The 72,089-nt window shown below is 35.3% G+C and overlaps 2 protein-coding genes and 3 long non-coding RNA genes across 5 annotated transcripts in view; 3 read left to right on the forward strand and 2 right to left on the reverse strand.

Moving 5' to 3' along the window:
• The first annotated feature begins 15,858 nt into the window (after window positions 1-15,858).
• On the forward strand, window positions 15,859-22,343 carry LOC145028301 (uncharacterized). The gene is made up of 2 exons (XR_013675969.1): window positions 15,859-16,153; window positions 22,112-22,343. It is a non-coding gene; the product is annotated as an uncharacterized LOC145028301 (long non-coding RNA).
• Window positions 22,344-43,515: 21,172 nt separating this feature from the next.
• On the forward strand, window positions 43,516-44,991 carry LOC145028303 (uncharacterized). The gene is made up of 3 exons (XR_013675972.1): window positions 43,516-44,022; window positions 44,161-44,228; window positions 44,741-44,991. It is a non-coding gene; the product is annotated as an uncharacterized LOC145028303 (long non-coding RNA).
• Window positions 44,992-47,315: 2,324 nt separating this feature from the next.
• LOC145028299 (uncharacterized) lies at window positions 47,316-48,670 on the reverse strand. The gene has a single exon (XM_078976976.1). It carries the CDS (start codon window positions 48,538-48,540, stop codon window positions 47,563-47,565), a length of 978 nt encoding a protein of 325 aa, XP_078833102.1. The 5' UTR covers window positions 48,541-48,670; the 3' UTR covers window positions 47,316-47,562.
• Window positions 48,671-70,285: 21,615 nt separating this feature from the next.
• PXN (Mitochondrial substrate carrier family protein) overlaps window positions 70,286-72,089 on the forward strand; it is a 2,869-nt gene continuing 1,065 nt past the window's right edge. The window contains exons 1-6 of the mRNA XM_078976980.1: window positions 70,286-70,574; window positions 70,645-70,722; window positions 70,808-70,882; window positions 71,545-71,675; window positions 71,779-71,833; window positions 71,955-72,038. Coding sequence (XP_078833106.1) covers window positions 70,494-70,574; window positions 70,645-70,722; window positions 70,808-70,882; window positions 71,545-71,675; window positions 71,779-71,833; window positions 71,955-72,038 — 504 coding nt within the window. The 5' untranslated portion in view covers window positions 70,286-70,493. The remainder of the gene's footprint in view (window positions 70,575-70,644; window positions 70,723-70,807; window positions 70,883-71,544; window positions 71,676-71,778; window positions 71,834-71,954; window positions 72,039-72,089) is intronic.
• The window catches only part of LOC145028306 (uncharacterized), a 990-nt gene continuing 795 nt past the window's right edge, over window positions 71,895-72,089 (reverse strand). Inside the window, exon 2 of the long non-coding RNA XR_013675973.1 lies at window positions 71,895-72,089. This exon is cut by the window's right edge and continues 244 nt beyond it. This is a non-coding gene — a long non-coding RNA (uncharacterized LOC145028306).

Below are 72,089 nucleotides of genomic sequence, written 5' to 3' on the forward strand. Positions count from 1 at the left end.
TGATCCATTATCTAATGGACGCGTCATTGACTAGGTCATAGTTCGACAACGGCTTTTGAGAGCTACGATTGTTAGTCGGGTTTTGAAGTCATACTTTCAATTATAGTTATTAGACTTATCCAAGTGGGAGATTGTTGGATTAAGTGTCTAAGCCCATAACTATAATTGGTATGTACTTGACCCAAGAGTAGGATAGTCCATTTGGGTTGCCTTCACCAGAACAATATGATAGGATGGATATTTAAGAAAGAGGCTATTTATGATTTATTAATATATTATAAGTATAATATAAAAATTGAGAAATCATAATATTTAATTAGTATTGATCAAGAATTAATTTAGTGATCAAAAGAGACTAATTAAATTAATGGGGACTAATTATGTAAATTAGTGATATATATGGTTTGGGCTTTTGATCCATGATGGACTAAGTTTATGCAAGTGTTCATGATGAGTTAGTCCACATGAGTTATGGATCATAAACCTATGTGTATGGATTAGGGTTTACACATGACCTTTGGAATCCTACACTATATATGTGTTATCCCTTCGCCTAAAATCGGCCCCTAAGTCTTCTAGGAAGAGATATAGCCTATTTTGGAGTGTCTAGCCTCTCTCAAAGTCTTCCTTTGTTCATGGTGTTTGTGAACCATTTGAGGCATCACACTTTAGGTGCTAAGCTCTTGAAATGCCAAAACTACAAGCTACAATAAAGAAGTATTCTTCTAACTTGATTTTATGATTTATATGTCAAAATTTGTATGCTAGTTGTAGGCTTCATGCTTTGGAAATTTTATTGCATGTATAATTAGAGAAAACTTAGATCCAAAACTATTAGAGTTGTATCTGCATCATAGGAGTGTTATACTACACAAAACCCAACATGAATCTCGCTCTCCATGTCCCCGTTCCATATTATAGCCTTTCGGGTCTACCATAGCTTCCGATAACATTATTACATTCTTTCTTTATTTATTCTACTCAATTAGGTTGCATGTACCCTTAAGAAAATAAGAATTTTTCCGCATTATTACATGTAAAACCCATCAAGTACAATACAAACAAACCGACGATTTAATATTGAGAATTAAACGTCAAGTTGTGTCAAATAATAAATCTGATTATTGTTACTTAATATATAGTTTCAATCTACTTCAAATTAATCTTTTGTTATCATATCTAATTATAAGGAAAGGTAGAAGAAGATTTTTCATTGTCGAATAAATTAAAAGACGAGAAATACAATTGAAATCACCTAAAAATTGCAGATATCGATTGGTAATGATTCATAATCTTGAAGGTTTTTACGCACTCCAATGACTATAAGTCACTTCATAGAACAATAGTTTAATGCGGTTATCGTTCGTTCCAACATTGACGGTCCGATTACACATACTTGTGGGATTTGTCTATCATTTAACGATCACTAAAGCTTTTGAAGGCGTAAGGTTATAATGGTGGAATGTATTCACCTTTCTCACATCTTCCAAACCATTTATCACATCAATTTTTCTTTTCCTTTTCACTTCCACCTTCCATCTCACAATTAATGCAAAATCATATTTCTCCTTTATCCCAACCCACTCAATTTTTTTATTTTAAAATAATTAATTAAAAACATACAAAGTTAATTTACAAAATATTAATAACATATAAAACTAATTAAAACCGTACATACATATTTTATACAAGTTTTTGATGAATGATATATGATGTATGACTACCATAGCTTAAAGGAGCGCAAGAGTCTACAAAGAGAGAAAAGTAACGGATTAGTACAGCTCACCATCTACCTCGCCAACCTTTCGGTTCCATCTAACCTAAAAACCTTTTAAACGTACAAAACTCTCTTCTTTCTTACTCCCACGTATGTGAGACAAATGTAATTTAACAACTTGTAAATTTAACCTTTAAAATTTCCAACATTTACTTGAAGAGTAATGAGTTTTTTATACTGTTTTCACGGTATTTGTGGTGATTTGACTAATGTAGGGAATTTTTTTGATTATCTTGAAATATGAGTTCCCATACTGTTATTATTTTAGCGAATAACTCTTTGAAGTATGTCACAGCTACTAATTAATAATAATTTTTACATTTTGGTCACGCTTTGTTAATTGTGTTCAATTTCATTGTAAACGTTAAGTGGTGTTGAGTTCATGATTTTAAGTTTTAACTATGGCTTGCAAACATAGTCTGTGTCATTAGATCGTTGTCAACCTTTAAAAAATATATTTTGTGATTTTTCCTTTTAAAAATGTATTTTTAAAATTCAATGAATCCATCTAGACAAATGCTTATGTCACTTGATAATATAAAAATCTATAAACTAGAATTTATTTATAGTGTCAATGTCTTATCATTCATGCCTATTTCATTCAAACTGTAGGTTGTTAAATTTGGGCGGTCATGATGGATGGTATATGTTAGATAAACCTATTTTAAATAATTTAACTAATTAATTGAATAAATAAAGTATTAAATATATTGATAGAACTTATATAAAAAATAAAATAGAAAGGGAATATAAACACATTCATGGTATGTATAGCTAAAAAACAGTAGATACGTGTGCCTAGGTTGCATCATTGCAAAATAGACTTCGCTTCATCAAACCTTTAAATAAAACACAAGTCAACTTCCAATTCTAATTTTCTCCTTTATAAAAAAATTAAAAACATCTACTGCTTAATCAAATACAATCATCACACATATAACCGCTTTATTCACATATAATATACCTTAACGATTTATGAGTTTAAAATACTTATTCATATATAATAAGTTATATTTTAATAAAGTTGCCCTACAAATAAAACACTAGTCAACTTCCAATTCTAACGGTAAAAACTCATTTATAGTTGAAATCTTTATGATATATTTTTTTAAATATAACAATAACATTGTTGTTAAATTTGATATTGTAATTTGTATAGTAAAATTGATATAATATATTGATTATTTCAAATTATATGATAATATATACATTTATTAAAACTGTATAAATAACTTTTACCCACGTATTACTCATGAATAAAATTAAATATAATATATGGTTTAATATTAGGGAAAACTACAATAAAGTCCCTACATATTGGCCTCATAATCGATTTAGTCTCTATATATTTTTTTTATTCAATTAAGTCCCAAATACCGGTAATCGTATTCAATTTAATCCTTTGACCCGGTCAACAGGTCATCCAACTTTCAAAAATTACATTTTTGGCCCAGATTTCAAAATTTATTACAAATTTGATCCAAAATTTACACTTTTGGCCCGGATTTTAATTTTTTTTTACAAATTTGGTCCAAACTTTACCTTTTTTGCCCAAATTTTAGAATTTTATTATGAATTCATCCTAATTTTGGTTTTTTTGCAACTTTTTTTTTCAAAAAAATGTTTCTAATATGTTTTTTCTTTATAAAATCATATTTATACCAAAAAAAATGTATTTTCACATAAAAATCTTATATTTTCTATATAAAACTTTTTTTAAAAAGTTTTTTGTATATGAAATATCTAGTTATAAAAATATGTATTTATTTAGTATATAAATATATATAAATTTGTTTTTATAAAAAAATGTACACACACCTATCACCTTTATATATATATATATATATATATATATATATATATATATATATATATATATATGCACACAAATAGGTGTGTATCTATATTTTTTTTATTAAATCGTGTTTGTATATGAAATATTTAGTTATAAAAAAACTTTCTTCAAAAAGTTTTTTGTATATGAAATATTTAGTTATAAAAATAAGTATTTATTAAGTATATAAATATATAGAAATCCGTCTTTATGAAAAAAAATGTATACAAACACCTATTTTATCTATTTTTTTTATAAAATCGTTTTTGTTTATATTTTTTTTATAAAAACATGTTTGAATATTTTTTTATATAATACGTGTTTGTATACATTTTATAAAATGTATACAAACACGATTTTATAAAATATATACAAACACGTATTATATAAAAACTTATTTAAATACGTTTTTATAAAATATATACGAACACGTATTATATAAAAAATTATTCAAACACGTTTTTATAAAAAAAATATAAACAAACACGATTTTATAAAAAAAATATAGATACACACCTATTTGTGTGCATATATATATATATATATATATATATATATATATATATATATATATATATATATATATATATAAAGGTGATAGGTGTGTATACATTTTTTTATAAAAACAAATTTATATATATTTATATACTAAATAAATACATATTTTTATAACTAGATATTTCATATACAAAAAACTTTTTAAAAAAAGTTTTATATAGAAAATATAAGATTTTTATGTGAAAATACATTTTTTTGGTATAAATATGATTTTATAAAGAAAAAACATATTAGAAACAATTTTTTGAAAAAAAAAAGTTGCAAAAAAACTAAAATTAGGATGAATTCATAATAAAATTCTAAAATTTGGGCAAAAAAGGTAAAGTTTGGACCAAATTTGTAAAAAAAAATTAAAATTCGGGCCAAAAGTGTAAATTTTGGACCAAATTTGTAATAAATTTTGAAATCTGGGCCAAAAATGTAATTTTTGAAAGTTGGATGACCTGTTGACCGGGTCAAAGGATTAAATTGAATACGATTACCGGTATTTGGGACTTAATTGAATAAAAAAAAAATATAGGGACTAAATCGATTATGAGGCCAATATGTAGGGACTTTATTGTAGTTTTCCCTTAATATTATTTATAGTTGTTTTTATTGTTAATTAATTTTTTAAAATTTATTTGCTTAACTTTTTAATTTCTGTCATTGTAATTATTTTAAACATCAAACACTATTTTTTATTTTAAAAGTAACAATATAATCATTTATATAATGTTATTTTTAACCATTTATTGTAAGTAATTTTAAGCTAGTTATTTGAAAACATTTAATGATTATAAAAATATTTTTAGAAAATATTTTAGCTAATTTAAGATTACAATTTAGTTTTTGCATTTAACACTACAATTTATCAATTTTAACTATTTACAAAATATTCTAGGCTTTTAAGTTAAATTGTAATTTATATTTAAGTTGATCCTGTAATGTTATATTTAAAGTTAATAATTTAAGTATTTTATCCAAACTATTCAAAAGTTGTAGCTTTAAAATGATAATGGTTATATACAACAACATATTAAAACTAATAAATTAAGTATAATATGTTAAAAGTTAAAGACGTAACTCTATTAGTAGAAGTAAAGATATTGTTTTAATATTGAAGTTTAGTTTAAATATGATTAAACTTTACGTTTGAAATTTAGTTTATATATGATTACACTTTAAGTTAAAGATAACTTATAATCATTATTAGAAAACAACTAAAAAGTCATGGAAGATTCAAATGAATGTGGTGAAAAAAAAATTCTTTATAAGTATACTAGACGAATGCTCGTGTGTTGCGTAGAAACACCTATATAGTTGAAATCGTTATAAATATATGTTTTTTTTTAATATAACTAGTGTTGTTGTTAAATTTGATATAATAATTTGTATGCTAAATGGATATAATATATTAATTATTTTGAATGATATGATAATATATACATCTATTATAATTACATAATCTCAGTAACACCTCAAATTTTAAGACAACTTTTTCATTTTTAATTCTTCAAATATTACTCATAAATTCAAGTCATTACATAAATTGTAAATTATTATCAAAACAATATCAGAGTATCCCAAAATCCTTAGATCTTTATAAGCCGGCGAATATGTATAATTATCCCTCCGCCTTCTCAAAATCTACAAAAGTACCTCAAACACATTTAAATCAATACTGCAAGTACGACGCTTAGTAAGTTCCCCAAAATACCACATACACAAATGATTAGCCTCTCATGGCTATATCTCGATAAGGATCCTCCGGTCATATGTCTCAGTGAAGACCCTCCGGTCTCACGTCTCGGTATGGACCATCCGTTCATAACTCAATATATGCACAAAATAATACAACAACATAATTCACAAAGGCAGAATGCATAATAACACATATCTCAGTATAAGCAGATAAGACCATCTCCTCAATAACATGAATAAGACCCTCCGGTTAATAACACGAATAAGACCCTCCGTTCACACATAAATTACAAGTGAGAAGACTCACTTGAATCGAAGAACCCTGAAACACTACGACACGATCCCTTATCTGCACTGCTCACACCCGTAAATCCACTAATACTGTAACACCCAAAGTTTCAAAAGCCATGAAAGGAAAGAAAAGCCCTAATTAAAGGGCCGACTCGGCGAGTCCAAGGAGGGACTCGGCGAGTCTGAGCGGGATCAGGGTCGAGGTGTAAGCGACCGACTCGGCGAGTCAGTCAAGGTGACTCGGCGAGTCTGGTCTGTGCGTGGAAAACCCTAAATTCGGGACTTGGGGCCTATATAAATGTCTTAATCTTCTTCCTAGGGTTCCTTACTGCCTCTTTAGCCCTGGATATCAAACCCTAGCCGTCATATCTCCTAGTTGAGCCTTGGAAGGTGCATTTAAGCTTGGAAAAGGAAGAAGGAACTTGGAGGAGCAAGAAGGAGCTATAGATCTGGGATTGTGAGTTCATTCTGAGCACTTGGAGGTAATAAACTAGTTCCTGGACTCTTTTTGCACCTAGATCTATGTGTGGTTGTTGGGGCTCTTTTGCCATAATGTTATTATTTTGGGTTAGAAGCCGGATCTGGAGTTTCTACTTCAGATTCAAGTGTTTTAGGGCCTGGAGGAGCATAAAGTATCAGCCATTGAGTCGATTTTGAAGTCCCTTGGCCTTACACCCTAGTTAATGGCGTATCTTGCCTAGATCTCCTTCTCTACACGTAAAGTTTGCAACTTTATGTGTGGAATAGGCTTGGGAAGGGTGGATCTATAGTTTGGAGTCCATGCATGACTCAAAAATCCTCTGCATGTAAGGAGATCTGAAGGGACTCGAAGAGTCCTTTGAGTGGACTCGGCGAGTAGCATGAAGTTTTGGAGAAACTCGACGAGTGGGATGAACAACTCGTCGAGTCGTATGAAGATTGCCTTGGACTCGGCGAGTCTGTTCTTGGACTCGGCGAGTCAGGTCGCAAAAACCCAAACCCTTCGAGTTGTGACTCGAATCAGTGAGTCGGGTGGAGACTCAGTGAGTTGAACAGGTCTGGACTCAGAAATCGGTAGACTCGGCGAGTCATGGACTGACTCGGCAAGTCGAGTCGCGAATGAAAGGAATCTAATAAATTTGAACTCGGCGAGTCAGTAGGGTGACTCGGCGAGTAGGGTTGACATGGAAGGTTGACTTTGACCAGGACTTTGACTTTGGACCAGGGTGGACTTGATTGTCTTTCGGGGGTCAGTTAGACTCAGTGTTGCATTGATATTGGTAGTTCGGGGAGCAAGGGGAGCAGGAGTTCCGTGAGTTGTCGGGAAGCAGCTAGTGAGATCATCAGCAAGTTCAGCCAGTTCAGGTGAGTTTCCCTTTGTGTGAATGGGTCTAAGGCCACAATGCCGGCCCATGTAGTTATGAGTAGAAGACCTGGGGGTTAGCCCTAAGCACAGTATGCTAGCATTGTTTGCAGTGCGAGGTCCAATAATAGCGGGCGGGCGCCCAAGGAATTGTTTATATATGATAGTTTATACTTGTTGTCTGTGTGATACATGTATGTACCTGGTAGGGAGGTGAGTGTGGGCGAGGTCCCGTATCTCACCAATAGCAGAGTGTGGATGGGGTTTCATATCTCACTAGTAGCAGATTAGGGGCGAGGCCCGAATTAGAACAGGAGTGAGAGTGGGCTAGGCCCGTACCTCACTACCATTAGGAGCATGGATGGGGTTCCATGACTCCTCAGTAGCAGGACATGGGCGAGGCCCAGGAAAGGCGAGGCCTTAGGACAGAACCAGTTGCATGTGTTAGTTATGTGTTATGAATGTTTATGTGTTATTATTTGTGGACGGGCGAGGCCCTGTGACAGGTGAGGCCTAAGTAAAACAGATTTGTATCCGAGCGGGGCTCGAAGCCAGGCGGGGCCTGGAGCGGCGGGGCCGTTGTAGCGGGCGAGGCCCGTGGTAAGGGGCGAGGCCCAAGATAGGGGGCGTGGCCCAGTATGTGCAGTATGTGGTTATGCATGGTATGAGGTAGGGTGGGGAACTCACTAAGCTTCGTGCTTACGGTTTTCAGTTTTGGTTTCAGGTATTTCCGGTAGCGGAGGGAAGAGCTCGGGGTGATTGCATTGCACACACCATAGATTAGATAGCCTGGGGATGTTTACTCTGATAACGAACATATGTTTTGAAAACTTATACTCATATTATGTTTTGGAATGATGATGTTACTTTAAGTAATGATTTATTAAACAAATTTTTGGTCTTAAATTTTGGGTCGTTACAAATACCATAACCATATAAAATCTTAATTAACAACCCAAAACCCTCAAGTTTGACCCAATGTCAAACTTAGTCAAAAGTCAACGGCAACAAAAGTCAAAGTCAACAAGTCAACTTCAGGCTGAGTACGCCCAGCGTACTCGCCATCCAGAATCGGGACCCGATATGAGTACGCACAACGTACTCATAGGTACGACCAGCGTACTCGATCAAAAGGCACTTTTCCATTAAGTGCTTAGTCTCTTAATTTCCTTCATCCAACACTCAAATCTAGTCCCACAACATTATTATAAGTCATAAAGTTTCCACCTTTATAACTTTCTAGGTCTAGAAATGGTCCCACAGCCAAAACCTTAACTTATTACTCCATTAAGACATCATGACACTTTCATGGAAGGTATAGAAGGATCAAGATCACATTTTTTGTTGGTGATTTTGTGTCATCAATGTGTATTTAAGTGTAATGGATTGACTTGTTGACCCAAAATCAATCTTAATGAATATTAAACAAGTAAGGAAGGTGCGGAGTGCACACTTGTTTGAGTTTATTCAAGATTCAAAGTAAACTGTCATTTAGGGATGAAGCCCCTAAACGAACGGGGGTCCGGGGCAGCGCCCCTTGGAGCGGGGTGCAAGGGGCGGCAGCCCCTGGCGGGGTCCAAGGGGCAACCCGGTTTTTTGACATCGTTTTAACCCTTTTTAATGATCCGGTTTTAGTGATAGTTTGTGGCTGTTATAAACTGTTTTGACAGTTGGAGTAGTTTTTAGACAAATGATATACTTAATGATATACTTAATCATTCATTGGTCATCATTTTTCTGGTACAAGAAGAATCACGAAATCATAACTTCATATTCTCCATTCTAGAAACTCTTCTAAGTCTTATCCGATTAAAGGTTGGGAGTACCACCCAAATACTTTGATCTGAAAGTGCTTAACACGATTCTCAGGATTTCTAAGTCTTTCCATACCCCAATTTAATAACATTTTTATGGATCCTAAAAGTTCCATAATGGATAAAGTTTCCAGCTTTATCCATTTTAATGGTCCAAACCACCAAGATTTAGCCTTTAAGCATCAAATGGGACAAAAAGTGCTTGTTTTTCAACTTAATCAATTAAGTCCAAGTCTCAAACCTTTAGATCTAAATTACAATGATGTTTAGATGGATAACGTTTCCAAATTTACCCATAAAAAGGTCAAAAACTTTCAAGATCTAAAATTTATACACTAAAATGATGAAAAGATCATAACACCCAAAAGTAGCTAGATCTAACAAATGCATCATCCAGATTCAAACTTTATACCTCTAGAAGATAAATCATGGTGAATAAAGTCGAGATCTACATGCTCCACAGCAACCAAGATTTCTCCAAGAAGTTCCTTCTTCTCCAAGGTGCATCATATATACTCCAAAGCACTAAAAAACACCTTATTTTAGCTCACAAGGCTTAACTAGGGTTAAGGTTTCATGGAAGGGGTGTTGGAGGGGTGGAGGCTGAGAATGAAGTAGGTTTGGGGGAGTTAAGGATCTTAAATAGGGCTCAAACCACGAAAATAGGGTTTGGGCACTAATTGCGTACGTAGAGCGAACTCGGGATTCTCTTAGTACGCCCAAAGTATACCTTTTTGTACGCCCATTTTGTTACAGGAGGGTAGTTCGGGTCATAAACAGGATTCAACTATGCATTAATCTCTTCTTCAAATTCTGATTGATCGTCTTCGTCATTTGTATTTACATTCTCCCCCTTAAATGGCGAAGCGTATCCCATGTCAGGTTCAGGAGCCTATCCTATGGTTGGAGTAGGATTTTTTCTGCAGTTAGAGAAGTGTTCTCCCCCTCGACTGGACCATCATGAGTTAGAGTTGGATGCTCCCCCTTGATTAGCAGTTCGGCTGTGTGGGTGTCAGATGGACCCTCCCCCTCGAACGATGAGCTTTTGTTTGGAGGATCAGCTGAGGGTTGACCTTCAACTAGGTTTCGAGGATCTTTTTCCATATTTTTTGCAGCTTCATCGATAATCTTCTTCAGATGATCGATTTTTTTGTCTACTGCTTTCGCCTCTGAGAGTATGGCCTTTTCTGGTTCATTGAACAGCCTTATGTATTCTTCAAACAAGTTGGAAATAGGAATTGAGACTTGACCTGATTCTGGAAATATTTCCCCAGTGACACTCTCGGTTGTCTGAACTTTCTTCATGTAGTTGTCATCAAATGTTACATAGTAGGTTTCATCAATCTGTATGGAGTGTTTATTCAAAACCATGTGAGCCTTTGAAGTTAGTGAATAGTCAAGAAAGATTCCTTCATCAGCCTTGACATCAAATTTGTTTCGGTTCTCTTTGGAGTTAAAAATGAAGCATCTGGAACAAAACACGTGGAACAACTTAACATTGGGCTTCCGGTTGTTCAAAATTTCACACGGAGTGATGGCGAATCGCTTGTTAAGTAGGGACCGGTTCTGAGTATAACACGCAGTAGCAACCGCATCAGCCCAGAAGTATAGAGGGAGTGAAGCAAAGCTCAGCATGGTCTGGGCTGCCTCACACAAGGAACGGTTTCATATATTAACAATTCCATTCTGTTGTGGGGTATAGGGAGCTGAGAAGTTGTGAGAGGTTCCCTTTTCAGCCAGAAAGCCTTCGAACTCTTTATTCTTTATTCTAGCCCATTATCGCTTCGAATGTTCCTCACCACCTTTTGTAGATGAAGTTCGACTTGCTTGATGAAATCTTTCAACTTTGGAGTCGCCTCTGACTTCTGTTTAAGAAAGAATACCCAGGTGAAACGTGAAAAATCATCTACTATAACAAGAATGAACTTACTGTCACCAATGCTTCCAACAGCTGAAGGTCCACATAAGTCAATATGTAGAAGTTCAAGTGGTTTAACAATCTTGGTATTGATACGTGTTGGATGGCTCTTTCTCCTCTATTTACCCATCTCGCATACTGCACACAGGTTTTCCTTATCAAACCTGAGAACTGGAAGACCTCGAACATGATCACCAAGCACCAACTTATTAATATCTTTAAAGTTTAAGTGCGAGAGGCGTCGGTGCCATAGCTAGCTTTCATCAGAATTTTCCTTGGACAGTAGGAAAATGGCTGGTTTTCCTTTAATATGACTGAGGTTTAGGGGGTACATTTCTCCTTTTCGTTCAGACTTTAACAAGACTCTTTTGGATTTCTTTTCGATAATTTCTGAACCTTCATCATCGAATGAGACTCTCATCTCGGTACCCACAACCAATTGAGATACACTTATGAGGTTGTGTTGCAATACTTCCATGTACGCCACTTTTTGAATTGTGAACTCTCCATTGGTTATCATTCCATATCCCTTGATTGTTCCATAAAAGTTGTTGCCATACTTCACACATCCATCATCCTTAAGGGACCGAAACTCCCTTAGCTCTTCTCGTCTTCCTATCATATGACGTGAGCAACCACTGTCTATATACCATTCATCATCGAACTGGTTGTCACTTATAACCTGCAAATTTAAGCAGATTTAGGAACCCAAAGTCTCTTGGGCCCTGGTGAGTTTTTCACAGAAAAACAAACAACAACAGAGATATCAATAAGATAAGTTCTTTTTATGAGTGTGGTTTCGTCTTTTCTTTTAATGGTGTACACTTTTATTTTATTTTTATCTTGTTTAAATTGCAGTGTACCAGATGGTGTTTTGACAATTCCAATCTTCCTTTGATCCCTAGGGTTAGCTTCCTTTTTATTATTATTGATGTCTGCATTAGAATCAAGCTTTCCCTTCCCTTTAACATCCTTTATTTAGTAAGGGTTTTGTTGGGAAGAACCGAAACTTGACCTTCGGTTCTCAGTCTTCGTGTTGGGACCGAACCATGAAGTTCAGTTCTGCACTCTGTTGTTGAAACTGAAACTAGATGTTCGGTTCTATCCTTTGGAGTCGGAACAGAGACTGGTTCTTTAGTTTTGAGCTCTGGAATAGTAAGAGTTGGGACTGAAATTTTTCTTTCTTTTAATCTTTGACTTGTCCTTTTCTTCAGCATTTGCTTCTTTCTTCAAGGGAACATGGTTAGGGTTTTGAGATTGCCAAAACCTTTTTCTCTCATTCAGATTCTTCATACAACAGAAGAGTGTTGTAGGGCATCGCCACAGGTTAGAATGAAGGAAAAATGGGTTTACAGGAGGGACACTCAAGAGAGTTGATGTAAGAGTGTGAGGAATGAATTAGGGAATGTTGGCTATTTATAGGGCCAAAAATGCATATGTGCTTCGCGCCTAAGGGGTGTGTGCCGCACACTTAAAACACATAGATCCATCGGTTTGCCGACATGTCGCACAATCTTGGTGGGGCTACGTGGTTGAATTCACGCGCAAGCCATGCGCAACGCTCGTGTTCATGTGATGTTTTCCGTATTTTCAAAATTACATAACTTCTTCATACAAGTTCTGCTTTTTGACATTCTTTATATCCACAAAAAGAACTCGACCAGATCTACTACTTTCCTTTAGATCCGTCAGCTAATTTTGACTTTATTTTATTTACACAAGCTTAGCCTGTTAAAGGCCGTAAAAAATGCATAAGTCTCACATATGGTGTCCGTTTTCGATGGTTTTTATATCTTTGGAATCCTAAAAATAAGATCTTCAACTTTTGTTTAGATTGTTTTGGCTAGTAATCTATCTATCTAAAATTTGATATCGGTGCGCACACTACTCCGCCGAATTTTAGAAAAATCATAACTTCCTCTAGTGAAGTCAGATTTAGATGATACCTATACACACAAATTCACTTTTACGACATCTATGAATTCTGTTTAGACTTCCTAAGCTAAAAATAAATCTAACTCATATTCACTTTTTATGATACATATAGTTGTGTCGGTTTTATCGTGAGACTTTGTGTTTCCTAACTTTTTCATTCTAATTCGGATTGAGGCATTCTAAATATTTAAGGGGTCCTAATTACGAATATATAACTAGGTTGAGATTATTTTCCCTAAGTGATCTTTTATTTTTAACATGTATTATAAATCTTATTTATTTTATTATATAATATATCTTAATATCATATAAAACACATAAGCACAAAATATATGAATAATCCTGTCTTATTCATTCTCAAAATGACTACATGACTTGACTACAAGGGTTACGTGTTTTATTACTAAGCCTAGCGGAAAACGCTAGCGTTACATACAACCTCCCTGACTTGACCTGCCCCGACCACATGAAGAGTTGTGAGAGGCGGCATTGGATTGATGAGATGCAGAAAAAGAGACTTGAGGTGTGGAGAAAGAGTTATTGTCTTTTTGCTTAAGCTAGTAAATCACGATTAGGAGGTCTAGGTCGGACTGTACCATAAGCAGTAGAGAAGGATTCGAAAGTAGGACCCAAAGCATAGAGAAACCAGCGGGACTTGTCATCATTTGAAACAGGGTGACCAATGGCATCCGGTTGATCACATGCAAAATTGAATTTTCAGTCAAACTCAGAAATAGATGAATCACCTCTCTTTGATTGTCTTAGAGAATCTTTAAGATTATGGGCTCGTTCTAAAGAAGCGTGGCTATAAGCAAATTCTAATGCATATCAAAGAGAACGAGAGGTAGTGTGACCTAGAGCCTCAACCATAGATTCATCAGTAAGAGAAGATTGCAGAAGAAGAATTACCCTTTGATTAGTTTCAACCCATATGGCAGGTATGGATTTGGTATTGTTTTTCCTTCTGTTGTGAGTGTAGCTATTGATATCGTAAATGAGCCATCAACAAAGGAAAACTACTTCTAATAAGTTAAGATGGGAACAACCTGATTCGCCAAAGAAGGTGGTAGTTAGATGAGGTTAATTTGATAGTAATCATGTGTAAAAGGGTGGCCATAGGTAGGGTAGAATCATTGGAGGGAGAGGGAGGCGACATGATTAGATCGATTGCTAAAGACTTGTTGAGAGAAAAGATGACGATAAGATCAGGGTTGAAGAGAGGGGATCGTATTAGACTGATACCATGCTAAGATGGAATAATTTCACCAAACAAAATTTTATGATATTGATTTTGAGGGTATAAATACATACATGAATACAATGATAAAAAAAGGAAAAAATATAACCACAATTATTAACAGAGATTATCTACTAAAATAAAAGATACTGAACATATTATATAATATATTTGTTTAAAATTATTTATAAGTTCAAGTTATTTTTTAAAGCACTAATTCGTATATAATAATTTATACTTTAAAGAGGTTTTACAATATAAAAAAAATATCATTGTGTATTACAAAAACTATTATATACGAATTTAACTCTTTTTTTAAAACAGTAGTTGATGATTCCTTGGCGTTGATATCCTTTGAATTAGGAGCAGCTGGCCAGATGCTTAGTTAGTTGCACTAATTACAATTTAATGATAATCCATCCATTTAATTAATTAGATTAGTCATACATTAATGAGAGAGAGAGAGAGAGAGAGAGAGAGAGATGTCAACCGATCGATTCACATGTTTATTAAGTTGAACTGTTTACAATCACTTTATATACCATAATACAGTATTCCATAGATATAACAATTATACAAACTTTGAATAACTATTTAGGAAAATAAACACGGCACTAATAAGCAACAATTACTCAGTTAGTGATATTATACATTAACAAGAAACATGAAACATCGAATTTGCTTTCTTGTCTTTTTGTTAGCCTCACGTTATAATGATGGGGACCCATGAAGCATGCAATGGGTTCGATGTGGGATGAATCAACCACTTTTTGAGATACCCAAATATTTAAAGTTATAACATCAATCAAGCCATGGGTTCAACCGTGTCTTGGCCCCAATGACTCAAACCCACCATCAAAACCTTCTCTTCTTTGACTTCATCTATTTATCAAATGAATGATGTGTGATTTTAAGGCATTACTTTATGAGTTGAATGTTGCATAGTTATAATATTTTAAATAATATAAGTCTAAAAGAGACTTTTCTTTTCTTTGATTTTCTTAATTCTTGTTTAAATATGATTTTTTTATTAACCGTTTTTATTAATTTGAGTTTTTTTTGCTATAACTTTTATATATCATCGCCGAGTTATGATCTCAACATCTGGACAGATTAATTATTATGTTATTCTCAGCCTTTTTTTTTTCATTTTTATCTTAATCTTATATATATATATATATATATATATATATATATATATATATATATATATATATATATATATATATATATATATATATAGAGGCTTATGTTATCTTATTCAACGTAATTATTGTGTTATTATATACATAAATGTGAGCCAATCAAATATTTAATTTTTAATAGAAAATGATTACCATTAATTTGATATTAAAAAACTGAAAAAGACCCACATTTAAAGAAAATGGACGAATAAGGGTATTTGTGTACATTTGTCGTCTCCATTAAAATAGGTAACTGACTTTATTTATCAAAACTTCCCGCATAATCCCTATAATATCGCATGAACCCGGATTCCACAACCCTTTGTATCGGAACACGAAATCAAAGTATATATTCTCTAATCAACCAAAAAAGCGGTAGATTCTATTGTAGTTTTTATATATGGTGATCGCTTCTTAAAGATTGTTCACAGAAGTTGCATTGTGATCGTTCGAAGTAAAAGAAATTGCAGTATAATGAGGAGTATAAGGGTGACTTCTTTTAAATCGAGATTTAAGAACACACAACAAACGGTGTTGAATCTAAATGAAGACGATGATTATTTCGTTTCTCCGCCTATAGGTATTTTTTTTTAATTTTTTTTAAGTTAATCGTTTGAATACATAAAATTCTCTTGAAATATTTGAACAATGAAGTATTTGCATGTGGTTTTTTAGCTGGTTTAAGTAAAATAGACCAAAATAGTGTAAAAAGGGGGTGTTTTTTATTAGGGTTTTTTGAAATTGAAAATTTAAAATCCGATTAAAATTTTGTACAAATATGTGAATGTTGTTTTGCAAAAAAAAGGATTTGTGATTGTTTATTTTGTTTTGTGTTTTGGAAGAGTAAAAAGATGTTGTTTTTGTTATATATATATATATATATATATATATATATATATATATATATATATATATATATATATATATATATATATATTATAATTCAAAATTCAAAACATTTCTAGTTTTTAAAATTATTGATTTTCTTACATTCATTTATATACTGTACTGGATAAGGCTTGAGAAAATAATAAAACTTTTATGGTGTAAATTGAGTAAATAAAATTTTAAAATTTGTATCCAGCTGCTGATTAAAGTGATTCACAAAATGCAATGCATTGAACTTGCTTGCAACTAGATGATCAGAAATAAATATCTTAAATTTTATGATATTCAAAATATTATTATATCTATATAATATTTAATTATTATAATATATCTTTAAGAATAGTATAGTAGTTTTTTTATATAATTTTAAACACAACTACACAAATTTTGTACAAGACAATTTGGATCACACTATCTTATATAATCTATATATTCTTAAGTTGAAATTATATGTTTTTTTATAATTGGTGTTTCGATCAAAATATAAAACCCTAGCTCTATTCTAAATTGATCACTTTTTTTTTTACAAATTATGTATTTGAATGGTCATAGACCTTAGCGAAAAACTTATCAAGATCAAGGATGTTATACAAAAGTTTCAAATTCTCTTCCTAAAAATGTAATCAAAACTTGACAGTTAAGCTTTGACAACAAACCCAGCTCCACATAAATCGAAAAAATATAGATAAATATTAAATTGTAAATATAGATAAATATTAAATTGTGTGGAAACTGATTCATTTTTGATTTATAGCCCTTAGTCATATACAAAAAATGATAGGTCAAATTGACCTAGTATTTATATTCATTGAACTCATGTAAGCTAATGTATCATACAACCATACGGAAGAAAACAATAAAATTTCTTTATCTTTTTTGTAAACCAAGTAAATTGATTGTATCTTTGTTTTTATTTGCATTATTATTTATTACTCTATATGAAATCGTTTATCAGGTTCCTGAAATGCCTAAACCCTAACAATAAGCACATTCGAAATCATGTGACAAAAAGTATAGTGTCATGCTTAGAAAGACATTGTTTCGGAACAAGTATGGCACAAAATTAATGTCAAAATATTTACGCTATTCTAAAGCATAAACATAATCTAACATATAATAACCCTATTACATTATTATATTTCCCGTTCTGTATATTTTCCGTAGCAATAAACAGATACGAATCTAATTTACGTTCTTCCTATAGAGCTCATGAAAGCGATTAATGTGAGCATCGAAAAATGATGTTTATCTTGTAACTGTTTTATTTCCCATTATTCAAGATAGTGTTTTCAAATTTGATTTTGACTACTTGGATGCCATGCACTAAGCCATGTAATTTCAATCTCATGCTATAAATGGATGCCATGCATGTATTTGGATAACTTGAACACCTTTAATGTGTTATCCACCTCACCACAAATAGATTAATGCTCAAAATTTGGTAGTTTGCTACAACTGCATTCTTGTGTTTAGTTAGACTAGAAAACTCCAAATATATAAAACATATTATTATTATTATATCAAGTAACTAACAATAAAAAGCAGATAACAGTAATATATAATTTGTTCAAACAAAGATTATATTGAAGTATTATATATTGTTCCAATGCTTATGACAATTGACAAGGATTAAAAACGTGAGACATTTTTTGAGAAATACTTTTGTTCATGTATTCAATAAAGACGATAAATTAATTCAAAATGTGTGAGCGCACCAGGCAACAACCTAAAATCCAAACTTCTTATGTTCTTAATTATAGCATAAAAATATCAGGTCATTGATTATAGATAAACCACCACATCAATAGTCCACATCAGACCAATGCATGCCCATTGTGGTCGTCCAGTATTTAAATGTATTTGTATTCCTCAAAACAAATTCACAAACGTAGCTGAGCTTCTAGATTTTGGTGGGCGGCGGGGCAATTGCCAAAGAAAACAATAAATTGTTATTAGTTATATTTGATGGTTCTGTTATTTTGACGAATTTGGAAGGTGAGAAATAGGGTGGTGTAATTGGATGGGGGTGTTGGAGCTACTAATCTCAAAAAATTGTTTTATATATATTTAAAATATTATTTGTAAACATGTTTCATGTTATCGTACTTTCAACTAAAGAGATTATAAAATGTTTTTTAATATTCGATATTGGATAACTACATATAATATTTTGATACTGTTTGTATCCCCATATCAAAATTACTGGTTCCGCAACTGCTAAAGGGTTTCTAGCTCAGTGGTATTTGGTGTTACTTTTTTTTTTTTTTTTTTTTGAAGTTTTGGGTTCAAGACCCACAGTGAACATAGGTGAAATTAATAAATAGTTTTAGGAGAACAAAAGATTTTGCTGTTAAAAAAAAAAAAAAAAAAAAAAAAAAACCCCATAATCAACAAGATTTTCAATAACTTATCTCAATCTCTACTTCGGCTGCCAATTAGGGATGGAATTGGTACGGTACCAATTCATTTTTCTCTAAACTGTGTATCGTATCAATTATAATTGGTATAAAAAAATTGCTAACTGTACTGTACCAAGTATATTTTGTACCAATTTATTTGGCTACCAAAAAGTTTGGTTGATACAAATTGGTAATGGTATATACAAATTAACATCCCTACTTCTTTGGTTTAAAGTCTCTACTCGGGAAGTCAGGCAAAGGAAAAAGACCCTTTGGCTTGAGGTTAAATTTCTATTGTAAGATTTAAAAATAAACAAAGACATCGGGATTTTGATGTTTAGTATAGAAATTAGTTACATGATTCTTTTAGTATACAAAAGAATTCTACAGAAGTAATACTAAAGTAACGTTTTAATATTGTGCTTTAACGTGGTAATTTTAGAAACCTGATAAACGATTTCATATATATATATATATATATATATATATATATATATATATATATATATATATATATATATATATATATCAAATGATTGGTTGGTACGGTATTACCATGGTATTCCAATTTTTATACCATTACGGTACCAACATTAATCAATTGGTAAGATACTACCAACCAAACATGTTGGCTACAAAATATATTTGTTACCAAGTTTCTTGATTCGGTTGGTAATATGTTGGTTGGTTTTTCATGGTACAATTTTGTCAACCCTACTGCCAATGATGTAATCTCGATGGTTTACTTGTGGCACAAACATAGGGAAAATCATTATAATTGTAAATGGACCGATAGGTTTTTTTTTTTTTTTTTTTGTAATCTATAACTGTAAACTATGTTTCTTGCCCGACTAATTTTTGCTAGTTGTGTGGCCTTTTTATAATATTCATCATTTCCAAAAAGTTGTCTCCTATTTAAAATTTAAGTAACTAAACCTAATATATATATATATATATATATATATATATATATATATATATATATATATATAGGGTAAAGTGAATATACCTAAAAACCTTATATAAGCCTAGGTACCTAACCTCATTAAACTACGTCATTTTGCATTAAATTTTCATTGCAATCATCAAAGGTTCTTAAAGTTCACCCATAAACTTGATTTACTTCAAAAAAATTTGGAAATTCATTATTATATTTCTCCTACATCCTTTCATTTGTAGCAGTAGGATATGAAGCCCATCAGGTAATATTCGATAGAAAGACGTGATGTAAAAGACAAATATTGTTGAAAGTCTAAAGATTTTGGAAGTAATCAAGTTATGGGGTTAAAGTTTAAGAACCTTAGGCAATTACAATGTAAATATGATACAAACCGATGTAATATTATGGAGTTAGGTACCTAAGCTTATATAAGGTTGTTAGGTATATTCACTTTACCCATATATATATATATATATATATATATATATATATATATATATATATATATATATATATATATATATTATCTTTTTCTAGAAAGGATTAAATGTTATACATACAACTAGATTTGTTTGAACTAAGCGGGTGTTTTGCAAAAATAATTGGTAACTAGTGACAGTTTTAGTAGGTGTTTCGGTATGGCACCGACAACACCTACCTTTTCTGTCCACAATGGAAAAAAAAATTTTGATTTTTTTATCTATTTTTCCTGCATTGGCAACACTTATTTCAACATCGTTAACAGCTACTATGTATTCCTGCTTGGGGTGCCTCAACTAATTTGGGGCTCTAAGCAAACAAAAAAAATTTGAGTTCTTCAAGTAAACAATCAGTTTTGAACTTTAGTCATTGAGTTTTATAAACCAATGTTTTTATCACCAAGCTAAGCTTCCACTTGTCTCTGTAACCCAATATATATATATATATATATATATATATATATATATATATATATATATATATATATATATATATATTAAAATTAAAGACTCTAAAGAATAGAATCAACCTTAATTCTTGGCTTCCACTCCTATTGGTAACTATTAATGAAAAGTTGGAACTTATAGATTTTATTTATGGGGAACATTGAAAGTTTCACACAAAATTAATTGTTAGTTTTTAAAAATATAAAATTACATTAAAAAAACAAAAGATTAAAACTCTCAAAAACTACTTCAATTAGGTTTGGATTAAGAAATTTTAGTTGAAAATAAAAACTAAAATATCATAATGTCGAACAAATTTTTTTCCTTAATTCGACTTTCTTAAAAAAAAAAAAAAAAAAAAAAAAAAAAAAAAAAAAAAAAAGGTTCCTAAAAGATCTTAAGAGCTCGTTGTCGAACCTTCAAAAAATGATAATAGCCATCAAGGTTTGGATTTAGCATTTAAGATTAACACTTTAACAGAACCTATTGTTGTCATCTTTCGGTTATAGTTTTCGATTTGACTTATCGTGTAAAAAAGATACAAAAGAAACTTTTAGAGTAAATTACAAAAATAGTCCCTATGGTTCTATCAACTTTGCAAGTTTGGTCCAACCTCTGAAGTTTTTACAAATACCATCCTTATGGTCTTGAGAAATTACAATGGTCCTGAGTGATAACCCATTAAAAATCAGATGTTAAATCCCAGTAAAATGACAAATATACCTTTTATCTTTTAGTTTATGATTTTTATTTTAATTTGTAGAACTACAAAGAATAAAAATAAAACTACAAACAAAATAAAACAATAAACCCTAACATAAAATCTCTCATCCTTCATTTCACACATATTCTTCGTCTCTCCCCTCTCACTCTCACTGTCTCCGGTACCATTGTCGACCACAATCGCCGACCACCACCTAGGCTACATCACCACCTACATCTCCTTTGATAGATCCTACTTCGTCTCCCATTTATCTACCGCAATCACTATGATATCCCCACCACAACTACTGCCACCTCCACCCATACCTTCTCCCCCCCCCCCCCCCCCCCTTTCCTATCCGACAACTTTAACCAACACCATCAAAAGAAACTAAAGTGATCCCCCACTCTTTCCCTATCAGTTTTTACTCAATCATGTCGACAAATTATCAGGCTCTTCCAACCAGATTCACAAGTAACAACTTGTTCAACCTCTTAAAACCTAAAAACCTATTAAAAACGGCTTAATCGAACCCAAACTCAACTCGAAATATATGAAATTTACATGTTGATATTGTTTATTTTTGTTTGAGTTTATAAAATCTAGAAGTTGTATTTGTAGTTTGTCGATCTCCCCTTTGTTGTTATCACAACCAAGGATTGTTGGTTTGATCTAATTGCAGGTGGTGGTTAAGAATCTGGAATGAACTTGGAAAGAAGATGAAGATGATGGTTATCGTTTTAATGAACTGGAACAAAGATAGTGGTTGTAAGGGTTTGTTGTGGGTTTAATGAAACATGGGATGAATATGAAAGATGATATACATACAACATTCGTTTTTTGGGTTTTATTTTCTTTTTATTTTGTGAAGCTAGAATGAAAAATCAAGATAAATCATTGTATTTTTATTTTTATTTCGCATTAGTGTTTGTGGTTGATTAATTTTGATCATAGTTTTGATTTTGTAAATATGGTTAAAAAGATGATCGAATGGAAGGAGGGGGGACAATGGTTGGGTTGTGGTTTGTGGTTGATTGATGTTCAGGGGAGATGTGTATGAGAAGATGATCGGATGGATGAGATGAATGATGGTGAGGTCAGTGGCGCACCTTAGTGGTGCCTCAGGGGTCCCGAGCCACTGCTCCGACGCCGACACGTAGTGTAAAAAAAAATGTTTTTTCTATTTAGTGCACCGGCTTAAAACACGAGTGACACTACTAATATAGATTTATTTGGAAAAAAAAATTTAGTGTCACCCCTACAAAAATGTTCTGCGTCCGCCACTGGATTAGGTGGTGGTTTGTGGTGAGGTGTAGCCAGTATAAATGATAAACGATTAAAAAGTTGTAAACACAATAATAAAATGTTAAAATAATAAATTGGAGGTAGTTTGGTCTTTTTATACATATTTTACCGAGCTTTTCTAACCAATTTTGACAGGACCGTTTGTGTAATTTTTTTGAAACCGTAGGGGTGTTACTTATCATCTCTTCAAAAGGTGGACCAAACCTATGAATCAGCCCGAACCATATGGCTAAAACTGTAATTTATTCAAACTTTTATTATAAAAAAACACATTTATAAAACCATCATTCAAAATCTAAACTTTCAATAAAACATGATTTTGGTTTTTCATATCTCCATCTTGATTTACCCATCATTACCATTTATAATTTTATATGATGAATTTAAATGACTAGTATATTTGGTTTTATTCAAGTAATGTTTACGATCTTCATTAAGGAAACATACACGTGTATGTATGTATACTTATGTGTATGTATGTGTACTTATGTGTGCGTATGTATACTTATGTGTGCGTATGCATTGTGTTTATTTATTAATACAATGTGTATTAATAGGAAAGTCTTGGTGTCTAAAAAATCGTGAGTCACATATCACGCGTTGTCCCAATGTAGATATTTTTCCCCTTATAATATACGTCGTGTACAATGTTTAAGTAAGCCCAATAGCCCAACTACATTGTCTATTTTGAAATTTTGATGATCTATACTTGGATATTCGCTAACTTAACCCAACAAACCGCTCACAAATTTATACACTTCCCTTCTAAGTTTAGAAGCTTCGATTTCATATCGATATACTTCTAGATTTTGGCAAAATACAATCACATATCAATATATCATTCTTACACTGTGTTCCTAACAAAATACAATCGCATATCATTCATACATTGTATTCCCGAGCTTGATAAATGAAAGAAAACGAGGAGGGAATAAGGTTGGAGGGAATGGTGTCGCGCTCCCTCATCAAACCGCAGTAATACATAGGCGTCACCTCACCCGTTACTACAAAAGTGTGGTCTCATACCAGACCCAATGAATGGTGCCACACTTTGGGGTTTTTTTTGTTAATTAAATAAAAACTATAATTTTAATAAAAAAAACATTCATTTCATTACTTCAAAATAAAAATAACATTACCTTCCATTGCCCAAATAGAAATTCTACAAACTTAAACACACACACACACACTAGAAATTTTAAACCTACAAACTCAAAAAAACATACATTAAACGATTTAAAATAAACGCACTACATGAAGTCGTCCTTTGAGAACTCGTCTTCCGGGTAGATCCCATCAACTAGATAATAACCATATTTATATGGTGTTCCACGCAATTGGAAAGAAGAATCTGGTGCACATCCGTCGTATATCTTGTTAAATATAGGTGACCAATTAAGAACGTTAATGTCGTTGAAGGATCTAGGAGAACCAAAAAAACATGTCAAATCCACTGATTTTGTGATGCCACCGCTTCAAATATGACCGTTGGATGCTCATGATCACATCGGGTAAATTGACCATGGTGTGAAGCAGGACAATTTTCTCATGCTTAATGTAGACAATCAAAACTTCCTAACATAGAAAGTCATGTACGCTAGCATGATGAGATTGCAATTCCATGATCTCATTGCGTGTAGGCTTACGTAAATATTTTGGACCATAAAACTGAATAATAGTTTTGCAAAAATAGTGTAGACTATCCTATGCGGTTCTAACTGACATCCTAAAACTCTCGTCCAACGCATCAGGAGGGATGTCATATGCTAACTAACAAAGTGCAGCGTACATTTTTATAAAGGGGTGAAACCGGGTGTACCTCTAGCATTGGGTCGTTGCTCGAAAAAAATCACACTCCCTTGTTACATCTTCGACTATACGTTCGTACAATGATTTGAACATTCTGAAGCGCCTTCTAAAGTAGTATCATTAAAAAGTGGCATTTTCTTAAAAGTAGCCGTGTATCAGACGTTGGTTTGCATCTTCACGGTCTCTAAAAATATATATTTGTGCTCTCTGTTCAGCACTGACAGATGCCCTACTGCATGCCGCTTCAGACATTTGTTCTGCAGATGTAGCAGCAGCGACAAATAAATCGAACATAACATCAAACTCTTCAGAAGAATCGAGCGAAGACATTTTTTTGAAAGGTAATGTAGTAGATAAGTATAAAAAATGAAAAGGGTTGAATGATTTAAATAGGTGTTAAAGTTTAAAAGAGAAAAAAAAATAAAAAAATCAAATTTTGGATCGTTTGCAATGGTCAAATGTGAGCAGCCAATCAAATTCGTCCATAGATCGCACCCTCCGAAAGTCGCAGTGCACCCTAGGGTGCACCCAGGGGGCGGTGTTCAAGGCTTATGTGGGAGAGGGAGTGCGGTCCAGGCCGCACCACTCCCTCTGGTCTAAGAAGAGAAAAGAAAAAGGAAGGGAACTAGAAAAAATATATTCTATTTTTGTGATCCCGAGTACCAAAGAAAATGAGAGGAATGAAGTAATCAAGATATTCTTATTTGGTAATTTAACTTTATACTTCCAATATATCATCAACTCTTAATTCTCATTTGGAAATCAGTTGAACCTTAGTGATTTTTTTCTTCCAAAAACTCCCGAGTTCCAATGATAGCATCATAATTACTTTTTATAACTGAATCCATGATGATATTTTGAGAAAACGTTAAGTTATTCTCAGACACATAATTCCGAATATAGAATAGAATATGCATATTTCCATGTCAGCTATTTTAATTTGTTATTGAATGCATTAAATTCTAAATTTACTGGATTTTATGAATCTCTTCAATGAATGAAATGATATTTATTGGATTTTATGAATCTCTTCAATGAATGAAATGCTATTTAATTCCAATCTTACAAACAATAAATTGCTACACATTTTCATTGAAAACACAAGAGATTGTTTAAAATTCTCATTTTTTTAGCAAGACATCCCCACAATTTTATGAATAAATAAAATAAGTGTATGAAATATGTGTTGAATTTTTACAGATTCCAAAAACAATATTCATTTACAATAAATATGTCACATTGAGGTAATGCTTATACAAATCTTGTTGATGTCTGTTGATATCTTAATAACTTTTTAAGGTCATTTTTGAGTTCCAATATTATACTTCACTTTTGAGATATATCCTTTAGCAGCATACAGGGCCGGCCCAAGCCATGGGCCAACTGGGCTAGGACCTATGGCATCATTCGAAGGAGAGAGCAGATTTGGACCATCACTTAATAATATTGGTATATATTTTAGGCTAAAACTAGATCCAAACACCTTCGGTATAGCCTCCCTGACCGCCGCGGTTACCTCTGTGGTAATGATCATATGGATCTCATCATCACTAGTATTCTGCCTCTTTGGATCGCCATAGTATGAACCTCGAGTGTCACACCCCCAAACCGGAATGGCGGAAACGTTCGGGGGTGGATGACTTCATGTAAAGTATCATAACGTAAAGTAGTAAACAAGCAACAACATCATCCATTGCATTAATAGTATAGTTTAATACATATGTGCTCTTTCATAGTAATATGACATAAACAGGATAATAAAAAAAAAAAGACGAGTCTTGATATAAGCTTCGTCTTCTCAAAATCTGGCATCGGTATCTGTCTACTGACGACCTGAGAATACAAGTTATTTTGAAAGCGTAGGTCAGCATTTAAGCTGGTGACTTCATAAGTATTTAATGTCATTGTTTGTATAAGTATGAAGAAAACGTTTGAAATTGTTCAATAACATTTTTGTTTGTATAAAACTGAATAGAATGGTTTGGATATATTTGAAACTTCCTAGAAAATATCATATTTTCTACTAGTATAAAAGTAGCCTTCTACCAAGACCCGACTGTTTTGAATGTTTACTTCTAGAAATCCGATATTTTTCCGTAAGTGGGTGGCAGTTTAAAAGCTCCAAAACTGTAACACAATGATGTTTTTCATACCTAAATAGTAGATTTATGTATGTATAAAATTACTAAAGCATTTGATTACCCCGTAATCAATGTGTGTTTTTAATACTCCATGTGAGTTTTATAACCATACTAATGACTCAGGCTGCCTGTCACAACGTTCTTCAGGCGTTCAAATGTTATGATGTTTGTCACCCCAGACCTACCGGTCTAGCTGTAGCTAACAACTTAGGAGCGGGATTGTCAATCCCATATAGATCTATACACAAGTATCACGCTCTCCCTACAAGAGTTTATGGTGTATAATACAGGACTTTAACTGCATACTTGAAAGTACGTGAAGTTGAATATCTCACAAAACTTAGTATCAAATAGATTTACGTATGAAAAGTCCATTTGTTCTTGTATATGAAAGTATTTCTTTGATATAGTATCTATAGTATGTAAAATCTCATGATTTCCTTGTAAACTATGCCTATTATAGTTTTTCCAAAAGTGTGTTTCGTTTGAATAGTAAACCCTAGTGTAGTGTCGACTTTGTATGTATAGTATAACATTTGTAATAACATTATCGAACATTTTTACTCAAAATATAAATAAAGTGTTTGATATATATAAAACATGTTTTATTCCTAAAAGGACGAGACGTTATCGTGACATGTTTTGCATTCTGTGATAGTATTCTCTATCATAGTATTCTCTGTTATAATATTTGTATATGATAGTATTTCTCCTAAACTATACCTATAATAGCTTACTAGTAATTTATGTAATTTGAATGAAAGTATACCTTTGCTTCCCAAAGGTATTGAACTGTTTGAATAGTATCTTTATATCTACATATGGACACATAATATATAAGTTTGAAAGGAAGTTTTGTAAAACATTTAAAGAGTTTAATAATAAATATTGATGACTTGATGTCATTGTATAAAATGATTTAAAAAGTAGTTTGTTTGATAAGACAGTGTAAAGTAAAAGAGACCTTTGCTCTAAACGCAGTTAAAAAGTTTATGAAATCATTTGCTTGAAACACAGTTATAAATCACATATGATTGATTATATAATAAAGAGTATAACAAAAGGTTTATGTCTTTCACACGAGGATAACCGTGCATTTACTTGTATCCCCCCTCCCCTAAAAGTGTATAAAAAGCATTTATAAAGCATTTGAAAGTGTAGTTTATAGGGGTATGAACTCACTTGATATATTAAAGAAGCTGAGATGAAAGTCAGGCAGAACTTTGACTAGAAAGAAGTCGATTTCTCGGAAATCTCAGGACTTCGGGACTTGCATCATGTATTGGAGGCGTTACCAGGGCTTCGGGGTAGTCTCGGGATGCTTGACACAGAGTAAAAGTAGCAAGGAAGGTAGAATTGAACAGCCAAAACCTAAGACCTTTGGTTTCTATTTATAGGGGTGAATTTGCCCCTCTCCATGTTGTGGCACCTTTTCCCACGTTGTGGTGGATGGTCTTCACTACATGCATCATCACAAGTGGTTCTGACAGACTCCAGAGCACCTGCCACATAGTGGCACTTTTACCATATCGTGGTGTCTGACGCAACTTTGGGGTTCGCGCCCCGAACTTCAGAAATTCATAACTTTCGCATACGAACTCAGTTTTCGACGTTCTTTATATCAGCGTGTAGGTGAGATTATGCTCTACAACTCTCGTTTAGACTCCGTTGGCTATATCTGACTTTATTTTTAATATATTATTTCTAGTAGGCCGGGACACGAAAACTCCATCATAAATCCATAACTTCTTTATCCGACATCCGTTTTCGTCAAACTTTTTACCGTTGTGCTACTATTGTTGAGACCTTCGATTCTCATTTAGGTTATTTTGGCCAAAAGTCTCCCGATATCTATTTCGAGTTTTTAGTTGTCTACTGCTATATCCGGATTTTGGAAAAATCATAACTTCCTCATACGAAGTCAGATTTGGATGTTCTTTTTACGTACGTTTACGGTTTAATGATGTCTACAACTTTCATTTAGATACCTAAGGCTAAAAATTATTGTATTGAAACTTCGCATTTTACGTTTATCAGTGTTGCTGGTTTTTGCTGCGAATCTAAGATTGGTCATAACTTCTTCATTATAACTCAGATTTTAGTGTTCTTTATATGTACGAAAACCTTGATACGATACCTACCACTTTATTTAACCTAAATAAGATTTTAGGAAAGTTAAATTTTGACCCAAATTTGACTGGTGTTACATTACATTGTCTCGAAATATCGGGTTGTCACATCGAGTAACCATCATACTGAAATACACAAAAAAAATGTCAAAATTGGCTAAAGCACACACATACACTAGAAATATCTCAAATAATTCCTCACTACCCTAGAGATTCTTTCTTAGTTGCATACATATCCTATGCTTTCAGTAGTACGGGCTCATACTATCTTTCACACCTATATGTAATTGACTTAGACTTTCTATCGAGGTTATAAGTCACAAAATCTCTCTACTCTCATTGCAGCGACACACACACATATGTGCTTAAAGGTTCAACATCTAAACTCCTAGGTACTCATCCTAGGTCCCTCCTTAGCCACAGCTCCGCTCCGCAAGAAGTCTCTGCTAATATCGCCAATGGCTCCGCATATACCAATTATACATAACCCATACTCGATAGACATTCGAATAAAAGATTCTACCCCAAATCCATTACCAGACAAGGAACAGGAAGTAAGGTTAAACCAAACATTCTAAGGCTATAAAATCCTAATTATGTACAACCATGCAGTATGCACAAAGCAATTAACAATCTTAATTTCAACTCTAGCAAAGCATCCACAAGTAAGCTCCTTTGCTATAAGGTATCACAAAATTAGGAAATTTTATCTTGAAATTCCTCAAGGATCCTTAGCCTATCAACTAGCATGCATTTCTATCAACTTAAATAACATCAACTCTAATACAACATATAACACATATATTAATATTTTGGGAGATCACTTCCTCGAGCTCCGGCTGACTGTACACCTTGCTTCCTTCGTTCTTTTCTCTGAAATTCATTCTTTTGTAAAATGGTTTTTATAAAAATTGCAGATCCTTAGTTTGAGTCTGGAATCTTGCATATGTTCATACAAGTCCTTCAAACTAGGGCTCTGATATCAACTTGTAACATCCTAATTTTTACCACAAAATTTTTCAACTTTAATATATTTAAAACATCAAGTATTATAAAAACCAAGTCGATAAAACCCAGGTGTATCAAATACAATAATCCAAATCAGAGTAACAAAATGTGGAAACCATAAAATGTAACATTCCAAAATTCGGGACCGAAAATTTCTTTTTTAAATAAGTAATTATAAGAACAATAGTCTAAAACATCAATAGTGTCAACTCATTTAATAATCAAAACCAGTATTTCAAATAACCAAAACATGTCATAGAAAAGTAATATCAGAGTACAACTCCTAAAGATCTCATAATAAGGAGATCATAGTGTGATGAGTTGCGATCTAGACAATTATAGCAATACAAAATCAAATATCGGTCAAGGGCCGATATTTGGGATATAGGTTATCGCACCGGGATATCGATATTTTTATATCATGCATAATTAATAGATATAAACATAAAACATATATAAAAGTAATATAAAAAGTCAAAATTCAAAACTATCGATGTTTGAAACATATTCTTATGTAAGCCATGGAATCTTCCTCCAAGTCCACATCAACCAAGGCATCCAATTATTTTATCTAGATCATCCACATCAACTCTAATATCACCATCATCATTTAAGAATTATGTACTTAACACATCAACATGATCAAACCTATAGAAACTAGCAAGTTAACACTTAAGTATGTAACAATTAACATAACAATAAGAGCGGTTAATACTTAAAACATTAGTCTATGACCTAAAACTAACAATTAAGTACTTAAGATAATAGCAGGTTCAGTTAAGTTAAGTCCATAAGACTAAAGGCCATGACTTAACACTAAAAAAAGCAAGTAAAACTACTTAACCAATATCCCACCTGGAAATCGCTTGGAAATATCGATTAATTATCGGTAAATATCACCGATTTTTGCGATCCGATATTTTGGATCAATATTTGACACCGCTATTTTGCAAAGTACCGATAACCAATATCCCAACTAGAAATCACCTGGAAATCACCGATATTAACTACTTAGCTTAGCATATCATATCCTTCCTAAGGCAACTGGAACCAACCCTCGCAGGGCTCTACGACACAAAGATGAATGAATCCCCGACATATTGAATCATTATTGTTAAATCCAGTTCACTTATCTCCCAGTTGACTACTCAACTTTTGGTAACTTGAGGTTCCCACTAGAAACAGAATAACAAACCAAATGTCCCTGCAGAACACTTATACTTGACAGAAGGCTCAGATAATCCTTCGAGTAGGAGGTTCACCCCTGCAACGGTTAGACTCAAACGAGAGCTGCGCAACAATGTTAAATCAATTACTCTGAGATTATTTAATCCAAACTGAAAGTAACTTAGCACTTTTGATCCACAAGTTACTCCGCACATATGAATCCCCATATCACAACTATTGCCTGTAACATCACGTTGCCTCCTATCTGTTTTCCAAAGGTAACCGAGACCTCCCTGGCCCCCAACTTATCTGGCATACTAAATTCCTATCCGGTTGTTGTGCCAAGAGAAACCTTACAGTCACCCTACACGACTTCTAATGAGAACTTCGGCTATCGAAACCTGCCCTAACCATATTGCCACTCATGGCTCCATTATTCCTTCTGATCTTCCCGATCATAACTATCCGACTACATGTCGCCATCGAATCTAATACGATAAGTGAATGCTACCAGAACCATTGTAGCCTTACATCACGCCTGGTTTTCAACGGCCTACTATTTCCTAATTCCAATAATGTTGTGGTCTACCCACAATCTTGTGAACTGGCCCACCTTGGCGTAATCATCTGAAAGAAAATGTGAATGCTATGGGTCATCCTGTAGTCTCACAACACTTCCCACAATATATGACCGCTAGTGAATGCTACGACTACCCCGCAGTCTTACAACACTTCCCACACTATCTAGCCGCTAATGAATGTTACGGCTACCCCGCAATCTTACAACACTTCCCACACTATCTGACCGCTAGTGAATGCTGCGGCTATTCCACAGTCTTGCAACACCTTCCATGCTAACTCAACCGTTGACCATGGTCTTACCACTGATTACCAATCCGATCACACCCAAATTTGAGCACGCAGACAGTCTAACATCCTACACTAAACTCATGTCCTGAATGGGATCCTCAACCTGGTTCCCCATAGTCTACAACACATCAATCAAATGTGGTCCCAAAGTTGGGAAATTTCCCGAACTCCCAGTTCACATTATCTTCCATACATGTAGCCACTCGAGACACCTTTTCCATTCCTGATAGGGATACGAGCTCATCCCAATTTCACACTTACTTCTGTCCTGGGTACCTAAGCGGTTCTCCCCCACTTCAATCTGAGTGAGTCTCTAAGGCATAAGAAAAATGGAAGGATTTCCGATCCTTCCTGCCTTATAATGATCGATCTGCTGGTAACTGGTGCCTACTAATGTTGGCGATCCATTACTAGCCGAATTTAAAAGACCATACAACCTCTGAAGACTAGATGAAAACTTTCTGATTCCTAGCAATACTGATAACTCCAGATGCTTGAAATGATACCACACTCAAATCTTGAAGACCAAAAGACAGATGCTCCCACCAATACCTCAACAACGAGCCACTTCCCTTGGCGCTTCCATCAGCTAATCAAATACAGTTACTAAACAATCGAGTCATAATGCGGAACCCTGACCGCAGACCTTCCACATAATACTCCTGAACTGATCTCGACCATACACCAAGATAATACTGAACATTCCCAGCCCGCAAATAAGGAAAATAACCCTTTGCTAACCACTAACAATTCATGCCATGCGAATAGCATATGAAATTGCTTCAAAATATAACCCAACACAAGCAGGTAAACAAACCCATAGATACCCTTACCCAAACCCTTGGAACAAAAAACTCCATTGTGCAGTTTCTCGCAAGTGTTGCATTGAATCCGGCCCTGTTGGCCTCTCAAAAGCTGATCTGAAATCTTGGTTCTCTTCCCGAGACCCTCCAATATATGCACCTGATCTGGTCCCCTCTTCCCAGTGTGCTCCAAATCAATATCCCATTCTCGGGCTCTAGAAATCATATCATTCCGGATCTCGCACCCTGAGATACTCACGATCTCGATGATATCATTCCGCAGTATATCCTGATACCTCACCTTTTTCATTGCATCATCTGATGAATATTGTGGTACCAAATAAGCCCTCTCCCGAACTTGACAATGATCTCTACCACAATTTTAGTAGTCAGGCGGAAACCCAGAAACTCTCGCGCCAACTGTTGCACCTCAATCTACAAGTTGATGTGTATAGTCAAGCCTTCGGCTTCTTGCGATCATCAGAAGTAACGAAAACACACACGAAGCTTAGTGATTTTCCCAAAATATCACATACAACACAACTTAACATATAGTTATGGGTTATCAGCTACCATGGAGACTATCAGCAATCCTAGTGGGCTGACAGCATGCCTTGTGGATTAACAACATGTTTCAAGGTTATAAAAAACTTGGAGATTTTCAACAATCCCGTGGATTCATAGCAATCCAGGAGTTATCAGAAATTCAATTTCACATATAATAGCAATCAACAATTATGATCCAACTTGTCAACACACATAACTATTACACATGTAAATATAGTGAGAAGACTCACATCGCAGATAACAGCTAAACACCATAGCTCACACATAGAGTAGACAGGTACAACGAGACACCTAACAATAATAAAGAAGTACCCTCTCAATCTACACCCTAAAACCTTAATTTGGTTAAAAGTCAACCATGGTTAAAAGTAAACGGTAAAACTCAGCTCCAGCTGATCATCATGTCGTGAGCAACCATTGGTCATGTCGTGACCAAGTTAGGGCAAAACAGTCATGAAATGGTCATTCGTCACGACGTAACACTCAACTCGTCACGTCGTGGGAATCGCTCTTTAAAGTTTTAGGCATTAAGCTCTTAATCTTTCAAAATAAGCATTCAAACTTTCTAGAAGGCTTCCTCCAACCCAAAGGACCATAAAAATCATTTCTTTACAAACATACATGTCCAATGCATGTCTTGAACACAAACTAGGCAAAAATAAATGGAAAATGAGACCAAATTTCATGCATGGAATCCATAAGTCACTAATCTTCCAGATGGAGTAAGAGGGTCACAAAGGAGTCTCAATGGCTCATAAAGTTGCGAACTTTATGAGCTCCATTCACTCAAACTTCCTCAACATTGATAAAAGTGGACAAAACTCTAGATCTAACATGCTTGAGCTAAAAAGGCATAAACTTGAGGAGTTGCAAGAGTCTTAAGGTGCTCAAGGTGATGAGGAAGAGGCTTGCTAGCTGGAATGATACACCAAAATGCCTTCTCTCCTTTTTCAAGTCTAAAAACCACCAAAAAGGAGCTCACAATCAACAATGGAGGATTATTATTCTCTTGAGGGTGAAGGCAGGTGATGGAAGCTGACGATGTGCAAGCCTTAACCCTCACTTCCCTTAAATATGACACAAAACTGAGATTAGGGTTAACACTTTGGCAACCGTCACGACGTGATAACATGCTCGCCACGTCATGAAACCTAAAATGAATGTGTGCCTTAAGCATCAATGGTCACATCGTGATACATCCTTCATGACGTTGTGATCATTTAATCCTTAATTTTGATATTTTAATTGGCCCAAAAACATAAATAAATCATTGCGTGGAAGAGATGTTACACATTCGGCTTCGAAAATATGCATCCTTTGGTGGGATCATGTAAAGAAACAACGTTCACAAGACGGGAGCCTAAAGTTAAGACATGGGCGAAGATGAAAGAGTTATTATAGGCAAAGTACCTCCTGATCAATCACCGACAAGAAGTTTTTCATGACTACCACAATCTTAACCAAGGAAACTCCTATCTCGAAGAATTCATTATTGATCTTCGTTTTGATAGTGTCGATGTAGTGCACCTCTGACAATATTGCGCGTATGTCGATGTTTGTCGCTTGGCTCTCAGGGTCGAAAAACAACTCAAAACTCAAAACAGCCCCTCGACCAATTAGTTTACCGCCCCTTCTTGGCTTCCCTCTGCAACAAGCAATAAATCCCCCCCCCCCCCCTTTTTAAAATTGACCCCCATACCAACAATGCAAGTACTACACCCAGTCCACGTGTTATTCGGTCTTTCAAGTGCCAAGGAATAGGCCATCTTGCAAGAGAATGTCCGCATAAACAATTAAAGTTAGTGGAAGACCCGACACTTATCTATGATACCGATAATGAGGAAAAAATAGTTGAAAAGCAGAGTGAAGTGGTGTATGTTGATCATGGTGAAGCTTTGGTGATCTAACATGTTCTCAATGTAATGTTGTCTAAAATTATAGATGATACATTATGGCTATGTAATAACATCTTCCATACCAAATGCGCCGCAAAAGGGAAAGGTTTGGAGCGTCATTTTCGACGGGGTAGCTGTGAAAACATGGTGGCGACGAGCTTGGCAGATAAGTTAGGACTTGAAGTAGAAAACCATCCCAAATCACATGGTTAAAATGGCAACATGGTTAAGGTTAGTTAATGGTGCTTAGCTTAATTTTCAATCGGCCATAAATACACTAATCAGGTATGGTGTGAGGTGATTCCAATGAATGAATGTTAGATTTTGTTGGGGCGAACATGACAATACAATCGAAAAATCAAGCATAATGGTTTTAAAAATACATATAATTTTAAAAATGATGGTATCAATATTACATTAGCACCCCCAGATTTTTATGTGAAACACCCACCGATACATTATTCTTAGAAAAATGAGTCCATGGAACTTACAAAGATTACACCTAAACCCTTTTTATTTGCTTTAGTTGTAACAAAAACAATCAAACTTGTACTAAACTGTTCAGCGCTGATCCAACCTTTATTAGATGAATTTAGTGACATTTTTCTTGATGATATTCTATTAGAATTTGGGGTATTAATGATATCAATTTACTTGGATATATCTAGGATCGTGATTGCAATCACTTTCCAAAATTTTTTATTTCAACCCTATAGCCTAAGGCATCACAAAATCAAATGTATGATTTTCGTGTATATATGTTCCTTGTTGTTTTGGGTTCTTGAGAGATAGATCAAATTAAATGCATGATTTCATGTATATATATGTTCTAACCCGTTTTCTAGAACCAGAAATTGTTGTTATATAAGAGGGAAAGTAGTTAAATGGAAGTAGCATGCTCTTGGCGCCAAAAATGTTAGTTATTAAGACATAACCAACTTATAACATCATCATGATATCACTAATGAATTTGAATGGTGATATAAAATCACCATGATATCACCACCGCCGCGGTCTCTCCCCCTTGGACCCTTCTAGGGGCACTGTCTCTAAACCTCATCACGGACACAGCCACTTGGAACCCTGAACCCAGGCATGCTGCCCTTGGACCCCCATATTCCCGATTTCACATTTATCACTCTGAGTGTGCACCCCGCACCTTCTATCTCGGTTAATAAATGGAACTCAACTTATCTCATTATTAATAATTATTACCCCAAAATATATTGATAACACTAAAATCACCAACATATTCCACATGGGTTACCTCTTATGAGAGAAATTCAACATTGTATCTATTTCTTATCAGGAGCAACTATTCCAAACAAACTCGCGTACAACATGTGTAACATCCATAAAAAATCAAGCCAATTTAAAAACTTATTAAATATCCAAAATACCACTAATTATTACAAAGTGTTTTCAAAATAGTTTATACATCAGAGTTCCCAGAAATCACAATCATAAATCGAGGAAGTGTACGGTCACGCCTTCACCTTCCCGCAGTCATTCACTGAACCTAAAACAATAAACTGAAACTGTAAGCCTGAAAGCTTAGTGGGTTACCCCCAAAATACTCACACGCACAACGATTCACATACCATAACAAACAACACATTATGGGTCCAATCATCCATCAGGATGGAATATCCCAGGCCCTCAACCATCGGGTTGGAATGCCCACATACTACGAGTCCAATCATCATCGAGATGGAATACTCTCGGCCCACAACCATCGGGTTGGAATGCCCACACACAATACATATATAACAGATACTATGGGTCCAATCATCCATCGTGATGGAATACCCCAGGCCCCTCAACCATCGGGTTGGAATGCCAACATACTATGGGTCCAATCAACCATCGGGTTGGAATGCCAAAATCACCAAAAGTCCATAGAAGGCGTACGTTGGGCGTACCCCAAGGCTACCTGGGGCGTAGACGAGTATCGCATTGACTGGAAAATGGGGTCATTGACTTAGTATGTTAGGCGTATAGAACCTTACGCTAGGTGTACGCAAGGTTTCACCAAAACCCTAATAAGTGCTTAATGGCTTAAGCACTTAATCCCAAACGCCAGATCTAGTGACCAAATGTGACTAGGACTCATAAAGTCTTGAACTTTATCACTTTGGATGTCCAAAAAGCTCTTAATCCATTAAGACCCTTCAACACCATGCATGGGACATCTTAAGCCATTGGGACCTCATTTTTATCACTTGAGACCTCTTCAAGGTCCAGAAAGGATAGTTTATCTCGTCCAAAATGCACCATGCACCATATTGGGGTATTTGGGACAAGAAATGGTTCCATAATGCTAGAAAGGCTAGATCTATGACCTACAAGCATAGAGTTTGAAGCTTTTTACCTCCTAGAGCTTCTAGGGCACAACACAACTTCATACCTATTTGTTGCAATGGCTTCACCTTCAAGAGCTCAAAATACCCACCAACTCACTCTCACACATAAGAACTAGGGGTTGGGGATGTTTTTTGAATATGGAGGTTGAGAAGGAGGAGAGAAAATGAGACATAAGGATTTTTATATAGCCCCTTACCCGAGATATTATGGTTTCCTTCAGATATGAATACGCCCACCATACACAAGTGTATGCCCAGCGTACTAGGGCGCGCCCTAGTACGCTCAGCATACCCTTATGTATGTGTAGCATACTCCTTTTGGTTCCAAAATTATAATTTCGTCCTTAGGCTCTTCATGGCTTGACCCTGCCATCCCTAGGGACTACAAATGACACATCTTGGGATGTTACAACATGAATACAAGAGAATATAAAAAACTACACTAACAAGCGATCGAATTACTCGAGAAAAGATTCATACATGAGTGCATGAGCCCATATGTCGTTTCCAGGGTCGGCCCTAGAGGGAGGGAAAGTTGGGCGACCGCCCCGAGACTCGTCAAATCTCGGGGCCACTACAAGTTAGGGTTAGTATATATATATTATAGGCTAAGATATATAATATATTTAGTAGCACAAAAGCTAAAGAATTTGCAAATGACATGGGTAATTCGTTGGGTACTTTGAAGGCTATATCTTAGGCCCATGTTCGAACCTCGCTTGTTAAGTTTTTAGATTTTTACATTTTTTTGGAACTTATACATTATTTTCCTGTGTATAATTTTTTTTTTCTTTTATGGAAAAGAACCTCGAAGAGTCGCCGTCTCTTAAATTTCTGAACTTCCTTTTCCTTCCTCTTAAATCTTTCAAGTCCCAAAGCATTTCTTAACACTTCAAGAAGCAATTTAATCGCCTTCACAAGGAGAATGTATTATGGATATCAATCTAAAGGTAATGTATTGTTTTTGTTTTCTTATTTGCTTTGTTTATCAATTTCTATAGATTTAGGTTTTGATTTTTGATTTTTGGGTTTCAATGTTACTCGGTTTTTTGATTTCTATAGTGGATTATGGATAGCAACCTAAAGTTATATATTACTTTTCTTTTCCATTTGGGTTGTTTATCGATTTCTACAGTCGATTTATTCCTTTGCACAAGCTTTTTTACGTAGAGAAAGTGTGTGATTTTGGTTGTCTATTAAGTGTTTGATGAAATGCCATAATGAAATTCACTTTTGAATAAAATACAGGTAATACAGATTTACAATTTCATTTTGGTCTGCATAGTATATTGATTCCAAATTTCTAATCAATGATCAGTGGTGCTTTTCTTTAATATTTTACCAATTGTGAATGCATAATGAGTCGTGCTATCTATCAAACAACGAACAAGAAAAATAAATATATATCCATGGACTTCAATGGCGTTCTCAACTTTCTCTAAGTACAAGCATCTATAGCAGAATTATAATAAAAAAGGATGTTGAAATATGAGAACAGGGGGCGTGTGGAACAAAGAAAAAAAAAATGTTTATAAAGTTTGAATAGATTGAAAGATTAGCTTTAAATATTTGGTTTCTAGTTATGTTTGATTTCACATGGTGCTAATCAAGAATATCTTGCGTTATTCTATTAAGTAGTAGCTTTTTTTGTCTATAAAGAAGTATGCAAAGAGACAAATTTTAACCACATGTTGACAAATGGAGACTTACATAGATAAACATGTACTAATATATATATATATATATATATATATATATATATATATATATATATATATATATATATATAGAGAGAGAGAGAGAGAGAGAGAGAGAGAGAGAGAGTAATCCATGTATGTTTATGTTCGGTCCTTTTTTACAAAAAAACGTTCTAGTGAATTAGCATATGTTATTGTTTCGTATATTAATTGAAACTATTTGATTATAATTCTTTTACTAAGAAGGGCCTCTTTTTTATTTGCCTCGGGCCTCAAATTGGCTAGGACCGGCCCTGGTCATTCCTGCCTTATTGATTCCAAAACACGGGAGTGCATTGCACATGTAAATTGATTGTAGAGTCGTTAATAAAATCATGATTAAATACCAATTTCCCATTCCCCGGTTCGATGATCTTCTCGATTAGTTGCGTGGATCAACCATTTTCTGAAAGATTGATTTGTAAAGAAGGTATCATTAAATTTGTATACGTCCGAGTGATTGATGGAAAACATCTTTTAAGATGAGAGACAGTTATATGAGTGGATGATGATATCTTTTGGACTATCGAATGTCCCGATCACATTCATGCTACTTATGGGTCGTATTTTTAAGCCTTTTATTGATCGTTTTATTGTTGTTTAATTTGATGACATTTTGGTGTTTAGAAGGAATATTGAGCAACATTTGAACCATCTACACGAGGTTTCTTCCATCTTACGTGACAAAAAATTGTATGCCAACAAGAACAAATGTCATGTTTTATCCGGTGAGGTCATATTTCTTGGTTATTTGGTGTCGGAAAAAGGACATACAAATAGATAATACAAAGTTGGATGCATTTAGGAGTTAGCCTACACCTACTGTGATCCATGATATTCGAAGTTTCCATAGGCTAACTTCTTTTTACCGAAGATTTATAAGAAATTTTAGTACCATTATTGCTCCTATGACCGCTCTTATGACATAATGCATGAAAGGTGGAAAAATCAAATGAACCAAATCAACAATTCAAGTATATGAAGAACTCAGAAAAAGGGTCACCCAAGCTCACATTTTGGCACTCCCAAATTTTGACAAAGTGTTTCAAGCTGATTGTGATGCTTTCGGGTTTGGCATTAGTGGAGTGTTGAGTCAAAAACAATGATCAATCACTTTCTTTAGTGAGATGTTCAAAGAGGCCCGTCGCAAATACACTACATACAACAAATAATTTTATGCGGTTATACGTAGTTTTGAATATTGGAGACATTACTTGTTACCAAATGGGTTCATTCTTCTTTTGGATCACTAGGCCCTTAAATATATTAACGGACAACATAAACTCAATCTTCGTCATGCCAAATGGGTTGAGTTTCTTCAAGTTCATTATTTTATCATACGACACAAAGATGGTTTGTCAAACACCATAGCGAATGGCCTAAGTCGTCATAATGCATTGATGTCACCAATGAAAATTCCAGGTGTGTGGTTTTGACACTTTCCGTGCTTTGTATCAAGATGACCCCGACTTTCAAGAAATTTAGCGTCAATGTCAACTTCAAACGTCTCCATGAATGATGGGTACCTTTTCAATATTGGTTGGTTATGTGTTCTTAAATGCTCTCTACGTAACTCCATAATTTAGAAAGCCACTAAAGCAGATTTGTTGCTCGTTTTGGATTAGATAAGACACTTATCTTGATTTGTGGTAAATTTTATTGGCCTAAGATGGAAAGGGATGTTTCACACATCATTATGAGATGTAGTACATGTCATATTGCCAAATCTCATAATACTAATGTATGATTATATACCCCACTACTTGTTCCTGAAGCTCCTTGGGAGGAGCGGGAGCATTGATTTTCTTGGGTTTGCCGCATACCAACAATAAAAATATTTCATTATTGTCGTTGTTGGCCGTTTCTCTAAAATGGCTCGTTTTGTGCCTTGTTCCAAAACGTATGACATAAGTCGAATCGCATAGTTATATTTTGTTGAAATTGTCAAGCTTCATGGCATGCCGAAGACGATAACCTCCTGAACGCGATGTTCAGTCCGATAGTCATTTTTGGCGGACACTTTAGAAACGTATGGGCTCACATTCTCAATTTAGTAGCTCCCACCATCCGCAAACGGACGATCAAACTGAGGTTACAAATCGTAGTTTAGGCAACCTCCTACGCAATCTCATTGGTGATAACCCCAAACAGTAGGATCTAATTCTTTCTCAAGTCGAGTTTGCATATAACCAATCCAATCATCGAACAATGAGAAAAGGTACCTTATAGATGTGTATGGATGCAACCATTTTACTCCTGTAACACCCATTTTCCAAGATGAATTGATTTTGGGTTTTAAGGAGTCAAAATGTTGGTCTTTGGAGAAAATAGAGTGTCACGACGTGGTCATTGGGTGGTCACAGCGTGTCAAGAAAAATATGAGAAACGCATTTCGGAACCATTCTCACAACATGAGACATAAGGTATCACGACGTGAGACATGTTGCAGCCCAAGCCCATGACCGTTAAGGGTTTCCTTCGTATTTAAGCCCCTCTAAGTCCATTTTAGGGTTAATTATCAACCTCCAACATCCTTTTACCTTAAAAAAAACCCTAACCTTAATTTCCTTGATGATTCTTAACCTTTTTGGGCATTTGTTGGCTTGAAGAATAAGAGAATAAGTAGAAGAAAGTGTTATATTGGTGGACCTTGCAAGGAAACATCAGTATCATCATGTTATATTCTTTTTGGACCTTTGTAAGTGTCAAAGGCTCAAACTTTATTGCTTAAAATGGTTAGATCTAAGTTGTTGTCACATGTCTTTCATGTTTAAGCAAGTTTGAATGAAGGAGTACATAAAGTTGGCAACTTTATGCATTCTAAAGATTCATTGAGTATGATAATGGTTAGATCTAGGATTTGGTTGATTATGTTGTGTTGTATGTGGTATTTTGGGGAACTCACGAAGCTTTGTACTTACGACTTTATGTTTATGGTTTCAGGTACTTACGGTTCTAAGGGGAAGAGATCGACATGATTGTATCACATCCACCAGTGTTCTGCATGATTTGATTTGTTTTGTACTCTGATGATTGTATGACATGTTTTTATACTCTGATGGGATTTCAAATTAAATGAATGGTTGTTTTGATTGATTTAAGGAAAAAATTTATATTATAATTTTTGGGACGTTTCAGCTCCACTTGATTTATCCCCGCTTCTAGTTGTTGAGCATTATAGCGTTGAGGGAGAAGAACATTCCACGCAGATCAAACAGCTTCATCAAGAAGTGTGTAAACAAATCATCAAACACAATGAACAATATCAGAGTAGGGAAAATCAACACGAGAAACAAATTCTTTACGGAGAAAGTGACCTCGTTTGGATTCATTTAAGACACGAAAGTTTTCCGGCAAGGCGTTTCGAGAAATTGAAGCAAAGGCGATGGTCCTTTTAGGGTTCTTCAACGAATATTACACTAAAACACCATTAGAACATATAAAAAGTATAGCATATCAATATTTGGTATACAATATACTTTAAATGTTCTTTATGTTTATCTTTTGATGCAAATGATGAGTTTATGTATTTTCGATATCGCACACTCTAAACAATAGATCGAAACAATTATTTTTCATGAATCATCACACTTCGTAACCAAATTTTATTTTATACAAAAACTATGCGTATAATTGAGTGTTAATTTGGTCAAATTTACGACAATGTATTATATAACTTATACTACCTCTGTTCCATATTTATTGTCCACTTTTGATTTTTAAAATCTTTATTCTTCAACTTTAGCCTTAAATAATTGTTTTTAACATATATAATATTTGATGCAAAATATATGAATAGATTGCATTTTAAATGTCTTGTCATTGTTATAACTTTCATCAAACAAATTATAACACAAATAATAATATTTAAAGTCAAAGTTAAAGAATAAACATTTCAAAAGTCAAAAGTGGACAATAAATATTTGACGGGTGGAATAATAAATCCATATAATACCAAATTGATTCGATTCAAAAGTCTATAGACAACTATCACCTAAATCTAAAGTTTCCTAGTTATGAGTTTTACGAAATTCAAAATGTTATACATCGAAATCACCTTCTAACATAAGCTAATTATATATACATACTAATTTTAAAGGTACTTCCCTGTGATCGGTGCCTTTTTCTTTTTTGTTTTCCTTTTTTCTTTTTGGTCTACTTTTCATTAGTTTATTTTGTTATTTCCACGCATCATTCTCTTTCTCCACCGACTTGTGTGTTGTTTGCTTCTACCTTCCAGGTATCTCCCACCGCCTTCATCTTTAATCTCTATAATGGATTATAGTCCCCAGTTTTTGCCCCGTTTTGGAGCTTGCCATTTCTTTCTCCCATCTGGATAATCACCGCCTCATCTATCAGTCCTTGCATTTTGTATGTCATCGGGCGGTCTTCCACGTTTCTATCACAGTTCCTCACCGCCTCCTTTGCCCAATCACATACACTTCCTTCCACCGCCTCCCATTTCACATTATCTTCCCTCCTAACCCATTATCTTTGCTGACGCTCACCCCCGCCACTTCAATCGCCGAATTCCAGCCACCATCTCCACCAAGGGAATCAATCCAACCGCTCCACAAACCCTACTATTCAATCCCCCATGTAAGTCGTACATCGATTGACGGAGAATTTGTGTCAAATTTTCCCTCCGCCTTCTCCACTGTTGGTACATATTTTCTGCAGATATATACACGTGGCTTTCCTTTGAAGGAGCCCTTAATCTTCTCCCAAAATACAATACAGGTTAGACCGCCACCAAGATCACCCTCAAGCCAAAACTCCACCGTTGTTTCAAAAGCCTAGGTATTTTTCTATTATTTATTTTTCATTGAATTTGACAGTCAAAATCGATGGTGTTGTATTTCCCATATATGTGTTCATATTTCTGTAGCTCTTGTTTGTCAAATTTTGAACTATGATTCCTTGATTATGTTTATACAGTTCAGTTCGTTGCCTGTTATTTGGGCTACTGAGTTATCTGTTTTTCCTCTCATGGTTTTAATCTAAAGGTACATAGTTCCAACTCTTCAATTAAGAAAAAGCTTAGATGTTGGTTTAAGGTTTGAATATGTTTTGGGTATCTTCATTGTTCATGCTAAATAGGGTTCTCAAGGAGTCATTAGGTTTGTATTTGGTGCTATTTTGTTGTTGTTATTGATACTTCATCATCCTTACACCAAAATCAAGTTTTTATTTCCTTTTATGCTATAGGTCTATCATGATAAAAGTAAATACTTAAAGTTCAAATTTCTCGTAGTATTTGGAGGTTTGTGAATTTCAAGGTTCCTACTACAAATGGCCTATCATGGTTACTGTTCTAAGTCCTTTTCAGACTTTTGTACTTTCTATAAGACGCATAGTTCTATCTTTTTTTTTTTTTTGTCATTTTGGTATATGTTATGAACTCTTTTAGTGAATTTCCAATACTAAATTTGATGAAATGTAAAAATTTATAAGTTTGTGTAAAAATGCCAGGTTTGACATTTCAAAATGCCAAGATTGACACGCTTTCATGTTTCAGTTTGGCAGAAGCTTGAAGAAGGAAATCAAGATTTTTTTCAAAGCTTATCACCCAAGATTGAACGTAAAAGATCAAATAATGAAATTCAATAAATTACTACATACACAAGCTAACCTCATGCATGAAATGTCAACTTCAGTTCCTATCTCTAATGGATCTCATGTTCTTCTATGCAAGTTTTTTTCTTTTTTCAAGTTTAGATGTAGTGATATAATTTAATGCTACACAAATACAAAAAGCTATGAAGCTATTCACACCTGTTAGATTTTCATATTATTTTATTAGTAGGTTTAGTGTTGTCATTTATTAGTAAGTTTAGTGTTGTCATAGATCAATGTTGTATGTGCATACTTGCCATGCATTTTGGTCTTTCTATATTTTTTATATTTAACTTCCAGATTCCAACAATCCTTTGATCTTTTGACTTTAATATCGAACTCAATGTATGTTTCGTATCTACAAGGTGAAATTTGTTGAACTGCAAAACAATTAGCACGAAATTTTATTAATAACTTTTTATTCAAATCAGGTGCTTTGAATGCAAAAACAATGGAAGAGAAGGAAAATGTAATGTATTTTTTTTTGACTTTTTGTAGGTTATATCAAGTAATTTGTTTGGAGAAAATCGATTTGGGCATGTAAAGATTGGGAAGGTATATCCAATTACCCCCGGAATCATTGATTCCAAATTTCTACTTTTCTAGAGAGGGATTACTAAAGTAATTGCATATACTCAAATCTTAATTCATTTGGCATTGGTGCTAGAATTTGTTAGAACAATAATGTTTAATGGTTACAGATTCGGGGCATTTCGTTCATTATCTCACCAGAAGTTTTTTCTTTTTCTTTTTTTTTTCACGCTTCATCTCTACCACTGAAGGTGAATATATCGAATCCAGGTACCTTTACAATGAAATCCAATTAGAAAATTTGACTGAATTTTAAAATTTTACTTATAGTAAATTCTTTTATTTCAATATATAAGAAGGGTATTTTGGTCTTTCAGTAAAAAAGAAAGATTGAAATAGAACTAAGTGTCTTTTCACATCTTTTATATATCCAATATGAATTCTTTTACCTTTTTTTATTTATATGTTTTTTTAATTGCTTAACATTATAAAGTCTTCATATTATTACTATTGGCGGTGTTATGTTACAATGTATTAACTTCTGTTTTTTTTTTTTTTTTTTTGAAGTGTAATGTTTGAACCAAATTTATGTGTTACATAGACAAAGAAGCTTGATGTTATTGTTTCCTATCAAGGACAAAATTATCCAATCAAGAAGGATTTGCAATGTAAAACAGACAAGTTAACATATTTTTATACTTTTTTCCTTAGGCTTGATGCAAGGTACAGTATTTTAAAAGATGGTAGGGAGAGAGATTCTGGAAGCATAGAAAATGCCTTGGTTGTGATTAAACGTGGTAATCAATCGCTTTGTTGGTCATTAAAAATGCGATAATAGATTTTATTGTTCCAGAGGTTGGTATGAATAAAAGGGTAAATTGTTCTTTATTTATTCAAAAACAGCAACTTATTTCTATTATTGCATTTTGCACATGAAACTGTTGGGGTGGATCGGTGAGATAAAATCTTTCCACTATGTCTATTTCTTTGCCGTATCCATCCCGCAAAGCGGGGTTCTTCCCTAGTTCACGTTATATATATATATATATATATATATATATATATATATATATATATATATATTACATTTCAAAATTTCGAAACACTAATGGGCCGAAAATAGGTTCCAATAGGAAATTGTTTGTTTTTTAAACAACTAAACCACATTATTCTATAAAAATCATATAAAATTTATAAAGTGTCGGAATTAAGAGAAACCTAAAATATGAATCTACAACTTTCAGCAACAAACCAATTCTGTTGAGTTCTAAATATCATATAAATAAGGAAAGCAATGTAGCAATGTTTCAGCTTATCACCAAGTCCACCATCTTTTTTAACGGCAAGGACACACCCTTTGTAATAGAGAATTCCACTATTCGCCAAACCCAATTAATTTTTGACACACACCCTTTGTAACCACATTTTAAATGTTGTTATTTTATATTGTTTAGTTAACTTTTCAGCTTTTTTACCAAAAAAACAATTTTTATTGGTTAGCTTTTTAGCTATCAGCTAACTTTTTATCTAACAACTAGTTTTTTCATCTATCAATTAGCTTTTAAAGCTAGTACCCAAACATAACCTTAGTCTAAAACCCATTTGCATCACAAAGTTGTCAAGGTCATACTAATTAATGGAATGAATGCTTTGTTAAACTTTGAACAAAACCAATATTAAGGCATAGTTATTTCTAGTTTGACCAATAGCAAGTCAAAACCAATTAATTTATCCAGTGTTAGGGTCTTTTTTATGGTTCTTATTCCCGGTTTAACTCTTTTGATTTCAATTTTTGAATGAACAACCAATCAAATATGTGACAATTTATGGCCTATCAAACGAATGAATTCATAAAATTTCATAAAACGATAATGACCATAAAAGGCACCTAACACGCATGAATGAGAAACGATAAACAAGATTAACAAGCCCAAGCAAAACAGCAATGATTCACCAACAAAGCTGATCACATAAAGAACGCACAAATAGAGATTTACAAATCAATCCGGCTTCAAGAGGAACAAAGTGGATTTATGAACCAGAAATGATGTCAAATTGCTTCTCATGTTTCACAACTTCTAATAACTTCAATTACATATACACAAACATAAAAACCATAATGATATAGCTGAAGTTTTACCTCATTAAAGGATAAAGCTTTAAGCGAGAGTCCGAACCACTCTGGTGATTAAATCAATAATCAGCACGCCGATAGTTATTGTAATCATCAAGTTCCCTTGCATTCAAATCACTCTCAGCTTTCTCCACAACCTTTTCCTCTTCATACCTCAATCCGTCATCAATTGCAAGTCCTCCTAATCCCCCTGCCACTGCTCCCACAGCTACTCCCGTCCCAAATCCTGGCCCTGATGCAACCTTCGCTGGCCTCTGTTTATGCTCGTATTGAGCATAATCGACAGGGGCGCTAGGCCCGCTGCTACCACCGCAGTAGCTTGAGGGCCTATCAGTAAATGGTCGTGGAGTCTGCGGAGGCGGTGGCTGAGAGTAGTATCCTCCCTGGTAATAACCAGAATATGGATCCGAATACGATCCGTAGTGGTATGGGTGTGGCGGCGGTGGTGAGGGTGCCGGAGGAGCTACCGCCGATGGCGGTGGCGGTGGCGGTGGGAGGGAAGGAGAAGGATTGTATTGAGACTGGGAAGATGGATACCTACCGTAAGAGGGGGGAGGGGCAGTGGAATAATAATATGCAGGTTGAGGGGCAATTTGGTAATCGGGTAAAGGGCGTTCACGGAGAGCAAGTTTCAGCCGGATCTTACCGTTGGGACGACCAGAAGGACGACGGAGCTCGAAAGTTCTGATGATGGTGGAGTCTTCGAGGTTAGGTAAGTCGTCGATTGGGACGCGTAGGGTTCCAACTAAGGGTTTCGGTGTGTCGGAAGGTTTGGAGTGGAAGATCTCCAGAGTTAGGACGGCGGTGGACGGGGAGGAGGGTAGAGGGATGAGGAACCGTTCGTTCCAGACAGGTTTGGTGGAGTTGGAGTCATCGGATTTTGTGGCAAGGCGGCGATCGGGGTCGAGCCAGAAGATGGCGTAGGGGTTTAGATCTCCGTTTCTCCAGTTGACGTTCTTGAGGTGTTTCGCGGATACGATTGTTATTTCGAGATCGAGTGATTTTGGAGGTGGTCGGTGGGAGGTTGTGGTTGCCATGGTTGGGTTGAGTGATGGCGATGACTGAGATCGGAGAGATGTCTTATGTCTATGGTTTCTTAGAGGGTGAATAATGAAATAGGATAAGTTTGAAGGAGGCAGGTGAGAAATATTTAGAAAAAGCTACCTCTTTTAGATAACTTTTCTTTTCCCGAGGCTATAGTTGTTTATATTTTATAAGACTTGAGGGTGTGGTGCGGTTCCAGGAAGTGCGGTTTCGCCACATAAGCAGCGAACACCGCTCCCTGGGTGCGGTTCAAACCGCAGTACGGCAAAAAATGGTCGCGATTTGTGATTGGATGTGGGTAATTTGACTGTTTTGTGATTGGGTGGGGAGAAATTAAAGTTTTTATTTAAATGTTTTTTTTTAAATATAGTGTGGCACCACTCCTAAGGTGTGGTAAGGAACTGCAATTTTATGGTAAAAATGACGTGGCGCTTACGTGGCAACGAAAGGAGTGCGGTTTCGGTGGCACGACACCCTCCAGCCTAAGACCATGGCATTTTTATCCGGATAACAACGTTACCACTACACAAACACCACATTTTTCACCGTTTTGGCGCGTTATAGGTTTGTAATTGTTTCCCATTAAAACCACAATCTCCCTCAAACGCCGTTTCCTTCTCTAGATGCTAAAATCGTCGGTGGGCGTTGCCCACACCTAATAGCCTAATAGTAGCGTTTTAAAATCGGAGTTGAACCAGTAGGCGAAACCGATGTAGAAACAGTTCAATAATGGATTTTTATCTATTTATGATATGAATTAACCGGTCCGGTTTACCGAAAAACTAAATGGACCGTTGACGCGAAACCAGAATGACCCAATGGTTTATTTATGAATCATATTATTGTTGATGTTTACTTTTTGATAATTTTTCATTACATAATTTCTTTAACTTGAAAATTACATAGACGTAGCGGGTAAACTAACAACAAGCTGTGTCGCAACACCTTTTTGGATGGCAAAACTAATTCTTTTAAACACAACATTTATAGATCTTGGAGTCATAACATTACAATGCATGACCCGTTGGACTCTATTGAGTAGCTCCACAGCTTCTGGCGCAAGGAAACCGAAAGTATCAAAAGCAAAGGGTATAAACATGTGTTGATTTTTCATGCACGCTTTCTCATGTTTTGCCACTTTGCTTGATGCAGCTTTTAAAGCAGTTTGCCCCACTGTGAAAACTCCACTCCCCAAGCCCACAAGAGGGGATACCCCTGTTAGATCCATGCATGCATGTTTTCCTCCAGTCCATCCAAATACCAAAACATCAACTGGTCTAAGTGTTGATCTTCCTTCCAATGGGCCAGTCAGAAAGTTCACAAGTACCTCTTTCTTGGCAAAAACCTCAGCGCGTCTAAATATGTCAAACAAAACATCCCTAACCAGATCGTATCAGTACTTCAAACCCGAAAGCTCTTTACAATGAACTGCATGCTCCCCAAACGAGTCCAAACACGCCTTACGACAAATAGGGCAATATAATCAAAACTATTAAAACCACTATAAATTGTAAATTGTAAAAGTTAATCACTATTAAAAGTAAAAATAATCAAAACTAGTATAATTTTTTACAAATTGATGTCAAAAGTTGAGTAAATGATTTTATTGAGCAATATATATTTTTAAAACCAGTGATAACTATATATGAAAGTTTGCTAATATCATATATTTTAGAATAAAATTTTAAAATCTGGTAGACTCAATGGCTCAATCGGTAGACTCAATGGCTCAATCGGTAGACCAATGATCTGTTCACACCACCAGGTTAACTAGAAATCTAGGTTTTAATACATTGTATGGGATGTTAGAGGGGTTTTGGGATTTGTTATATAACTCTTTTAAAAAAAGTGTTTGTGACCTTATTTGACAATAAAAAAAAAAATAGTTAAAATATTTGGATTAGATTATGTTGTGGTAATAAGATAAAAGTTGATAAGTCATTTTTAAAAAATGTTATATTTAACTTATATACATTATGGTCATTTTTAATGAAAATGTCATAAACTATTTTTAAAATTTTTGAGAAGGTCACTTTCTAAAAATTATTTTTGAATGCAGTCCAAAGTTGTTTTCAGATACATTTTTTATTTTTTAAATATTATTTTAAGCTTATTGAGTTTTTGAAAAACTAATAATTTTTAAATTCAATCCCAAGCATCCCTAAATAATTACTTTTTGAAGTTGATCACAAAAATATCAAATTTATATAAATATATATATATATATATATATATATATATATATATATATATATATATATATATATCATCATAAAATAATGATAAAATCATATCACCCGTATTCTAACGTAGATGACTAACATCATTAGGGGTTTCTCAACATCTGATGGCGGAGAGGTGTGAGAACCTAGGAAGAGCCTAGGAAGTGACCGTAGCCAGATGAGTACGCAAACAGAGTAGAGCATTTCATTTGGAAGTGAGCATGCGTGTTGGGAATTGAGGATTGAGAAGGTTGAGCAGCTACTTAGGGACTCTAGGATGGTCTGTGTAGGGAGTATGGGTAGATGTGGCAGGTAGTATGGGCTCATACTACTAAAAGCAGAGGACCCATACTTGATGGAGGGAGTATCCCGGAGAATCTAAGTAGCATATCAAGAGGTGATGTCATGGTTCGAGTACCATGATAAGTGGTAGATCAATAGGTGATGTCATGGTTCGAGTACCATGATAAGTAGCAAATCGAGAGGTGATGTCATGGTCCGAGTACCATGATAAGTAGCAGATCGAGAGGTGAGGTCACGGTTCGAGTACCATAATTTGAGGCGAATTGAGAAAAGAGAACATGGTTTAAGTACCAAGACTTGTGAGGGTTAGTGCTTCTGGTTTACCAGTTATCCTGATGTGGTAGGTTAGACTGAGGTCAGATATGAAAGAGTATGGGGCCAAAGCGCCATGTTGAAAGAGTTTCGGTGGAGCATCCCTTAAGAAGGAAATCGAGTTAGCTCCAATGGATTGTTGGTGAGACGCCAGTGGATTCGCAAGACTCAAGGATGAGTAGGGACGGTGTGTTGTGGGAGAATACGACCTAGGCTGAGCAACCAGCCGATAGTGGAGATGTTACTTTTTGTGACCTGAAGGGTGCTTCTATTAGTAGTTTTCGGTGTTTAAAAAGGAGTATATCGGGGCGGTGGCCCTCGTGGTCTACATTGTGGATCGACAATGAGAATGAGGTCTTTACTTTTATGGTCATTCCCGTTTTGGGAGGTAGGATGAATAGTTAGTGTCGAAGTGCGTGTAAGGGCACCATTTGCGGATTAGAGACAGATTGGATTCGGAACAATGGGTTTTCGACGGTGTGTCAATATGAGGTTTCAAGGTGAGCAAAGGCAGTCATGTGGGGAGGATTCCGAGATTTTGTCCGGGACGGGATATTTGGAGATTGTTTGATTCCCTTTGGGAAGTCTCTGGGATGCTCGCGTAATACGTTCAAGAGTCAAGAGTGACATGACTGGTGAGACAGTCTACTGAGTAGATTATGGATGTGCCAATTGGTGACTGTTCGAACCCTAAGAGGGGGAGAACTGGTTTTCCTGTAAGAGGGGAGGGGGAATCTGTGATCCATGCATGGGCGGTCAGAGAAATGGTTGTGGAAATCTACGGTGCTGAGGCATGAGCCCTTAGTTAGTGGAGGATGAGGCGAGTTGCCATACGGGAAGATGTATGAGATTGTGTTTAAGAAAGGATGAATGGATCTATGACAGGTGGCCATGGATTGGAGAATTCATTGTGACCTGGAATTTTGGAGTTGGAATATGTTGAGTTTGAGTGCGATCAGGGTCGATATGAGTAGTTTCGTATGGGTAGTGATTAAAAGAGGGGGAGCTTCAAGATTTTGTCAACGTGTTCTGAGCCATTGGCGATGCCTCTGCGTTTCCAATTGGGAGATGGAATACTCTGATATTCGAGTGGTACGAGAGGAAGATCGATTGTGAGATTCTGAAGGAGCAATGCGGTATCCGAGTATGGTGCCGTAAGTATGAGATATGTGGTTTGGATAAAACATCATGAGATTTTGTGATAGTGTACCGAGGTATCCGGGTATGATGTCGTTAGTTCCAGATTATTTCGAGTTCTGAGTTAAGAGATGGCAAGTGGTATAGCAAGTATCTATGGTTCCAGCGGGAGCTCTTTGACTGATTAATGTTACAAGAGATTATTTAAGAATGAGTATTGCAGTAAGAAAAGGAGTTATGTCATAACAGTTTCCGTCAAGAGTAGTGATGCTTACTTTTGGATGGTGTGTGCATCTATCTATGTTGGGGCACAGATCATGGGTTATCGGATGCAGAGTATGGCATCGACTATACGATGAGACCATGGGATGGTAAGATAAAGTACTGTAGGGCTACAGGGAGCTGTAGCATCCATGAGTTAGTGCGAGAGGGTGTTGTGATACTATGGGGAGCCGTAGTACTCACTTGTCAGCGAAAGGGGTGTGTTGTGATTGCTACAGGGAGTTGTAGTACTCACTAGTTAGCGAAAGGGTGTTGTGATACTAAAGGGAGCCGTAGTACTCACTTGTCAGCGAGAGGGGGTGTTGTGATGTTACGGGGAGCCGTAGTACTCATTAGTCAGCAAAAGGGTGTTGTGATGCTACGGGGAGCCGTAGTACTCACTTGTCAGCGATAGGGTGTTGTGATGTTACGGGGAGCTGTAGTACTTACTAGTCAGCGAAAGGGTGTTGTGATACTACGAGGAGCCGTAGTACTCAATAGTCAACGAAAGGGTGGTGTGATGCTACGGGGAGTTGTAGTACTCACTAGTCAGCGAGAGGGTGTTGTGATTGCTACGGGGAGTCGTAGTACTCACTTGTCAGCGAGAGGGGGGTGTTGTGATGCTACGGGGAGCCGTAGTACTCACTAGTCAGCGAAAGGGTGTTGTGATACTACTGAGAGTCGTAGTACTCACTAGTCAGCGAGAGGGTGTTATGATGCTACGGGGAGCCGTAGCATTCACTAGTTAAAGTATGGCGCATAGGAGTTCTTAGGCTTGGGTAGCCTTACCATTGAGTCTTCGGGAGCCTGGTTGCCGAACCAGGGGCAAGACGGGTGTCTCTGTGTCAGTGGGAGTTGATATATCCCAAGTGGAGTGGGGATTGTCATAATCGGAAGGAATTGGGGAGATGATGTGTGCTTAAATTTGTGAATCTTGGGTCATGAGCTGAGTACCAGATTGGAATTGAGTGGTTCCAAGCCTGCTGTTGAATCAGACTCTTGAGCTTGAGTCTGGATTCGTTCGTGTGTCGAGTAGGCGAGATGAGGTTTCGGTTTTGTAAATGGGGTTTCATTTTGAGGGGTATTGATCCTCATCTGATTTATTTGGCCGAAGTGGGTCAGTTTCGTTGGTATGAGAATACACACAATGCGCATGGAACTAGTGGGTGGAAGATGACCGAGGGTCGGAAGCGAGACCGATTTCAGACAAGTTGTAGCACTCTCTTGGGATAAAGCAAAATTCGTGACTTTTGTGTCGCGATGAGCCGAGATAGTCATCGTGAGAAGGAAGTCAGTGAGACGTTTTGGTCTGCAATGAGTAACCTTTGGAGGTTCATCTATTGGGTCGGGAGCTGACCTGGTGTACAGTATTGAAAGGGGAATCTGAGAGGAAGCTAGGGCTTTTGCCTATGGGATTCAGAGAATACTTCCAAGTCAGTGTGGTCTTTTCTTGTGTTTGAGGTCATATTTTTGGGATTTATTCCTTCTGATAAGTTCTGATAGTTTTTCAGGCGGTGGGTCATTAGTGGGTTATGACCTTTCCATTCCTCTTGAGTTTGACCAGGATCGATTAGAGAATCAGAGATGATAGAGTGTTCTTAGAGTACGTTAATCGATGAGAGATTAACATGATATTTTGTGAGGGTGGTCTGGCAGGGAGACAGACCACTGAAGTTTTCAAGTTCGGAAAGAGACAAATCAGAGCGCCGCAATGGCTGTTTGGGTTTGTCCTTCTCTGAGGTCAAGAGTTCTTGTTAAGATAAGGTGTCTTTGGAAGAGATTATTGTATGATAAGAGGTCCTTTTCGGTGGTGTTTTCGAATTATCGGTTCGATCTATGCGTTGATAAAGAGAGATTTCGAGGGCGCAATCTAATTCAAGTGGGGGAGAATTGTAACATCCTGAAATTTAGGTATAACTCTTTAATCCTTATTCTATTCCAAGTTGTTAAATTTAGCTCAAAATAGAAAATGGTGGCCAGTGGGTACGTTGGGCGTACTGAAGAGTATGATGCGCGTACCTATGAGCATGCCTTTGACGCGGACTCTACCCAGGTACGCTAGGCGTACCTTAGCTTATGTTGGGCGTAATGGGCCTAGATTCAAAACCCTAAATGGAACATGAGCACTATAAAAGGAATTCTATAGCCCCCATCCCAGCCACTATTTCCATTGATTGAAACCCTAAGAGATTTGAGCCTTCGTTCTAAGCTGGTGTGTGTGTATTTTTGGGCTTGAAAGTATCTTTGCGTGCTTGTAAAGAAGAAGAGAAGATCTTGAAGAGGAAGGTTTGGAGTCCAGGCTTGTAGATCTGAGCTAAATAAAGAAGGGAGCTCCTCACATAGGTAAAAAGCTTCAAACTTTACCACTCTTTTGTTATGTACGTCATATAGAAGCATTTTTAGGGTTTAAGTCCCAAAAGGTGGAGACTTTTTGAGAAATGGAACTCCATGGGACTGGATCGACCCCATTTCAGTGTATATTGTGTTATAAACCCATAAAAATCCAATCTTGGACGTTAAGATTGAGTCATGCATGAGTTTAGGGCTTAATGGGGAAAGAGGATATGTGTTTGAAGTGATTGGTGACCTTTCAAGCCATGCAAAGGCTTAAAGGTTTCGACTTTATGGCTTAATTGATAGAGGAGTGCCTAGATCTGAGCTATGAGCATATGACTTAATTATTTCATACTAAAAAGCATGGAAGTATGAAACTGGGACTTATGCTGGGCGTAATCCCAGTACGCGACGCGTAGGGGGTCGAGTTCCCCGATTCTGGATGACCACAGAGTACACCCCATGTACAAAGATGGTACGTGCAGTGTACCTCCCTTCCGTTGACTTTTGTTGACTTTTGAGGTTTGGTCAACATGTGGACTTTTGGACCATTAGAAGTGTAAAATGGTCTTTTAGCCTTCTGAGAGAACATAGGAAGGGACTAGTCTAGCCTTTGAGAGTCGTTGTTAATTTGAGGAATTTATTTTATGTGATTAGGCGGAGGCTAGATCAGTATTTCGAGTTCGAGATTATCCGAGTTTACCCGATGTGAGTCTTCTCACTATACTTTACCTAGAGTGGTAATTATGTGTGACTAAAGGGTCTTATGTGCTTGCCTATGTTATGCAATTTTATGTGTGACATGTGATGTGTGCTATATTATGTGATATTTAGACTGGATCGGAGGGTCCAACGAATTGTGCTATATTATGACCGGACCGGAGGGTCCAACGCGCTATGAGACCAGAGGGTCCTCACTTAGACCGGACCGGAGGGTCCAACGAGCAGTGAGACCGGAGGGTTCTCACCCAGACCGGACCAGAGGGTCCAACGAGCCATGGGATTGGAGGGTCGCACTGGGACACATCGGACCAAAGGGTCCTATAGAGTTATAGCCTCGAGTGGCTAATGTGTGTATGTGGTATTTTGGGGAACTCACTAAGCTCCATGATTACCGTGTTATGTGTTATGTGTTTCAGGTTCTTATCAGGATCGCGGGAAGGCGGCGGCACGATTGTACACGCAAGAGAAAAGAGTTATGAATGAGGATCCTAGATATTGATAATATTTTGAAAACTTTGTTGAATATTAAATGGTGTTTATTTAAAATGACATGTTTTTTATGAAATTAAAAATGAAACATTTCTTTTGAAAATTTACGGTGTTACAATTCAGGGTCTTGCACCTTGATATACTCACAAACTCCCTGATGTCATCCCTCATCATATCATGATACCTTACCTTCTTCATCTCCTCCTCGTCCGCATACTGCAGAACCAATAAAGTCCTTTCCCGAAACTTGGCAGTGATCTCTGCCACAGCCTCAGTAGTCCTTTCCCACGCCATCGCATCAACGACATCATCACCCACCTCACGTCCTACCTCTTCCCACCAATATCTTGCCCTATCCTTAAAAAGGCATGAAGCAAATTTGACATTCAACTCCTTAGTGCAAAAACTCATCCTGAACGTGTTATCCATATCCGCTAACCATTTCCTACTGGCAATGGGGTCCTTCTCCCCAAAGAATGTGGGAGATCCACAAGCACGAAACTCACAGAAAGAAAGAGTGCAAGCTCCAACAATATCCATGACCTCACAACGGAACGTGCCCAAGCACTCATCCAAGATCTCCAGAATCCACTCCTTGATCGTACCAAAGATCATAGGAGTCTGCTCCAAAATATCACGGGTAATCTCCATCGAGATGAACTCCCGTATCTGCTTGGTAATCGTCTCAGTACCTGCACCTGAGTTGGAACTAGAACCAAAACCTCATTCCTAAGTGCTCATCAGCAAACTGAAATACAACATGAAAAAGATCAGAGTGTACCCAATAATCCCTATCCCACAAGCTTCCTAGTTCCTCCAAGGCTCTCCCTGATTTGAGTATGGATCCTGTGCTTTCAGTAGTATGGGCCCAATACTACCTTCCACACCTATCCATACTTTCCTTAGGAATCATCCCGAATCCTCTAAGTCACCCTCTCAACTGATGCACCCAAAGATCGCTAAACAACGCAACCAAACCCATTGAAGCATTTCTTAGGCTCTCCCAGGCTCCCGACCTCACACTGCCCTCAGCTGCTGAAAGGCTCTCACCGATGTCAACTAACTACCTTAAGAATGTAGTCACATGCAACAGAGATCAAATAATCTTTCGAGTAAAAGATGCAACCCTAGAACGATTGGAATCAGACAAGAACTACGCAATAGGGTCAGATCCATCACTCTAAGATTATTTAACTTGTGATACATGTGACTTAGCATATTTACTTAGTAGTTGATCCACATTGCTAAGAGTCCCACAAAGCACAAATCAAGCAACATTCAGGAAATGGAAAATCTAACCAGTATGCACTAATCAAGCAATTCTATCCATTTATCTGAAAACCATACTAGCATGCAAATCTAAAAGCTCATACAATTAGTCATATAAAGACATCTCTCCTATCATAAAATCCCGAGCAAATCCTTAGCCATAATCTAGCATGAAATTCTCATAGCCATAGGATATATCATAATATACATGTATTGGTATTCTGGAAACCACTTACTTAAGCTCGGCCGATTGCACGCATCACACCCCTTTCTTTGATTAGAAACCCTTTTTAATAAAACATTTATTTTATGAAAATTTTCACCAAACCCTCAGTTTGAGTCCAGGCATACCCGAGAGTATGCCTGAATCCCTCAAACCAAGGCTCTGATACCAACTTCTAACATCCTAAATTATGAAGGTAAAATTTTCATTTTAAAACAACCAAAACACCCATTTATCATTACTCAAATACTTAAAAGTATTTTATAATAAAAATAGTTATCAGAGTATAATCCTAAAATCACACGATTGAGGAAAAGTATGGGTGTATGCACTGCGATGAAGTCGGGTCCTTCCCTTTCGAACTGAAAGTACTTGAAACCATAAACAACAACTTTAAGCACAAAGCTTAGCGAGTTCCCAAAATACCACATACCATACATAATATACGAGTCATACTAATTAAACATGTAATAGGATGTGCTATGTGCCAACCATAGTCTTGCCATTATGCCAAGAGTCGTATCATGGTCTTTCCTTGCCAGTTCGGGGTCCAAAACCCTAGGTCTTACAGACAAGTGCCAAGAGCCACTTCTTGGTCTTCCATGCAAGCATCACAAAGACAACTAGCATACAATCAACAACTACTTATCTACTTAATTGCCATAGTCCAAAATTTGGTGTTGCATACATATCTGCCAGGAGCCACGTCCTGTTCTTTCATACAAATGCCAAGGGCTGTCCCCCGGTCTTCCTATAGTACATCAACCAAAGGGGCCGACATTAGTGCCTCCGACCCATAGTATAGTGATGAGACTCACCTCAGTAGTTGAACCCACAAATAAGTCTCTGACTGCAGATTCGCTAGAATCCACGTGCTATCAAACATGAGTAACATTTAAATAACATTTAGGTTCCAATCCAAACCTAACAATCCATGTATGGGGTAAAAATACCATTTTACCCTTCTTCTAGTTTGGTCTAAGACTAAGGCCTAAAATTACTATAAAAAAGGCCCACAAACCAAATAATCATCCAAGGCCCACTTATGGCCCAAATTTCCAAATTGGACCCAAACCCTTACATGGGCCTTACAATAAAGCTCATTAACTTTTCCTTGATCCAAAACACTTCTTCTCAAATGGCCTAACAATTCCCCAATCAACTGTGACATCCCCAATTTTCACAGCCAGAAAAGACCGATTTTTGTTTATGCTTTATAAAAATCAGAGTACTTTTTTTTAATAAAAATGTTGCAAAAATTTTCCCCATAAAAACATGATAATTACGTTATCAAAACATTTCCGAAGAAATGTATTTTTTTTTTTAAAACATTAGGATGTCATCGTCAATACAAGAACATAAGCATAAACAGAATTGACATTCATTTACACTAGTGATCTACATCTCTTTTAAATCTCTCAGTGTAAAATAGCTTCGTATCGACACCTGTGATACAAATAAACTGGAGTGGGTCAAGTTGGGAAACCTGGTGAGTACATAGGGTTTTCAACCCACAATAATATAATTATTATATTTAAACATCAAACAATCAACCAAATTACCCATTCTCATTATCTTCTTAAGGATTTACCCTAAGGATCAATTGTTTCTCATCCATTCATTCCTAAGGATTATCCTAAGAAGTATGTACGAAGTCCATTGTTTTCAATGACACAACTGTCAAGCACAACTTCTAGCTCTATCACTTATGCGTCGTTGCCAGAATTGGGACATTTTCTATGAGGCGCTTCTGATGGTATTGACCTTTAAACGCTATTGTCATGGTCATAAGGCTCTCTATTAGGTGCAGCTGCCGATGCTGTCCTTAGAGCGCAACTGCTAGGACGTTTACCATAGATCTAAATCATCTACGGGTTGTGGCGCAGCTGCCAGTGCTCATCTATAGGGTACTAGGTCCACTGCTGCCAATGTATACCTATAGGGCACTAGGTCCGTACTACTAAAGTTCCTCTATTTCAGCTTTTATCCCTCATCATTCATGTACCCATGTTTTACCCAACATATTTTGTAGATATAAAATACTTTATACAGTTTACATCATTTAAAACATGTATAAAATTTTTTCACCAGCATAGACAACAAGTATTCAGACAATATGCACACATAACACGTAATTTATATTAAAATACTTCATATCTATGTGTAAGATGAAATGGACCATGCACTCACTTGAGAAGATGGTAACTCGGCGCTTGGACAACACTTCGTTACTCTTAACACAATTTTCCTCGACAAAACCTAGTATCAATATGACTGGGGTTTAGTCTGACGTTAACCGCGACTAATTAATAGTCTATCTATTATTAGTATTATATAAGCGTTAAATAACATTCAATATAACTCATAATAATAGCCCAAATAATTATTTTAAGGTCCTAATAATGTTACTATAATTAATTAGAAGCTATATTAAAAATAGTGTAGGCGTAGCTCACTTACAACATGTTTTATAGAAAAAACCGGGCTTCACTGGAGCAGCGTTTCCAAGCCGAAAACTTTTCTTCTCGGAGCCGTCGGGTGCTTCAGGGATTTCTTCTCGTGCTAGGGAGGTTCCCTAGATTTGGGAGGGGTTTAGGGAGGCTAGAGAGAAGTTAGAGAGAGAAAGAGTGGCTTATGGTGTGAAGAAATTATGAAGAGTTCATCTCTCATTTATAGGAATTTTGTAGTAAAGTAGTCTCCAAGCATCGTCCGTATCTTTCGTGTACGAGCTCCGTTTTCTACGTTCTTTATATACACGCATTGGTATTTACGAGTACTACAACTTTCATTTAGACCCCGTCGGCTAATTCTCCTTCTATCTTATATTTACAAAAACTGTATCAAATTCGCCGCGCTCGAAAAGTAGAGACTAAGCTTCGTCCGTAACTTTCGCATACGATCTCCGTTTTTGTCGATATTTATATCCACGCGTTGGTATTTATGAGTACTACAACTTTCATTTAGACCTCTTTGGCTAATTCTCAATCTATCTCAGATTTACAAAACTGTATTCGAATTCGTTGCGCTCGAAAAGTAGAGACTAAGCTTCGTCCATATCTTTCGCATACGAGCTTCGTTTTTGACGTTATTTATATCGTTTAACTCCTATTAACAATATCTTCATTCCTCGTTTAGATTATTTTGGCTGAAAAATTACCGATCTAAAATTCGAATTTCAGGGTTGTGCACTGTTATGCTAAGTGTTAGAAAAATCATAACTTCCTCATACTTAGTCAGATTTGGGTGTTCTTTTTATGAAACTCTCATTTTAACATATTCTACGACTTTTGTTTAGGTTATTAAGGCTAAAAAGTCCTCTACCATAAATTCACTATTTACGTCTCCCGGTGTCGTGCCGGTTTTGCCGTAAAACTTCGACGGGCCATAACTTATTCGTTATAACTTGGATTTCGGCGTTTTTTATATGTACGGAACCCTTGTAACATATACTAAAACTTGGTTTAGATTAATTCTTCTAAATAATCTTCCGTCAAAAACTCATTTTTGATGCTCATCGTTTCTAAATTGACTAGCCCGAATGTACGGGCGTTACATTTATCTCCCCCTTATGAAGATTACGTCCTGGAATCATCAAAGAAACAGGGCTCACATGATGACTCCATATGTTATCTCTTCATCGTAAGTAATTACTGTAAGGTCTATGTTGCTTGGAACGAGTATCTAACTCTTGGACTCCTTGACTACAGGCGGTGCTCGGTCTTGCACCTGCTCTTTAGACTTTCAACCATGACCTTCGTGTCACAACCTCATTTTTTTTTATCAGAGACTCCTTCTTCTTCTTCTTAACAAACTTAGGATAAGTTAATTTGATTACTACAATTGACCGATGTGTCATATTCTAATGACCTATCATCGTATGTAGCAACGCTTAGACTTAGGTCTCTTTAGAGTCAAATTCCGGAATGGAATATGCCTTCCTTCATGGTCTAATGTGATATAATCACATTTTAACATGTAGCATTTCTAGCTACCAACTTCTTTAACAACGAGCGCGATACTTCTATTGATCGCTTTGATTTCAATCGTTTGGTTTAAATCGGACGCTACATCAAAGTTGGTTCTCTGAACCATGTAACCTACTCATCGTAGTCGGACTCAATGTGATATGAACACTAGGGTCGGGATAACAAAAATCTTCTTAGTCATTACCGAAACAATGGTAACAACATACTTGAATAAAACGAAATCAATTACTAGCTTCTTGGAAACCTTGTGACTTTCCCTGATCCAAGTGTGAGTCATGTGTTTCCGGTAGTATAGGCCTCTACTACCATTCACACCTACTCATACTCGTCTCAAGTATTATCTCGCAGTTCTCCAAGTTATTATCACAAAAACAATTTTAACACATACAAATGTGTCCAAACAATCATATAATTTTCTCTAGACTCTACTCGGACTTCTTCGATGCGTATCTTCAATCATCAGTTTTGTTTCAACCCGGTTGGTGGTGGAAATGTCAGACGATGGGATAACTTCATGGATTCTACCAAAAAAATTTCTTTCTTCTAATAGAAAGTGAACTTCTCCTATACTAGACATATTATTTTTTAGGCGCATTCTAAAGGCAAGATATCACTCTTAAAATGTCTTCCGATAGGTATCATTAACTATCGTACGCATTCTCATTTCCTCCATTTGCTCAGTTTGCTATGAGTCCTTATCATGACATTCTATACACCAAAGCAGGTGTTCGGTGTATCGAGACGAGAATATAGATAGAGGAAGATTTAGATGCGTATTCCTCTGTATTACTCCAAAAAGTTACATGCTAGTTCTAATATCGTAATTAAACGTTTAAAAACCTGAGCACATAAAATTTCCAGATCTGGTCGGCAACAGACCATAGATTCGATCAAACGATAGCATAAAACATAACAAATCATTTAGCACATAAAAGCATTTTAGGCATCTTCCCTAATTAAGCTAGTGCTTGTGTCTATTTAGGTGTACTTCCTAAAATATATTGGACACACTCCTCACTATCATCGCTTAACATTCTAAGTTTAAGTCTAGAAAAAATCCCTATTCCTAATTCGCTTAAACTAATGCTTTGATACCAACTGTGACATCCCCAATTTTCACGGCCAGAAAAGATCGATTTTTGTTTTTATGCTTTATAAAAATCAGAGTACTTTTTTTAATAATAATGTTGCGGAATTTGTCCCCATAAAAACATGATAATTACGTTATCAAAGCATTTCTGAAGAAATGTACTTTATTATTTATTTTAAAACATTGGGATGTCATCGTTAATACAGGAACATAAGCATAAATAGAACTGACATTCATTTACACTAGTGTAAAATAGCTTTGTATCGACACCTGTGATACAAATAAGCTGGAGTGGGTCAGGTTGGGAAACCTGGTGAGTACATAGGGTTTTCAACCCACAATAATATAATTATTATATTTAAACATCAAACAATCAACCAAATTACCCATTCCTATTATTTTCTTAAGGATTTACCCTAAGGATCAACTATTTCTCATCCATTCATTCCTAAGGATTATCCTAACGAGTATGTACGAAGTCCATTGTTTTCAATGACACGGCTGTCAAGCACAGCTACTAGCTCTATCACTTAGGCGCCGCTGCCAGAATTGGGACATTTTCTATGAGCCGCTTCTGACGGTATTGACCTTTAAACGCTACTGTCATGGTCATAAGGCTCCCTATTAGGCGCATCTGCCGATACTGTCCTTAGAGCACAACTGCTAGGACGTTTACCATAGATCTAAATCATCTACGGGTTGTGGCGCAGCTGCCAGTGCTCATCTATAGGGTACTAGGTCCACTGCTGCCAGTGTATACCTATAGGGCACTAGGTCCGTAATACATATGTTCCTCTATTTCAGCTTTTATACCTCACCATTCATGTACCCATGTTTTACCCAGCATATTTTGTAGATATAAAATATTTTATATAGTTTACATCATTTAAAACATGTATAAAAATCTTTCACCAGCATAGACAGCAAGTATTCAGACAATATGCACACATAACACATAATTTATATTAAAATACTTCATATCTATGTGTAAGATGAAATGGACCATGCACTCACTTGAGAAGATGGTGACTCGGTGCTTGGACAACACTTCGTTACTCTTAACACAATTTTCCTCGACAAAACCTAGTATCAATATGACTGGGGTTTAGTCTGACGTTAACCGCGATTAATTAATAGTCTAGCTATTATTATTATTATTATATAAGCGTTAAATAACATTCAATATAACTCATAATAATAGCCCAAATAATTATTTTAAGGTCCTAATAATGTTATTAAAATTAATTAGAAGCTATATTAAAAATAGCGTAGGTGTAGCTCACTTACAACATGTTTTATAGAAAAAACCGGGCTTCACTGGAGCAGCGTTTCCGAGCCGAAAGCTTTTCTTCTCGGAGACGTCGGGTGCTCCGGGGATTTCTTCTCGTGCTAGGGAGGTTCCCTAGACTTGGGAGGGGTTTAGGGGGGCTAGAGAGAAGTTAGAGAGAGAAAGAGTGGCTTATGTTGTGAAGAAATTATGAAGAGTTCATCTCTTATTTATAGGAATTTTGTAGTAAAGTAGTCTCCAAGCATCGTCCGTATCTTTCGCGTACTAGCTCCGTTTTCTACGTTCTTTATATACACGTATTGGTATTTACGAGTACTACAACTTTCATTTAGACCCCGTCGGCTAATTCTCCTTCTATCTCATATTTACAAAAACTGTATCAAATTCGCCGCGTTCGAAAAGTAGAGACTAAGCTTCGTCCGTAACTTTCACATACGATCTCCGTTTTTGTCGATATTTATATCCACGCGTTGGTATTTACAAGTACTACAACTTTCATTTATACCTCTTTGGCTAATTCTCAATCTATCTCGGATTTACAAAACTGTATTCAAATTCGCCGTGCTCGAAAAGTAGAGACTAAGTTTCGTCCATATCTTTCGCATACGAGCTACATTTTTGACGTTATTTATATCTTTTAAGTCCTATTAACGATATCTTCATTTCTCGTTTAGATTATTTTGGCTGAAAATTGACCGATCTAAAATTCGAATTTCAGGGTTGTGCACTGTTATGCTAAATGTTAGAAAAATCATAACTTCCTCATACGAAATCAAATTTGGGTGTTCTTTTTATGGACGCTCTCATTTTAACATATTCTACGACTTTTGTTTAGATCACTAAGGCTAAAAAGTCCTCTGCCGTAAATTCACTATTTACGTCTCCCGGTGCCGTGCCGGTTTTGCCGTAAAACTTCGACGGACCATAACTTCTTCGTTATAACTCGGATTTCGGTGTTCTTTATATGTACGGAACCCTTGTAACATATACTAAAACTTGGTTTAGATTAATTCTTCTAAATGATCTTCCATCAAAAACTCATTTTTGATGTTCATCGTCTCTAAATTGACTAGCCCGAATCTACGGGCGTTACACAACCAAGCCCAAAAGATAACCCAAACCCAAAATGAAACCACAAGGCCCAATAATGCCCAAATATCTATATTGGGCCCAAACCAACATGGGACTAACCTGAGGAGGCCCAATATCTTAAAAAGCTCAAAATAACCAATGGTTAACCATGGTCAAACTTCTGGTCAATGATCTATGGACAACAAGTTAACAAAACAGGAAAAGTCAAACAAGCCGAGTATCCCCCACGTACTCAGCTGGTATGCCTAACATATACCCTTTAAGGCCAATACACGCAACGTACCAGATGGGTACGCCCATCGTACTCCCCTGAACCCCATTGACGGTAAAATAAGTGAGGAGCTTAAAGAGGGGTGTATATATGTGAATAACTTATTGGAAAGAAGAATCGGGGCATAAATAACACCTTCTTTTGGATATATATATATATATATATATATATATATATATATATATATATGTATATATATATATATATATATATATATATATATATATATATATATATATATATATATATATATATGGATCAATGACATGGCTCTTAAAGATGTTTTTCCCTAAATATATACATGATCGAGGCTGTAAAAAGTGCAAAGTTGCTAAGCGACTTCATACCTCTGATTTGCAGAGACAATGACATTGGAAGAGAAATCCCAGAAATGGTACATAATCCATACAACTAAACAAAAAGATTTGAATGATTTGGTTGATGATATTAAGTTATCGGCAACCGCTGACTCGTGGAGATGGAAGGTAGATATAAGTGGTATTTTCTTAAAGAAATCACTACGAGAGCTTACGGATAATTGGGTCTATCACACCCCTGAACCAGACGGCGAAAACGTCTGGGGGCGGGTGACTTCATCTAGTGTAACATACACGTTTTGAAATCATGTTTCGTAATGAATAAAATTGTGAAATACTATGTGAAATTGAGTGTTGAGTTCTAACAGATGGTTTTTACTAGAAATAAAGTAAAACTATGTTTAGAATTACTCAGAAAATATTGGAAGTCTTATGAGATTCCAGTTAAAAGCTAAATAGTGAAATTTAACGAAAATATAAATTTTTAAATAAGTAATATTTTTTAAATAAGTAATATTTTAATATTGGAAGTCTTATGACAGGGTCCCTCACTTTTACACATGATCCAATCTCTTCTAATCTTGCGATAAGAGGGGTTAAATTGCCCTCCATCTTATGCTCATTTTGCTTATCCTGTGATGAGACTGTTGGACATCTTTTTTTTTCGACTGTAATTTTTATGTATCTATATGGAGGTGGTTAATTTCTTGGTCATGTATTTTACCTTCACCTCCTACGAGTTCTTAGATCATGCTTTTGAAGATGAATTGTAAGGGGCTTAATAAGAAGTACCAGAAGATGAAGCTTGGCCTAATTTATTCTATCATTTGGTCTATATAGAAATCTTGAAATGCTCTTGTTTTCAATAAAGTAAGGAGCTCTCCAAGAAAGACGGCGGATAAGATACAACTTATTTCATACAATTAGTTCAAAAATCGTGTTAATCTTAATCATTTAAATTGGAATATTTTGTGTTATTCTCCAATTTCAGCTTGTAGTAATACCTTGTAATTTCTTTAGCGTCATGCTAGATGTTCCTAATAATGTCTGCCCGTTCTAAAAAAATTAATGGTTAGAAAGAGGAAATTTTAGGGATTTAATAGGGCATATAAAAAGTCGTATAATTACACTTAAATGAAGAGGATTGTAACTATCATTCTCATTGTTTGTATCGATACATATATTGTTAATTTTCAATTTCAATTCTTCCATTTCGATGCAATCTTTTTTGTTGGGCTAGTTGAATGACCTTTCATGTTTTTTTTATATATTTAATGACATTTTGTACCTTCGTATGGATCTTTCAAATGGTACATAAAATTAATTACGAAACATTGCATATGCAAGTTGAAGATTTAGGTCCATTTCATTAATTACACTACAGACTCTAGATGGACTTTGTATTTGAAATTTGAGAATGTAAAAAATTTATAGTAAAATTATCGGATATCGGAACATTCTAATTCTGCTATATATTATGTATACATATATCATGTATAACATGGTGGTAGAATAAATAGTCTGGAATGTTGCACACTATATCTTATCGGAGGTCAAACACATTCAATTTGAACTAAAAAACAATACAAAATTTGTACAAAGTTGTTGATATTTTAAACTTACGAAAACACAAGCAACTCGAGAAGACTTGATTGAATTATACCTACTATAGGAACGATGATAATGAATAGTATATTTAGAAGAAAAAGAATTATCTATTTTTTTTGTTCTTATTGTAATGTCTTTTTTATTTGATTTAAATCATATAGATTATTTAAATAGCATGTTTTATTTAGAAATTATGTTTTATATAAATATTTTTGTTTTTATAGTTAACTAAAAAAGAAAGTCAAAAAAATTAAAAATAAATGATGACATGAAAATTATTTTGATGTTATAACATGATAATGATTTCCTATAATGATGTTATAACACAATAAATAATAGGGAGATGATATATATATATATATATATATATATATATATATATATATATATATATATATATATATATGGGTAAAGTGAATATACCTAACAACCTTATATAAGCTTAGGTACCTAACCTCATCAAACTACGTCATTTTGCATTAAAATTTTATTGCAATCATCCAAGGTTCTTAAACTTCATCCCTAAACTTGATCTACTTCAAAAAAAATTGGAAATTCATGATTATATTTCTCCTATATCCTTTCGTTTGTAGCGGTAGGATATGAAGCCCATCAGGTGGTATTCGATAGAAAGACGTGATGTAAAAGAAAGATATTGGTGAAAGTACAAAGATTTTGGAAATAATCAAGTTATGGGGTTGAAGTTTAAGAACCTTAGGCAATTACAATGTAAATATGATACAAACCGATGTAATATTATAGAGTTAGGTACCTAAGCTTATATAAGGTTGTTAGGTATATTCACTTTACCCTATATATATATATATATATATATATATATATATATATATATATATATATATATATATATATAATCCTTTCACTTAAAATAAACTGTATTTAACATTTTTATCCTTTTTTAAAGTTAAAAAAAAATTAAGAGTTATATAAATGGATAATATATGCTTCCCATTGCTTATGAAAATCAAATTTGTGTTTTTATTTATTCATCAAACAAACTCATTATTCAAATGTCAAGTGAACGTATTTTAGAATATAAATCTCTATTAGCAATAAAACCATTTAAAAATATGCTAGACTTCATTCATGTCTAAAGTTTCTCATTGAAATCAAATTATGCAAATGCACTCGTTTTTGATAAGTCGAAGTCGATCAACAAGGCTTTCACGAAACTGTCAATTTGTGTGTCTAATAAAACTTTGAACCAGGTATCTAGTTGTGAATATTATTCTTGGAAATATTGGTTTTCAATTTCCATTTAATCTTCATTAATCTTCGACCTTCTAGAAACAAATGAATGAACATGCACATATTAATTTTTTAGGCTCTATCATGCAAAACCTAAAACAAAAATTAGGTATATTACATTTGTTTTATTTTTCATATCGTGAAAAATTCATGAGCGTGTTGAAAAATTTATGAACCGATAGAAACATATGTAATATAATCAAATGAAATCGGGAATGTAATCAACAACTGTGAAATACTCTCTTTTTTTCGTTAATATTTTAGGCTCTATCATGCAAAACCTAAAACAAAAATTAGGTATATTACATTTGTTTTATTTTTCATATCGTGAAAAATTTATGAGCGTGTTGAAAAATTTATGAACTGATAGAAACAAATGTAATATAATCAAATGAAATCGGGAATATAATCAACAACTGTGAAATACTCTGTTTTTTACAGTTCCAACTTCTCGGTACCGACTACCAGCGAAGGGCATGAAAGCAACGACGACCGGTGAACGGAGAAGAAACAACAGTCACATGCGAAGAACAAGGAAAATTCTTGAACAACGATTTGCTAATAGGAAGAGGAATGAATCGATGTTTGGAAAGAAGGATCTTGTTCACTTGGTTATTGGGATTTTTATCTCTTTCCATATTTTTGGAAATTTTAAATAATACTAAAAATGTAAAAACAATTTGATTTTAGATCGAAGTATCATAACAATTAGTCTTAAAATATTACAGTAGTAACTATAAATAGGAATAAAAAATATAGAATGATTTTTTTTAATCTACGGTAGAAGCGGCCAAATTCAGTGTCCTAAGTAAGGTTCTAAATAACACGTTGTGGCAGCGCCAAGGACGTCGATGTGGGTTGTAGACGTCCCAAAAACGACCTAGGCAGCTATGTAAGCTTGACGCCCAAATAACATGGTAATGCGTGTTTTTTTTGCATAACCGTTTATTTATTTATTTGTTTTTATTTTAAGATCTAGTTTCGACATGCTAGCCCAAAATTATCGCGGGTGAACTTCTGTGGTCACAAAATGGTTTTTGTTCCTCCTTGGATTTGATCTAAGACATGTTTTCGTAATGTTTATCGACTTTTTAAAAAATGATATTTTTGTAAGGTTTTAACATGATTGTAAATATGTAAGATTAAATGTATATTGACATATGAAAACATTAGGTTTTCATTAATATATGATCTGTTTATATGATTAGATGATAGACAAAATACATAAACATATATAATGGGATAAAAGTTCCGATATTTTGGATAAATTTTTAATAAAGTTCTAAATTTTATTTTTTGAATAGAAAATTTAAAATTTTATTAAAAATTTACCCAAAATATCGAGATTTTTCTAAAAAAATCCCTATATATAATATATAAATTATATCAAAATTTTATAGTCTCGTCAGGTTTTGAAAACCGCAAAGTGTCACGATGGCTCTGGCAAGGTTTGAAGCTTGGCTATATTACCTTCCATTATTTACATTTTACAACCATTGTCCTTTGAGTTTGGTGCGTGCCTGAGGTGTCAATAAGTCAACAGTCATATGGTCTCAATAGAAAACCCAATTCACGACGTTACTCGCACCGGACATCATTTCTTAACAGTTTCTTGCCGTTTTCTCTCTCTAAAAACACGTACAAACACTAAAACACACACAAACACACACTTTCTCTCTCTAAATCCCCCAATTTTTTTTTATCAAACGAGGAGAGAGAGGGAGAGGGAGAGGGTGAGAGAAAGAGAAAGATATGTCCGACGCTTTAATCAATGGACTCGCCGGCGCAGGTGGTGGAATCATCGCTCAGCTCATCACTTATCCTCTCCAAACTGTAAGTAATTTTGATCTTCGTGCAGATTAATTTGTTTGCCGATCGATATTTTATGATTGACTAAACATAGGTAAACACGCGTCAACAAACCGATAGAGATCCGAAGAAAGAGAAGAAAAAGGCGGGGACGGTTGAACAGATGTATCAGGTAATCCTCTTGCTTAGTTTTCAACTTAATTGTATTAAGGAGTTTCACTGTGATTTTAATGGAGTGATTCTGTTGATCATTTTAGGTTGTTCAGCATGAAGGGTGGGGCCGACTATACGGTGGCTTAACGCCCTCGCTGGTAGGCACGGCATGTTCACAGGTGAGCTCAGAATCTCTTCTTCAAAGCAGGAAGGATAATCTTTGGAATTAGGAATTAGGATTATGGTTTTTAGCTTATGCTCACCTCTGTTCTACTGTCATTGAATTGCGGGAAGAGATAGACGAAAACCTTAACGTGCTATCTGATCTTTCCAAGCAATTGTAAAATGACAACTTTAAAATTGGTTTGTTTTATGTTTACATCATATCCCATCACAATTACTTTCTGTAAAATAAACTCTCAGTTCTATTAGAAAAAAGCCAAATATCGTGGTCACTTGTTTGAAGGTCAATTTTGTGATTTATTACACATGAAGCAACCTAAATTCCAGTAATGGAATTTATATGTGTGGATATCAAGTGGTCCCACTGCAATGGAAAACGTGCCATCTTAATGCATACTGTGATGTGGGTTTGTTTATCACTAGGCCCATTCTTTTCTTGAAACCTTATGTTGTTATCATTATTGTTTTTGTTTTCATTTGAAGACACATCCATGATTAGACCTTTGATCGGTTTGTTCCCATACTTCCTCTTTTTGGATCTTATGAATCATTACAATTGCAATTACAGCTTGTAACTAAGAACTATTTTGGGTTGCAAATAGATACTAAATTGTAGATATCTCTAATTCCTGTGATCCTATTTTGTATGGTTTTACAGGGTGTTTACTATTATTTCTATCAAATATTCAGGAGCAAGGCTGAAGCTACAGCACTCAGACGTAAAAAGGAAGGAGCTGGTGATGGATCAGTTGGGATGCTTTCATCACTCATGGTGGCTGCTATGTCAGGGTATTTGAAACTTGTATTTTAAAACATTTTCTCTCTTTCTTTCTTCATGAATCATATTCAATTTATTTGATTTTAATCTTTAAGCAAATGTCTTGTCTTTTAGGTGTGTTAATGTGCTGCTCACAAATCCTATATGGGTAGTAGTTACCCGTATGCAGGTGAGCATCTATATCTTTCCTTCTAGATTTTATTTAAATTTGCTAGTGCAAAAACCAAGAATTAAAAAAAAAAAAAAAAATTCACTCGTTCATATCATAAATTATAAATCTAATTTTGCAGACTCACACAAAGAAATCTCCATCAAACAAGGTGGAGCCAATTGTTGGTGGAAACGAACCACCTCCTTTTGGAACTAGCAATGCGGTATGTATTAATCCTTAATCTTACAAAACTAAGGTAGTTGAAGTTCTTTAG

Source organism: Lactuca saligna, chromosome 2, assembly GCF_052625555.1.
Source record: "Lactuca saligna cultivar CGN05327 chromosome 2, ASM5262555v1, whole genome shotgun sequence".
Classification (NCBI taxonomy): Eukaryota; Viridiplantae; Streptophyta; class Magnoliopsida; order Asterales; family Asteraceae; genus Lactuca; species Lactuca saligna.

Coding starts and splice junctions, on each gene's coding strand:
- LOC145028299 (XM_078976976.1), bottom strand. CDS start 48,540: ATGGCAACCACAACCTCCCACCGACCACCTCCAAAATCACTCGATCTC.